A 62,500-nucleotide genomic window follows, 5' to 3' on the forward strand; every position below is an offset into this window, starting at 1 on the left:
TTAAACTGAGTTGTTATTGGAATCCATTTTTATTTTTGAGGCATTTGTGTGGATGGAAAGTCTTACCCCGCGTGGAGGGACACAAGCTATTGAGCAACACAATGACGATCTTAGGCACGTCGACCCGGCACGCTTAAGTTCTTCACTTGTGAAACAGTTTCTGCAGCCAGTGGACGTGGTGACATGGTGCTGGTGGTGGAGGCTGAGGCTGCGGTGATGGCAGCAGTGGAGGAGGCGGCAATGATGGTGCTGGTGGTGACCGTGATGGTGCTGGTAGAGCTGGTGGCGATGGAGGTGCTACCTGTCACGCTCACAATGCCTGGGGGGTAAGGGGTCCTACGTCACTGGAGCACCGGTAGCAGCCCCTGGAGGGAGGGCTGGAGACAATCTTAGTAGCTTGCTGCCTCCCGTTCTGTGTCGCGCCGGCCTCACCCTTCTGTCTACCGCTGCCATACAGACCCGAGGAATCGGAAGTCTATGTGAGTTATCCCTTGAGAAGCCACGCACGTGAAACGCACCGATGTTCGGGAATAACGCTGTGTTCATGATGTGATGGTGCCAAGGAGTGCTTTATGTGAACAAAAGTGACGTGTGTTTCTCGTGTGACATGTGATATTTGTAACCCTGACACTGAATCCTGAGTGCCGCAGTGTCGGGTCAAGGAAAGAACAAGGTGCTTGGAGCAGCCGCCGACTTGCACTGCCTTAATATAACCTTGGAAGAACAATGTCTTGCTGTTTCTGGGCATCATATTTCAAGAAGACAGGAATTTATATTTGACAATATTCAGCATTTTCTAGTAGGACAGTTCACTTGTTCGCGCTTAGCGAAAAGCTCGGACATGCGAAAGACGTTAAGTGAAGAAAAGAAATGCATGGAAAGAAAAATCTTTTCTGCACAAGAAATCCAATATTGAAATACGTTACCGATGGTATCAGGCACTCCACACTTCAGCCAAAATTTCAGAAACATTTTTCTGCAACAAACTAAAACACAAGATTTCGATACATTATCTCTGAACTTCTTTTCTTAAATGTTTCACGATACACATATATCAATACCCTGTCACTAAATCACATGACACCCGCCATTCCCTCTGTAGCCTGCGGGACACGGTAGTGGTGAGGAGTGACCGGTTAATCTTCTCACTTTAATGGCTGACACTTGCAACATGTGACACACCACACTTCAACAGTTCGTCTACGAAACAAACACTACCACTCATGAACATCACAATTTCTAATCTTCATGAACCATCTCAGTTAATCACCCTCATGAATCACAACACTTAGTCTCATGAACAACAGCAATAAATCTCATTTGCCAACATGAAGACTAGTGAAGACACACCAGTGAAAATAAGCCACAGGAAACCCCACTCTGCCAAACAGCCACAGTAAAGATCAAGAGGCCATCAGTCAGTCCTCACCGTCCACAACACCCTGCAAACTTCATGTCTTCCTCTCATTAGCTTGTTTAATGTAACAAGATGGTTTAATATTATCCTAAGACTAGCCCTGCGGAGAAATACCAATACACTACTAATATTATACCTTATTTGAATTTCATACAACATATTTTCCATTTGTATCATTACTTTTTTTGTCATCTCGGTGTACATCTCCTTTCTTCCCTAACCAGCCATTCATATCCACAAAAAATAAGTGATGCAAATAATAATAACATTCCCTATATGATTTCCAGCTCCCAACTTTCTTACCACAGCTTCCTTTTCCCCCGTCACATTTGTCCCTCCGGTCCTCAAAGTTACCTCTGATTTAGCGCCGAAAGAAGAGCACTGCCACCTAACCACGGCATCCCTTGAGTGCAGTCCTTCGTCTTGCCTGTCCCAGCCCGTCTACCGCCCCGCACACCACGCCACTCATGGTGTCCCCAGCCCAAAGCCTCTCCTAGCCAGTAATTCCTCGCTGTCCTCCTGAGTCTTAATGGCCGCTGCGTTATCTTGCGCGGTGTCTAGCAAACGTCTTCCGCCTGCCGCTTCCACGCCTCGCCCTCCTCCACTCAGGTGCAGGACGGCGTGTGCTTGTGTGGGCTCCTTCTTTCTTTTTTCTTTTCTTTTTTTCTTACTGGTTTCAGCCCCCCCCCTTCTCTCTCTCTCTCTCTCTCTCTCTCTCTCTCTCTCTCTCTCTCTCTCTCTCTCTCTCTCTCTCTTGTTTCTTTTACGAGTTTTAAAGGGAATCTCGCAGAACTTTCCGTCTGGGTCTGGTTTTGTAATGCACAAGGTACTTTTTTCAATGTTAATAAAAATAATACAAATGATAGCTTGTGCTTACTTCAATACGTTCATTATAACGTTCTCAACTTTTCAATAATTCCCGTGCGTGTACATAAACGTATGATAAAGTAATGCATGACCATTTCAATAATGAATTATGCAAATCACTGATATTATGCCCAAGGACGGAGCTAGACAATACAGATAAATTCTAATTTCTTTCCGTGTCCCCTTTTTCTACGAGGGTAACACAACACCAAGTCGCCGGCCTCGTTGATAAGCTGAATGGCGTGCCGTGTGCAGCGCCGGTCTGGCTCCCACTAAAGCTGTCCTCGCAGCCTCGCTCGAGACAACGGGAACCTCAGCCAAAACCCAATTTCCTTTCAGAATGTGAACCTGAAGTCTGTCCTCCATAACGTAAAATTCCTTGTGAAACTCGCTATCTACAACTCGAATCGGGTCGCCAAAGTCATTTACTACATCACCATTCTGTGTCCGAAGAATGAAAACAAAAAGGGTAGCAGTTCTGCGTCTCCTTGGTGTTCTTCCTCGCATGTTCCCAAGGCACCTCTTCTTTACGTCTTCCTAAGTTTTAATTACAGCGGCAAATTATCGGATCCCATTAGTCTTCCTCTTATTAATGGTTTTCGTTGATTCCGCTGCATGACCCCTGCGTGAGTCTTCCTGCTCCTGTCCTTCCCTGCGCTGCTTGTTAGGTGAGGTCGCTCGTTACGTGTCCGTACAGCAAGTTTGGGTCGCCCTTCCTAAATCCTTCGCACGTAATTGGGGCGGGGGTCGTTTTGATCCTTTGCCAGTATGTAGGAGTTGGTTCGTACCTATTAAAAGTAATCCTGTAACTTCAAGCTATACTGTTATTTTTTTATGCACTTGGGTACACTCTCTCTCTCTCTCTCTCTCTCTCTCTCTCTCTCTCTCTCTCTCAAGACTCTCCACTCTCTCTCTCTCTCTCTCTCTTTTCCGCTCTGCATCTCTCAACTTCTCTATCCGATCTTCTCTCTCTCTCTCTCTCTCTCTCTCTCTCTCTCTCTCTCTCTCTCTCTCTCTCTCTCTCTCTCTCTCTCTCTCTCTCTCTCTCTCTCTCTCTCTCTCTCTCTCTTTCTCTCTCTCTCTCTGATCAGTCTACAACCTGCGCAGTACCAGTCTGTAAAAGAAGCATCCAACACGAATTGCAACGTCTAAATTCTGGAGCCTCTGATGGCTTGATCATGCTCGGGAATAGCGTCTGCCATCCTTCTTTACACGCTAAACGTTCTCCGCCTACCTACTGAAGGATATTCTCTGATTATTTCCTCTTTCGTTCTTTTTTCCCATTTTTCACGATTAAGGAAAAACAAAAACAAAAAATTGATTTGCTTTCATGAAAAATTAAAGTCGTGTCAAGAAATTTTGTAGATATATCAAAAGAAAAAAAATATATATCCACTCATAAGAAGAAATGGATTTAGTTTAATTTTTGTATGGATAAGGAAGAAATAAGATAGAGATTGTTAATATGAATACCCTTCAGTCATTGTATTAGTATTAAAAAAAAGACAAATAAATGAATAAAAAAATTCATTTATATAAAGGAAACTCATATTGGTTTTCTGACAACATCGAAGTAGTAATATACAAAATTTCACATCATCCATGACAAAATAAGCTTCTCAGATGGAAATGAGAACGCTTCATCATAAAACTTCCGCCACACATGAAAATTCAATTGCTTCATATAAAAAAAAATCTTGTCTCAGGCAAAAGAGAAGAAGAAGAAGAAGAAGAAAACAAACAAGTACTTCATCATAATCTGTAGTACGTTCCTCGTCTTCCCGCGGATCGATGTTGGTCGCTTTTTTTTTTTTTTTATCTTTTTTATTTTATTTTAGTCTTTCACTCCCTCTTGATCAGTCAGTTTTCCCAGTCAGTCCTTCCCCAATACGACAAAAAATGCGAGTAATTCTTTCTCCCGTCCATACAAATCCTCTTCATCTGGGAGAATCCGAAGTCCGCCTGGCTCGTCACCTGCACTGTTTCCTATTCTCTTCCCGGAGCAAGTTTTTAAAGAGTGAGTGAAGTTTCCATGCGAGGAAGAGATTCTGTTTATAATGTCCTACTGTGTTCCGGCTTTCTTCGTTTTCTTTTCTTTGACTCATTTTTCTTTACCTTTCTCCTCTCTTTTTGATTCAAGTAATAAACCTCAACAATCATAATTATCACTACCATCACCATTACCACCACACCTACCTATCACCACCAAAGCCAACACCACAACAACTCCCACCACCACCACTATCACCACCACAAACACAACCACCAACACTGCAAATATTCGAGAGGGTATCATGACATCACCCGCACATTTTCAACCTCGCCAAAACAACACAGCCTGCAATAATGACGTGAAGGGAAGGACACCACGCGATGTCCCCACACTGATGACCACCACTGGGCCGCCATAACCTGGATTACCACCGCAGGAACGATGCAGCAGAAGTACGGAGGCGGAGGAGGTGGATGAAAAGGAGGAGGAGGAGGAGGAGGAGGAGGAGGAGGAGGAGGAGGAGGAGGAGGAGAGAAAGCGTATAGAGGAAGAGGAAGAGCAGCGGTACTTACGGTCAGAGCAAACAACTCTCACAAAGTAGTAGAATGTTGCCATAACAACTCTCACTGTATGAAAACAAGAGCTGTACAATGTCTATACTCTCTCTCTCTCTCTCTCTCTCTCTCTCTCTCTCTCTCTCTCTCTCTCTCTCTCTCTCTCTCACGGGAACACCAGGACGAGGCGGACACATCGGGTGCGCTCTTTGCCGAACACAAAGGCTCATTCATGTTCATCTGAGCCCCTAAATTGAACTAGCGACGCCTCGGTTCAATTAGAGGATTCCGGGAGCTAGAGGAGGAGGAGGAGAAGGAGGAGGAGGAGGAGGAGGAGAAGAAGAGAGAATGGAAGAAAGGCCCACATAAGATTGGAATACTAAGAGGAATAAGGTTTGTGTGGGAATATAGTGAAGGAACAATGTTTGGTGGCTAGTACAGGAATTATGAGAGAGAGAGAGAGAGAGAGAGAGAGAGAGAGAGAGAGAGAGAGAGAGAGAGAGAGAGAGAGAGAGAGAGAGAGAGAGAACGCAAATCAAGAGGAAGAGAATGTAATACAGATAAGCAATTGACATCGTTTGTGAGTGACAGTGGAATGTTAAAGAGGAGGGAAAGGGAGGGTTGAGAGAGAGAGAGAGAGAGAGAGAGAGAGAGAGAGAGAGAGAGAGAGAGAGAGAGAGAGAGAGAGAGAGAGAGAGAGAGAGAGAGAGAGAGAGAATTACTCAGACAGCCATGCTTTGATATTAACAAGAAACATTATTTTGGGTATTAACGTTATGATGAGCTCTTATCTATGTTAATCATAAGATGAAATGTCCAAAGAGTTAAAGCTAATTACATTTCTCCACAAAGAATTCGAGATGTGAAATTAGTTACTTCTCTTTCACATTTTTTCTCCCGAGTTTATCAAGTTTTATTTCCACTTTTTGAAACGTTTATGGGTTCAAATTGGTGTTTATTTATCTATTTATTCAGGTATTTAGTTATCTTACGTCACACAACACGCTGGATTGAATTACCTGTATTGTGAATATAGTCTCCTGGTTATGACTTGTGGTGCTATAAATCCTCACTTATTCAGTTACAAATTCCAGCTTTGATGAAAAATTTGTGCATCAAGCCTAAAATAAACTTTGAACAATACTCTTTAATATAACATAGAACATCAAATAATCAAGCTTCGGGAATAAACTCACTTGAAGACTTTAATGTAAGCTTGACTATCAATTCATCGGAAGCTTTGGGGAATGCACTTCATTGTAAGCTACGTATATATTCCAACACAAACTTTGGTCATCTGCAATTTAAGACAGGAAAACGACATTCCTGGAGAACCACAAGAGAGTGCAAATTCGGACCGTTCATTGAAGAAAAATACTAAAGTAACACTATCAAACAACAATAACGCAAAGAATAACAAAAAAAAAAAATAAATGAATAAATAAATAGAAAGCCACCATAAATCTAGGAGTAGAAATATTACTAGAAAACAAAACAATACTTTTCTGATACTCATTATAAAAAAAAAAAAAAAACTAAAGTACTAATAATACTACTAGTAATACTAAAGTAACACTATTAAACAACAATAACTAAAAATAAAATAAATAAATAAAAGCCACCATAAATACAGGAGCAGGAATATTACAAGAAAAACAAAACAATACTTTTCTCATATTCGTGATAAAAAAAATAATAAGATTTTAAAGAACATGACGGATCTAGAGGTAGGGAAATTAGTAAGATTAATCCCTTTTTTTCTTATATTCATGTTCAATCCCTTGCGTTTAATCCTAAGCAGGTCCCAATGCAGAGGAGGGAGTCAGTACACGGATCTTGCGAATACTCTGTCCGGCTTTTCCTGTTTTTCCAACTTCCCGCCACATAAAATTCTTTCAAGAGCGGAGTGTCAGACCACCTCAGGAACTAAATTGTCCTCTGTTTTCCGGGAATCTCTCTCTCTCTCTCTCTCTCTCTCTCTCTCTCTCTCTCTCTCTCTCTCTCTCAAGACATCCACTGACCTATTTTCATTCCGTTTTCCTACATTCCTTCATTATACTATCTGCTATTCTCTCTCATGCCTCTACTTACATACAAAGGGTCTGAGGTAGTAAAGGATAATAAGGTACGAGGTATTTGGACGAGGTTGAAGCGGTAACAAGAGCGTCAGGGAAGGGCTACGGTATGTGCAGATTCGACCAGGTGTGTACCAGTGAACGCTCCTCTCAACGCGGGCATAATGAACACCTGCAAGACCCCATCAGGTTAACGAGTTCAGTGGTACAGGTGTAGATTACGTGTGTGTGTGTGTGTGTGTGTGTGTGTGTGTGTGTGTGTGTGTGTGTGTGTGTGTGTGTGTGTGTGTGTGTGTGTGTGTGTGTGTGTGTGTGTGTGTGTGTGTGTGTGTGTGTGTGTGTGTGTGTGTGTGTGTGTGTGTGTGTGTGTGTGTGTGTGTGTGTGTGTGTGTGTGTGTGTGTGTGTGTGTGTGTGTGTGTGTGGTGAAAGCAGGAAGGGACATAAGACGATAGACAGGAAAAAATTGAGGGAAATCTAGGCATTGCAAGGCCCCGACGTTGGTCATGGAGATTGCACAAAAACGATCAAAGGGAATCTCTCTCTCTCTCTCTCTCTCTCTCTCTCTCTCTCTCTCTCTCTCTCTCTCTCTGATCCACACTTTCTTTTTCGTCTAGTACTATGAAACACTTACTCACTCAGTCAAACACACACGATTAATCCATGTATACAACACAGCAAGAACAGCCAGACCTCTCCTTTATCCACTCCTCGCTGTAACCCAATCATCCAAGAAGCAGCAGGAGTGGCACACCAATACGCAGCACAGTGATCGCCTCTAACCTATCGCTCTTAAAGGCGCCGTCACATGAGACTTGACCTCCTGACGGAAATATTCTTTGTGCCTCCAGTGCCGGGTTAAATACGGATCCCTCCCTTGCACAGTTTTCTTTTCTTTTTACTCTGTCGGTCTTTTTTTTATTCTTTTATTCTACTTCTGTTCTCCGTCTCCTTGATCTTCACATTTTTTTCTTCGTATTCATCTTCTTTTTCTCCTCCTCTTCCTCCTCCTTCTTCTTCTTCTTTTCTTCTCTCTTAAGATGATGCGAGATGAATGGCAGAGCAAAAAGTCTTGTCTCAAAGTTAGGTATGTCTTATGAGAAAGGTATTGTAGACAGAGGGTGGAAGCAGAGCAACAAGTCCTCACAAAAAAGAAAAGAAAAAACTTACGTCACGTCTTGTGGAAAAGAAAGTAATATGTTACTTTAATATAAGAAGCTAACATTTGTCTTAAAGGAAGGTTGCGGAAGCTGAAACACGAAATATAACAACTAAAAAGCATATCTGGGTTTGTTTATGAAAAGAAACGATAAAGAGCATACGAAAAAAAGGGAAGCGGCAATAAGACATCAGACCTACACGTGGGAATCGTAGTATAAAAACAGCAATACCTTTTCTTCATGTAGAAGGAGCACCGGCCAAGGGCAACAAAAATAGCTATTTATATGAAAAAAAGGCTCAAAATATTCACCTATCATTCTCATCCATCAACTCTTGGAAATCTTCTTTAATTAATACAAAATACTCATAAGAGACCAAGAACATTCCAGACATCAGCAGCTTCAGCACCATCGTTCACTACCATTCATTACACAGATAGCACATAAATAGCAATAATACCTCAATAAGAAGTCTTTATCAATACTCGTACTGAGAATTCTTGACACTGGCCCAACACGCGTCACCTTTCCATTTCCAGAACCAATAATAGAAAAGCCTTACTTACAATACACTCTCCATCAACAACGGTACGCAGAACACACGACGGCGTTTATTGCATGAGCTGACCCCGTGCCCCATTTCTCTTTCCACTGACAATAAAAAGTATATATATATAAAAAAAAAAAAATGTGGCCAAACTGGTATTTTCACAAGTCAATCTCCCCTTTCAAGCTACTCCAAAACAATCCTCTACACCTCATCCACTACAAAAAAAAAAAAAGAACTTTCAAAAGAACCAAGCTGTGTAAATATTCCTGACAATCCTTTTATATTAAACCACATACGAATAGGATAGAAAAAAAAATCCCTTTCTGGTAATTCTAGCAATGGATCCACGTGATAAAAAAAAAAAACCCAGTAACCATTTTTGTGTCTCATCCAGTCCAGTGCAGCTTTCAATGGATCCTAGTCCGGGAAATTGGAAAGGGCAGAGTGCAGCGACAAGGCAACATTTCCGTACTCCGCTAACAGGCTTCCGTCTGCCAATATGTTGAATGGACGCAAACTTCTTCCAATACACTTTTAGGTGCATGTGTGTGTGTGTGTGTGTGTGTGTGTGTGTGTGTGTGTGTGTGTGTGTGTGTGTGTGTGTGTGTGTGTGTGTGAGAGAGAGAGAGAGAGAGAGAGAGAGAGAGAGAGAGAGAGAGAGAGAGAGAGAGAGAGAGAGAGAGAGAGAGAGAGAGAGAGAGAGAGAGAGAGAGAGAGAGAGTGTGTGTGTGTGTGTGTGTGTGTGTGTGTGTGTGTGTGTGTGTGTGTGTGTGTGTGTGTGTGTGTGTGTGTGTGTGTGTGTGTGTGTGTGTGTGTGTGTGTGTGTGTGTGTGTGTGTGTGTACAGAAGCATGATTATAGACAGGTAATTGGGTGGATGGATGGAGGGAGAGATAGACAAAAGAGATAGACAGATGTGTAAATAAATAAATAGATACTCCCAGACAGAGGGATAGATGGATACATTACTAGATAGATAATGAAGTCATAAATGGAGAAATCGATACATACATACGTACACACATACATACATGCATTCATACATACAAACAAAGGTAGCCAGATACAAAAAAAAAAAAGAGAGAGAGAGAGAGAGAGAGAGAGAGAGAGAGAGAGAGAGAGAGAGAGAGAGAGAGAGAAAGAGAGAGAGAAAGAGAGAGAGACATCATTGATCTTCACTACTGGACCTCACTTCCGTTTTCCATAAAAGAGAGGCGGCCTTGTTTTTCCCCGACCAAAGCAACATCTGCCCCTCAGTATACAGGCCACACAGTTAATGGCATCATATGTATTCCTATCCACCCCATGCTCTCATCCATCCTTGTATTATTTTTCTTGTAATCTTCTGACTTTCCTACATTTTTAGTGTTGAAGAGTGAAGGAAGCACCGCCGCCATGTTTTTTTTTTTTTTCTCTCTCTCTCTCTTTTTAGCACCATATGTAGTATTTGCATCTATTTCACATCCTCGTTATTATTTTCAGGGTAATCTTCAGTGTTTGTTATATTTTAGTGTTGGAAAATGAAGGGCCTCCGTCATGAAGTTCTTATTTTTTCTTCTTTCTTTATCTTTACATGACTCTGGTTTTTGAGCGCATAATCTTACTTCACGATAAGAGTTGTATAAGTGTTTACTTTCACAATTTCCTATGTATTTTGCTTAATGATTCTAGCCTTGGAGCGCATCACTACCACTAACGTTCCTGTGAGGTCAGACTTTCCTTTCTTTCCTACGTCATTAAAGTTCATGAACGATAAGTCTTAATTCACAGCCACAGCAACATATAACACTTTTTTCCTACCCTATTCTCAACTTGCTTATTAATTCAAGTCTGAGAACCATATCACCACCATCACCACCACCATCTCCAAAACCACCACCGCAAACATTGGTCGTGTTAGTCAAGCTCTACGTGTTCTAATACAACATTAAAGTTTCATCAACAAATATCACGATTCTTTCTAAAAACAAATTATGACGGGAATTAGATGCATCTTCCTTATAACCACCTGCATTTGCTACAGTTCAGTCTTGTGAGTAAGTGCGGGGCTCATTTCCCTCTTATAAGACATTAAAATTTTACGCACGAACACCGTGATACCCTTTCACCTGCAATTCATTACTCTTAATACCTGACGTGAGAGGGAGACCAAGCTAAATGTGTGTTCGTATATATAATCTGCGTGAGAGAATATGACGCTTGTAAAAGGTTACCTGTGAGGGTATTACAATAAGACATTATTTAAGGAGTATAAAGCATTGTTAAAACAGGCTTTTGACAAGAAAGTATACTGCTAAGCTTCATAAATGCCTAGATTATGCAGATGCTCCGGGGCAGGTACGGGCGGTTACCTATAAAAGAGGCAGTAAGCGGGCGGCAAGGCGTCACCCACCACTCCGGCAGCGTTGCTCACTTGACGGGTGTAAAGAAATACGTGCAGGTTATGTGTTGTTATGAGGCCAGTAAAGTTGTGTTGAATGGCCACTCCCCAGGCGAGACTTACGCGAGTATCACACACTCTCAGTAATACACAGCGTATTATGTTTTCTAATAAATCACCTGGTCTTTGCAATCTTGCGGGGAAGGAAGGTGAGAGAGAGAGAGAGAGAGAGAGAGAGAGAGAGAGAGAGAGAGAGAGAGAGAGAGAGAGAGAGAGAGAGAGAGAGAGAGAGAGAGAGAGAAACTCCTCTCTTCCACAACCACGTCTGATACACGGAGTAACTTACTATTCTGGTTATCTATATATATAAAAGAAAACAACTAGAAAAAAAGAAGGGAGTACACAAACATACCTCCACTTTGCTTTGGCTAGATATGCTTAAGTAATTCAGCCTTGAGAAGTTGCGGCTGTTGACCCGAGCTGGGCCTGCTTGTCTGCCGGGGAGTAAGGGGAGAGGAGGAAGAAAAGTTTCGTGGGCCAACATTTAATAACACACAAGGCACATGACCAAAATAAACAGATCCCTTCACACGGCATCTGGTGTTTACCTCGCAAAGCTTACAGGTGTAGGAGGAGAGGAGGGAGGGGAGGGGAGGGGTAGGGAGGGCAGGGGAGCAAAGGGTAAGGAGGGTAAGGAGGAAGGGGTGGGTGAGGTGGCCAACCAGAGCAGAGTTCTCTAGTTGGAGGTTGTATTTCCACACCGCGTCACGCTTCCTTCCCCAGCGCCAGCAGGTGGTGGTGGTGGTGGTGGTGATCAAACATAGGGCTATGATGATGATGATGATGATGATGATGATGATGATGATTACGACGACGATGACTAAGGGAAGTAAAAGTAAATAAAAGCTAATAATAAACGTTATAGCTGAAATATGTAATACACGTAAGAGGATAATAGAGAGAGAGGAACAAAGGTGAATATATTTACTTAAACCATAATAAGTAAAATTCCTCTACGCAAACATTTATATTCACATTTACAATCGCACTCAAATAGAAATAGCAGCAGGAGCAGCAGCAGCAGCAGCAGCAGCAGCAGCAATGTAAAAGATGAAGGAAACTAATACCAGTCTTTCTCGATGAAATACCCGAGACGGCAACTCAGAAGGAAGCAAACAAAATAACAACTATCCCAGTAGGAAATAACAAGACAACAAAAAAAAAAAAAAAACGATATGAAAATAATAAGAATTACCTTTCCGATTCTTTCTTGCCTCGTGGGAATAAAAAGCGTTTCCCCGAGCAGCAGTTCCCATGCAACCTTGAACATCTTACCCTTTCTGTTACAGTCTCCTTCTTACATCACAATGGGAACACACCTTTTGAATCCTTACTACGCAACCGTGAAATTCTTCCTTGTGACTCTTAGGCTCGTATTCTCAAATACTTTTGTGCTTCACCTCCACTATTTCAAAAAGCTTTATTTAAATTCATACGAGTTTTTTAAAGGTGTTTTTACAGTTCTAGAGGCAGATTGACAAGATTTCTACATTATTAACTGGAGAAACACTTGAAAACCCGGCAAATCATCTCTATGGACTTTGAAAATAATCGTGGTGAGAAAGCAAAGCGTTTCTGAATTCATGCCGATCTGACTGTTATTGCTACTCCTTGTGCTCGACTCTCTCAACTGTGTGATTTTTTCCTTTGCTAACTTTCTAACCACTTTGAAAAAAAACAAAATGCTTGAATAAATGTCAGAAAAGAATTAGGGATTGATTTTCCCTGATAAACTACAAACTATTCAAGAAATCAGAACCAAAAGTCTTCGCTCATGAAAATGTGAAGATGGCAGTGGCATGATTTCTTTAGATGTTGAAGGCTTGTTAAAGACAGTCAGGTGCAAGTCTACTCCAGAGTTTGCTTTTCGAAGGACACACTCAAAGCAAGAGGTGTGATGGAGCAGCTCCAACCAAGTTGTGTTTATATTTCTATTTCCGTTCAATTTAAATTCATATGCGTTTGTTCAAACACCAAATGTTATTGTGCCGTTGGAAATCAAAGAATTATTCGCTTTGTACTCTCAATCGCTGGGGGTTTTTTTTCTTAAGAGTAACACACCTACAGTCATGTGGGTAATTTATTTTTCATCACAGTGTTTTCAGTTTTATAGTTTTAATTAAATTATCATCAAAATTGAGAAAGAATGCTTAAAAACTTCAGAACTTCCATAATACTCGTTACAGATAATCAAGATAAAACTACGAAATATCTAACACCATATTGCTAAATTCATAATACATTACTGAACTAATGAAGATAAATGTTGTCAGAAAATAACGAGACTAATATAGACAAAGAAAGAAATAACCTTCCATTAATTATTGCACGTAATTACAATTTTGCCCTTTCTTCTTTCCTCATTTTCACAGCGGTCCATAACTATACTTTATTTCTTCGTTTTTTTTTTTTTTTCGTCACTTTTAATTGTGAATGCGGAAAGCAATTATTTTCGCAAGATGTCAGAAGTAAACACCCTTGTCCTTGTTCGTTAATTATGGCAAGTAATAAAATTGTTACCCCTCTCCATCTCTCTGTGTCGGAGTGCTCGTCTACTGAACCTTTTTTTGCTCCTCCTCACTGCGTCTGTGGTGGGTAATTATTTTCACAAGGTGGCAGCAATACAAAGCTTCGTCCTTGGTACTCCTCACGACCACCACGATGATAAAAACAGTGGTATGTGGGGGAAATGGAACCTCTGACTCGAACCGAAAGAGGTCTTGTTCTGTGAGTCAATCAGCATACATATTGACTGCAGCTGACAGAAGCTAGAAGGGACTCAAGACAAGGACCAAACCACTACCATCACGAAGAAAAAAAAAAAGAGTTAATTACGAAACAAAGAAGGCAATATTTAACTTTTTCTTTATTTTTTGCCAGTTTCTGTAATATTTAATGCAATTTATTAACTTTTGCTTCGTTCAAGATAAAAACCTACCCAATTATCGTATTGAGGGCCTTATTGCCAAACTTGTGGACGTCTTGTCTCGAACTACTTTTACTAGACAAGCGATGATGACTTAGGTTTTCAAAGGTGTTTTCAATATTCTAGCGATAGTTCAACAAGGTTTCTGCACCATCACTGGAAATAGGTACTCGTCTTTTTTATGTTCTTTAACAATAAACATACTAGAGTCCAAGGACATTTCAAAAAGGGATTAATTTTCAAGGATGTATGACTCAAGTGACAGTGGAACAAGGTTTGCACATCATCAAAGGGAGAATTCAGCATATGAGAGCACGACTTGTCATCTTTAAGGCCATTGAAATCAAACCCCACGAAAGTCTCAAAACATTTCAAAACATGAGCCTACGTTCAGTGCAACAAATCGCCGGCATACAGCGGTGTACCGTATCGGTTTTGCAATTTGCAGCCCTCCCTCGAGCCTAACCCTGTCTAGAATGGTATTACACGCTTTTTTTTCGAGTATTCCCATTTCTATATAAAAAAGAATAAAAATAGAATAAAAAAAAAAAAAAAACGTGCCTGACCCTCCCAGCTTCCATGCACAAGTTGCGGGTGAGTGACACTTAGCATGGAGGATTTGTGCCAACCAATCGACGCGTCCCGATAACCTAAAACTAGAGCAATGGACTCGCTGATACACTGACGAACACCGCAGCTTTATGGTGGCGGTGGTGGAGAGGATAGTAGTAGTAGTATAGTAGTAGTGGTAGTGGTAGTGATAGTGGTAGTGGCGTTGATGGAGGGGATAGTAGCAGTAGTAATAGTAGCAATGGTAGTGGACGTAGAAGTGCTAGTGGTAGTGGTAGTGGTAATGCGGTGGTGGTGGTAGTAGTAGTAGTAGTAGTAGTAGTAGTAGTAGTAGTAGTAGTAGTAGTAGTAGTAGTAGTAGTAGTAGTAGTAGTAGTAGTAGTAGTAGTAAGAAAACTAATACTCAGAAGAAAAAAACAACAACACTAACAATAAGAATAGCAAAAGCAACAGCATAACTTTTATAACAACAATAGCACTACCACCACCATCACTACTCCCACCAATAAATAACAACAATAACATCATCAGCAACAAAAGAGTTCACGTAGGTAAAGGCAGCATAGTAAGCAGCAGAAATACCTCCACACACACACACACACACACACACACACACACACACACACACACACACACACACACACTAGCAGCATCTCGCATATGTTTACTTCCAATTAGCAAACAAACAGGACTGGAGTGAAGCAGGAATGAGCACCTTCTTTACTGCTCAGATCCTCGGTTGGAAGGGAGGCAGGGAGGCAGGGAGGCAGGGTGGGAAACATCAACAACAACAACAACAGCAGCAGCAGTAGTAGCAGCAGTAAGGGAAACATACCAATGTTGAGTGGGAGGAAAGAATCGCCTGTGGTCCGTCCATCAAATAGTCATCAGCGGAGTGTCCAAACCCACACCACAACGTGCAGGTCAACAGGCTGACCTACAAACACTACAGGCAACAGGTTCTCCATTCCACACCACCACACGGAGTAATGTTTCCTCCACTCGTACGTGTTCGCGAGCGTCAGGATTTTCTGCAATACATAAAATAAAAAAAGTGTTAGGGGAGAAAAGTGTTTATTGTCCGACTTTTCTGCGGATGGCGTAGGGTGATGTCACTTTGGGGAAAATGCTGTATGTATATGCATGCACACAAAGAGATTCTGTTAACAAAGGAGGACGTCGAGTCTCGTCTCTATTTAAATAACGAATGTATGAATTTAAAAATGTGTGTGTGTGTGTGTGTGTGTGTGTGTGTGTGTGTGTGTGTGTGTGTGTGTGTGTGTGTGTGTGTGTGTGTGTGTAATCCCTCAACCCCCTCAACCCACACAGGGCTAAATCGTTCTTTCCACAGCACTGTTCCGAGGCCTCAACGAGACAAATTACTACTTCCGCCGCGTGATCTATGCACTCAAGGTTATTGTGGTGTTTATTCTCACCATCGCCAACCCTATTAAATAAAATCCCTATAATCCACCCGAGAGTTATGAAGCAAGGCACCCACGAATCTTCTGACACTTGTAAGCTTTCCTTCCTTCACCTCTCCGGACCACCTGTGTTTGCACTCACGAGGGCAGGTGAACACTCCAAGGCCACCTACAATACTCTACATGATCTTAACGCGTGACACAGATTGCCTCACTTCACATACTAGTTTGTAACATTGACAGTTCACGATATTGTTTATGGATCATTAATTTTACTCCCCCCACCCTACTCAGTCCACACACCTCCTACCCCTGCAAACTAATGGAAACATAAGAGCATAAGAGAATCAGGACAGCTGCCAGAAGCCTACACTGTATACAAACATGTCTGCCTACATCATCTTCTATTCCCATCACCGTCCGAGCTTTGCATAAATTAAACATCGGATAGGAAAGGGTGGGTTTACTTACCTACTCGTATAGTAAATTGGGATATAAAATGTAATCACATTGTTAGTTTACTCATCCGCCGTGATTTACTGTTAATCTATAACTCTAGGTATTTAATTGTATTCAGAGAAATAGTTACGTTATTTGGAAATACATACATATCCTTAATCGTTGTATCTCATTTTCAAAAGCTACAGAGATGATTAGTAATATTATCGTGGATATTTTTTTCCCATGGATAATACAAAATCCTGGCTAATCTTTTCAAAAGTATTCATACAATCATAAAAAGCACTCTTGAAAACTCAAAATAACTCCTATTACAATGTTAAAAATAATATATAAGAAAACGAAATATTTAGGAATATACCTCAATTGAATATAATCAACCAGAACTTCTCGACTCACTCCTTTCATACTTAGCTTCTCCGCATATTTCTTAACATCATCCACCAATAACGGGAGTGAAATGCAGCCACCAAACACACATCCAAACCTCTCTGTCCTTATACCAAAACGTTAACGGAAGAAGCTACGACTGTGATAGAAATAAACGACACTGCTTCTCGCCTGATTAGAAAGACAGGTAAAATGTAACGCATCACCTTCCAGCAGCTATCAATGTTCACGACGCTAGTGCTACAACAGATCGTACTGGGGCCATCCTAACGAAAGAAACATGCGACTGCGATAGAAATAAATGACACTGGTCCTCGTCTAATAACGATAGGTATAATGTAAACCATCATCCACTAACTATCAATGTTCACGACGCTAATGCTTCAAGAGATCGTATTGGGGTACACCACTCCACTGTGCTCGATACCCCGTCCAATACTGCCACAGGGGAGGTAATGGTGGAGATAATGGGCAAGGCGTCTTATGTTCCCTCGCCCGCTAACCGTCTTGATCACACGTCTCATCTCATATACGACTAATTACAGGACGAGAGAGAGAGAGAGAGAGAGAGAGAGAGAGAGAGAGAGAGAGAGAGAGAGAGAGAGAGAGAGAGAGAGAGAGAGAGAGAGAGAGAGAGAGAGAGAGAGAGAGAGAGAGAGAGAGAAATAACTCAATATGAACTTATGCACAATGTTATGATCAAGAGAGAGATTCTACTATTTACGTGTTATGACTGCTTTGTCTCCACGATGTGCCTTCATGGAACCACAAAATTAAGGGGCTGAATTTTCTTTGTATTCTCAGTGTTCGTCTTAATGACCTTCGCAATCTTCTCGGATGGCATTGTCTGTCTGTTTGTCTGTATGTCTGTCTCTCTTTTTCCTCGGATCTTTTTACAATAGAATTCACCAGTTTTCTCAAAATAGCGAAGTTATACTGAAATCAATTGATAAAAGTATATATATTCAATTTCGTCTTTTTTTTCTTTCTTTTATTAATGGTAACTTCTGTTCTCTAAAATGGAAAAGAGGAAAACTGCATATTGTATAGTATGAAATGTGTCTGAGTAATAAAACAGTTGAATTCTCTCTCTCTCTCTCTCTCTCTCTCTCTCTCTCTCTCTCTCTCTCTCTCTCTCTCTCTCTCTCTCTCTCTCTCTCTCTCTCTCTCTCTCTCTCTCTCTCTCTCTCTCTCTCTCTCTCTCTCTAACATTGTGCATAAGTTCATACTGAGTTATTTCATGTTTTCTTTAGTTCTCTCTCTCTCTCTCTCTCTCTCTCTCTCTCTCTCTCTCTCTCTCTCTCTCTCTCTCTCTCTCTCTCTCTCTCTCTCTCTCTCTCTCAAGTAAGCAGCAGAGTATAACGGACCTCCCTGTACTAAGCTGCGGTACTGCACGGAGCTCACAGTGGCAGTATTAATGAAGGCACGATGAAGTGTGAGGCTCCGGCAGATTACGTAAGACACACACGATGCCTTCAAAAGAGTGCGTGGCAGGGAACAATGTCTCTGGGATTGTAGCAGATCCAGGCGGCTTGTAGTGAGAGGCAAGAGGCATCAGTTTGACCCTGCGGAGTCTTCAAGTTAAGTCTCAAGGGTTAGTACGGAGATTCTCAAGTCTGTGCAGGGAACTGTGGCTTCTCAGAGGAATGTTAGGAAAATACAAAGAAAAATACACGAAAAATACCACGTACTAAAAAAAATAGGAAAAAAAAGGAAAATGTGGGAAAAGGAATGAACAAGTGATCTAATGTAATCTATCCTGACATGATCGATCTGACAAATTTCTATAACTTAACGTAGTCAGTAATACAAACTATTAAATGAAATAAATACTTTAACTATAACCTTGAGTGTGTGTGTGTGTGTGTGTGTGTGTGTGTGTGTGTGTGTGTGTGTGTGTGTGTGTGTGTGTGTGTGTGTGTGTGTTTGTGCATTTTTTTCATATTCCAAATTTTGTGTAATTTTACACTACTATTTATTCATTTCCCACTTCTCTTGTGACATTTATTGCTGCACTTATTTATTCTTTGTTTGTTTTTTTCATTAAACATTTATCTCTTTTTCGTGACATTTAATTCCTGTGCCATTTTCCTCACAGTTATATATTCCAGCGCCATTTTTACTGGTCCCATTTATTCCTGTGCGCTATTTTTCTCGTGCCATTTTATTCCCAGTACGTGCCTGGACATCTTTCACTATAAATAACACTGTTCGTGACGCACCACCACACCGCCACGCCTCCGCGCTGGTGACGTAATCCCCTCTCCTTTCTTTTCTCATCCCCGCACCTTTCAACGCGTGATCGCAGGCACGCACGAAACACAAACAGCAATTAGGTCTATTGCATCGGAGTCTCTGCACAATAAGCCGACAGAGACACGACTTAATCTGCTTCTCATTCTGTAAAAAATACCTTTGAAAATTCAGGTTCGTGAGTCAAAGGAACATTTGGTGATTTAAGCATAGAAATCCGCCCATTATTCATCTTTTTAGGCATTGGGATTATTGTAAGCCTAATGTGTGATTTACGTAAAAACAATGTGCGTTTCGTTGTGTCTCAAAGAAATTTCTGGTGGAGTCTGACATTCCTGGGCAGATTGTAGTTAGTCAGAGCTGGGACGCCACCCGCTGCCAGTCACTCCAAATAAATTTTTCTTCAATTTCATCACGTACGTACAGACACTCTCAGGTATTCTAAAGTCATTACCGGCTGTGTTATGACATCCTGTGTGTGTGTGTGTGTGTGTGTGTGTGTGTGTGTGTGTGTGTGTATTTTTTTCCCGACGTTTTTCCCCGTTTCCGGTTTCTCTCGCGCCATCCTGCTTCTATGGGAAAGTTAGCTTCTTTCCGTCCATCACTGAGTTTTACATAAGGAGAGGTGCGTCGCGGTTCTACACGTCACAAAAAACAAAGTCCCTGTGCACTGGTAAGGCGGTGCTGACCATTGCTACCCTTGCTACTAATGCTGGGTCACCTTTTTCAATCAAGAGCCACGTTGCCGCTCAGTACTCCACTTGACTTGACCGGAGGAGCAATCACGGACCGGGATGAAAAGTGACGTGTAAGTAAGTGATCCTAAATTGATAGACACAGGGACTGCCACGTGTAGATCTTATGGCCTCTTGCAGCTTCCTTTTCTTTTTTCTTTCTGTGTTTTTGTGTTCTTATGTGATGTAAGAAAGAAGTAAGCAGTTGATTCGCTCCCTTACTTGAAATAATAATACACATTTTATTTGAGTACTAGTTAATAAGCAGGATTGAATAATGAACTTGTAAGAGATCGGGAAATTATATAAGTCATGTACAAAGGTGGTGCATGGTTAGCTCCTATACTTAAAATGATAAGCACATTTTAAATTACAAGCTACTTTGCCGCAAAAATTAACCGGATAAAAAAACAATAAACATTTTAATGATCCCAAAGTAATGTAAGTCATGTTGATCGATTTTATTATAATGATTTCTACATTTATAATCAATAACAGTGAGAGATGAAGACTGGTACATGAATTATCCTACAACGGTAAACAAAAGTAGATTCCTCTTCTCTTTATCTAATAATAATGGTAGATATTTTAGTTAAAAGTAGCGTTCCCGAAATAGCAATCAGAAATTCAGAAAAGTGACACATTCTACCTTACAACAAAATACACGAAAACATCCTGATACAAACATATCCAGAACACAACTCTAACGACCACATCACTGTCAACACGACCCTTCCTTCCCTTAGGCTGCACCTCCCTATGGGCTGAACCCTTCATGCCTCGCCCTCCCGCCTTCAGCCTCGATTCCAGCTGACAATCTTCACTTCCTCCCGTCCTCATTCCTGCCCTTTTACGGCCAGCCCTTCCAAGCGTGTCCTCCTCGATGTATTCCTCCCCTCGTCTCCATTCCATCATATTGGCTCGGCACATAAAACTAAAATAGAAGGATTACCATATGAGAAGGTCCATCCCGAGCATAAGACAGTTGCTGTGTTTTTAAGATATGACGAAATAAAGGCCAATCCCCAGCATGTTTTTTTTTTTTCCTTTTTTGTGATGATTGTGTTACGGTTGAAATAAGGGAATAAAATATAAAAGAGTTAAAGCAAACCAAAACAGAAATAAAAAACATGGTGTAACAATTAAAATTACTGACTGAAAGCGATTCACAGAAAAAAAAAGTTGAAAAAAATATATATATTAAAAATTGGACTAAATTACCGAAGATTCATGATGCAAGCAACGAAAAAAAAATAATTCCATTACTTAATTACAAAAATTATTTAACTATTATTTAACTCGGGATACTTATAAGCGTTTACGTATTTCAACACACACACACACACACACACACACACACACACACACACACACACACACACACACACACACACACACACACACACACACACACACGCGCGCACTCTCTCTCTCTCTCTCTCTCTCTCTCTCTCTCTCTCTCTCTCTCTCTCTCTCTCAATAAAAACCAGACTGCTGAGAGAGAGAGAGAGAGAGAGAGAGAGAGAGAGAGAGAGAGAGAGAGAGAGAGAGAGAGAGAGAGAGAAAACTATTGATTCATGACGTGGCATTGCGCTCCATCTTTATCATCCCAGATTTATTGCTTCCCTCGTGCAATATGTATGTTAAAAGCCTCGCTCGGTTTATATTTCTCCAGTCCCTCTCGAAAAAATTCCATCCGTCCCTCCAGCAGACTCTAAACAACCACGTCAGCGGACACACACCCACCACCGCCAGACAGTCGGTGGTTCCCTACACGTTGGGTCCTAAAAGATACAGACGAGGGGAAGGGAGGAAGACGCAAAATACTGGCCTGGAGGGAAGGGTAGCGATGTGAACGACTAAACATAAAAGAAAGGAACAAGGATAACAGAGACGAAAGGAAAGAAGCAAACATGTGGAGAGCCTGCTTAAGATCCTGACCTGCTGACTCCCTGCCGTCGAATTGCCCGTGGTGTGGAGTATTACAGCCTTGTGGTCTTCGCTCGTTAACTACATACACACCACTTTCCAAACCAGCTTCATTTATTCTTTCTCAGTTAATCTTTAATGGAGTTTTGAATTACAGTGTTCCAGTCTCCAATTAAAGCTTCGTAAGATATTAGGTGAAGTCGAAGCCGATTGTGAGGGTGTTAAGAGAATTCTGGGTGTCTGATATCTCTCTCTCTCTCTCTCTCTCTCTCTCTCTCTCTCTCTCCCATTAGTATAGCATCTCGTAGGTCTTGTTTATTCACTTGCCATCTTCATGCATGGGCCTGTGCAGTTATATTCCGCTCCATATTCTTAAAATGTTCTGTTCTCCTACAAAGGAAATTTTCAAAGGTCAAGGAGATCACTACTGTGTGCGTTTTCCTATTAATGATGAATGATCGTGACTTAGCAATAGCTTAAAGCATGAAAACACAACAGCTTGCACTTGACCCTCTTCAAAGAAATTGGGCATGATCATGCTGTCGAAATGTTTATTGTTTGGATTCCGAGCATCTGTGTAAGGAATCCTCGCCGCAGTGAGGGTTACGAGTAGAATCGAAAGGCATCAGACGCACAATGTAATTTCCTTGTCTCACCGAACATCAAATCTGTTGCGGTATCCACGCGGTTGCATCACTCCTTCCTGTCGATGAGAGCGGAACTCCGTCTTTTACATAATGTTCGTGATGCAAGCTTCTTCCCTCACTAGTAATTTAAGTCACGCCATCTAAGTTATTTTCGTGTTTTCTCAGAATTAAATCAGTACTTAGGTAACGCAACAAAATATGTCTGCCAGTGTTACGCTATGAGTTTTAAACCACCTCACGGATGAATGATAAGGCGGATTTTCAGAAAGGTGTCGACCACTAGATACTGGTCACGTCTATCTACTCAAACAACATAATAATAGAGTAATCTAATGTCTGAGACTCTGCAAAGTAATAAATATCAAAGCAAATGCAAACCAAACCCAGGTTATATAAGACAATGTCACCTTTGCAATTTCATCTTAACATTTTCCGTTATTACCATTTCCAACCCTGAAATGACGTGCTCAGTGCCAGCATCTGGCACAAACCATCCCGAACAAACCGTGGTCTGGGGCAACAGTCAGACGGTTGGTCAACGGGAAAGAGAATCAGGCTAAAGATAAAGATTGGCAGAGTTGAGTTACTTTTTTATCACAAAATGTCCTTGTTTTTCTCCCCGTCTCTTTTTTACAACAAATGGTTCTATCACACGATCAAGAGGGATGGCAGTTGTGGTCATGGGACGTGGCGGATCTTGGCGCATGCAGTTCTCTAACAGCTGGGAATGACAGAGTGAAGTAGAGAAATATGTTAGAATTAAATTTACATCAAAAGCAAGAGAGACAGATGCAATATCAGTGAATGGCTTTACCTACAACATATGTTTATTAAATTTTACTTAAATCTGTTGAAATTTTACACTAAAACTACATCAATCCGAGTGAATTGGTACTCTATTTTTTTTTCCTGCAAAGTCTGAAAGAAAATAAAATATATGATAGCAATCTACTCTACGTGTTGTATTTTTATTAAGAAATATTTTACTTACTTCATTACCATATGGCACTACAAGTCCTCGCAGCTTGTCACTCATGAAAAGCCAATCCATTATAATAGAACGCGTGCCAATTCCATGAGCGAGAGTGACGGAGTGGACAGGAATATCTGGTGACAGTTTTAAAAATAACTCATTCAACAATACGTACTTCATGTTTGTCAAAACCATTGGCTCATTGGTTTACTGTTCAACGTTAAGTTACTCTTAATATGGATGAGTTCACAATCATTTTTCAGTTTTCTTCTTGTTTCTAAGAACATAACACCTACACATGGTGTGTGTGTGTGTGTGTGTGTGTGTGTGTGTGTGTGTGTGTGTGTGTGTGTGTGTGTGTGTGTGTGTGTGTGTGTCTCTCTCTCTCTCTCTCTCTCTCTCTCTCTCTCTCTCTCTCTCTCTCTCTCTCTCTCTCTCTATATATATATATATATATATATATATATATATATATATATATATATATATATATATATATATATATATATATATATATATATATATATATATATATATATATATATATATATATATATATATATATATATATATATATATATATATATATATATATATATATATATATATATATATATATATATATATATATATATATATATATATATATATATATATATATATATATATATATCGTCGAGCATAAACGTATAAACATTTCCCTATGTAAAGTAAATAAAAGTTGTGTTAGTGTAAAGAGTGACGCAAACACTGTGGCAAACAGTGAGGCAAACACGGGCAGCAGCGGTCTAACCCACATGCGAGGAAGCTGCACCTCTGTATGTAGCAAGGCAACATGCAGTACACTGAATATCACATTAAAAAAAAGATAAATAAAATAAATAATAACAATAATAATAATAATAATAATAATAATAATAATAATAATAATAATAATAATAATAATAATAATAATAATAACAATAATAATAATAATAACAATAACAATAAATGGGCAAAAAAATAAGACAAAAGAAAAAAAAAAAAAAAAAAGGGTATTTGCCTCTGTATAGGCAGCAAAAAAATGCTAACAAGGAGGAGGAGGAGGAGGAGGAGGAGGAAAGTAGGAGGAGGAAAAAAGTAGGAGGAGGAGAAACAGAAAGAGTAGGAGAGAAGCACACTGCATGGCGGACAGAGAGGAAAAAGACGGACGCAGGGAAGGGACACAAACCTTAATGACACGAAAAGTTTTTATTGCTACACAGGCCTCCGATGGCTGGTTTGGGGCGGCTGAATCAACAAATAAATAACAAACTCCCGCCGCTGTAAAAGCTCCCCTGATCCCCGGGAGGCGAGGCGTCTTGTATTGTTAGCTCCCGCCTGTTAATCCTGTCCCAGCTTCAGGCTTTCTTGGGCTGCTGCTTGGCTGGTCTCAGTTAATGGAGATTTACTTTCTTACTTGACTTTAATTTTCGGGTATACACGACTAGTGGGAGACCAAGATACTTAGACGTGACTTGAAATCTCTTTCTGTGCTTGCATTACGAGTTTCAGTAATATAGTGTACGTTATTGGCTTACATTCATCACTGACAAGGACTGGCGGGGGTATGATATCGGAACGGCAGCGCTATACGTGTCCAGAAAGCTTCCCTCGCTCGTTACTCTTCACTACGGAGCACAGCGCGGCGCCTAAAGCAATGGTGTGATGCAGGAATCTATATTGGGCCTCACCGTCGCTATAAATCCTCCAGTCTCAGGCACATCGATCAGTTTATAGCATCACCTCTCTGGCATCTTTTCCTTTGTGTGTTGCTGAGCCTTTATGACATCAGCAGGAGTGTTCAGGAGGGTGCCTCGGGATGAAGGAAAAGTGAAGGGTGTGTCGTTGTACAGAAGCGATTGTCACGGTTTTAGCAATCCAGTCAATCAAATGCAAACGCAACTACATGCAAACTTTTGTATGTGTTTGATTTTCACCCATCCTATCGCTTGAGAAATTTCAAGGAAAAGAAAAAAAAAGTGAAAAGGGTATTCTTGGTTCAATTCCATAAACTAAATTGCTTTTCTATTTTTATTCTCTATCTTTTACGACTTTTTAAATTAGTACACACACGCACACGCACACACACATACGCAGGCACACACACACACACACACACACACACACACACACACACACACACACACACACACACACACACACACACACACACACACACACACACACACACACACACACACACACACACACACACACACACACACACACACACACACACATACACGGAGTTGGTGATATAAAACATTCCACTTCAATATCCTCGTATATCATCATTTTCCTTCATTTTCCTCCCCGTGACAGGGGCGGAGGTGGAGGTAGGAGTGGGGGGATGGATGTTGAGAAACACCTTCAGCAGACAGCTCCCCGCGTTCTCCCAGGCACCAGCTGCTCCTGTCACTCACTATGATTTATATTTGAAATCCTCATTACAATTATCATATCTTTTTTTTTTTTGTACATAATTCATACTCGCTTCCGATTCTAAGTTCATTCGTTTATTCACCCGTCCATTATTCAATTGTAAACCAGCATTGCCATGTCTATCTAGCTATTTATCTATTTGTCTTACGGTTCAATATATATCCACTACTAAATCATGTACTATTCACCTACTTTACCATGGATCATTCTCTCAACATGAATCACACGCAACAAATTCCAGAGACGTTACATATTACTTTTTCTTTTACTCAATTATTATTTTGACATTCTCATATGTGTCACTTTCACAGCATCAGAAATTCAATTTCTTTAAAAGACAACCGTCCAGGCAACCATCCTCTCTTTACTTAACTAGCACTCAATTCCCGACGTCGGATATTTCTGGGTTGCCATTGATCGCTGGCTGTTTTAATACACGACTCGGTATACAGCCAGCCAGCTCGCAAGAGACACACATTCTAAAATTCATATCATAATAAATCTTGAGGTAATGAGTCTTTGTACTGCAAAACATTAATTCCAAGTGTTTATCCTAACATTATCCATATGATCTGGTAATACACACTCTACAAAACTGTTATTATAAGCTTAATACTCACAGTCGCGGTTCCAATGCTCTCGCATTTTTTTACTAGTCTCAACTACATATTTGGTTTGAAACATTTTTTCATATAGTTCAACAGAGAGCACTGTTTCTCCTCTAAATATTACAAAGGAATACATTCTGTAATAATCTTGGTAGAGCAACATTTTTGCGGCCGAAGGCATATCAAACCGAAAAGACTAACTGAACTCGGGAACACCGAGTCCTCTCAAAACACCAAAACAACCCCGCGGCCCGCGGTTGTTTGGAAGCTCGTGTGGAGTAGGGTGACCAGACGTCCCCGATTTCAGTGACCTGTCCCCGGCTACTGCTGTCCCCGGTTTTCTGTAACTGAAAGATCACTTGATGCGTTAAAAACTACTTTTGATTATGATAATTATGTCCTTTTATAATTACTCTTTTATATAGTTTCCGTGAAGACGGTGAAGTGTATAGCGGACACATTTTAATAGCTAATGGGTGTTCATGATCTCAGATATTTCATCAGGTAGAGATTTTTTTCTTTGCAACTTGGGTAAATAAGGCGAGAGAAACTTTTGATTGCTGGTTTAGAAATGGTACGGATAGTGTCCCGTTTTAGTTTTTCCAGTGCAAAACACTACATGTTTTTACCTCCCTGAACTGAAAATGTCCCCGGAATTTGTCTCAGAAATCTGGTCACCCTAGTGTGGAGTGTTCTTAGAGCTGGAACAGAATGCCGGTTTATACATGTGCTGTAGCTGACTGCAATTCTATATCAAAAAAGAAAAACCAAGGCGTGAAAGGATGGACTGTGTTTCCCAGGAAGAAAGACGCGGCTCGAAGATTATGGGAGACACGATGTAAACGAGGCCCGACGTGGAGAGCTACCAAGGACCATGCTATCTGCTCAAAGCACTTCATAGATTGGTGCAAAGGACCGTCAGCATCGCATCCAGACCCTGAACTGTTTGCCTATAACCGGTGGGGAGCAGGTAGAAACCTGCTTGATGTTGTTTACATACGGAACGGACAATCTTTCACTGAAGTCATACAAGGATTTTGCATCAAAACATCGTGTTTATTTGATATTCGTCACATTTTCTGGATTTGATTGCTAATTAATTAACTTGAACCAATGAAATGTGCTTGCTTACTGAAAATGATGTAATTCACTCAAGGTGATGAAGTGTCCCAAAACTGAGACCATGAACCAAGCATTTTTGGCTCGTTTTGCCATATTACGTTCTCTGTGCTTGGCGAAGCTGATTAGAGATGTTCCTAATAATTTATTACTTAGTTTGATAGCACATATATGACGTAAAACATTTTTTCCAGCATACCGAGTTGAATGTGCTAAATTAAGTTATCTGGCGAATCTGGCAGCTTTTCAGCACTTTCTGACGTCGGAAATTAACCTCGTTTTCTACACTGAACGTTCTTTGAACAACTGTCACTCTGATTAAATCACCTTTGCTCTTCGTGCTAATTCTTCCTGGTGTCCCCCAGGCACGCACATTTTTATCAGAATTGGTAATACTGAAGCAATTACAAATAAGTGAGAACATGAAAGAACTGGCCCCTCGCTGGCAAGACTTGAAGGAAATTTTGACAATCTAGATGCCTTCAAAGTTAGTTAATAACGACTGCATGCATGGTTTTCTTAATATTACAATATCCTTTAATACTAAATGAATGTTGTACATTTTACAAGGACTCACTTGTCCTGTAATAGACCACTGTCATACACACGAATAGAGATGATACATACAAGGTGGTTAAACGTACGGTGCGGTACAGTCCACGGCGGCAAGAAGCAGATGATGGAGTATGACAGGACGAGAGCTCCGTGATACCGGGATTGACAATCAAGTGAAGGAGCGGATGAGGGAGGAGCCACAGATGGTCAGGCAAAAGGAGACTCAGCGGGGCAGTAACTTGTAGTGACTTTGGTGCCCGCGAGTCTCAGTGTCTTAGTGTCCCGTGACGAGGGCATGATCTTGGGCTTAGATTGCTTGACTTTCCCGTCTTCCCTCACATCTCTCCTGGGTGTCACTCGCTGTGAACCGCATTCTCTCAATCATTAAAACTTAATTCGTGACGTATTTTCATGTCTCATTCTTCCCTTTCTATTTCCTTTTGTCTGACAAGTGATCGGAATTATGTTTACATTGTACTTGTCTTTGAGCTTAAAAGAACTCGTTTTATACCTGTGTGTATAGGCTGTGATACCCACCCAGAGGCACAGCATTCGGAAAGCCTGTGTCATGTAAGGAAACCGGCACTCCAATTCTGGTTGGCCGCGGTGTTCATGGGGCTGGCAATCCAATTATCCAACCCAACCCACCACACTGGAAAACTTCGGGTCCGTTGCAATATAACTTTCGTGACAGTTCCGAGGAAAAACCTTTCTACAAACTAATTCACTGTCAAAGCGTGTGAATCTAATGACGTGCCCAACTACTGTATAGCATCTTGTGACAGAAATACTCATAGGAGCTTCGGGCACCACATTACCCCTAAGTGTCTGTAGCAGCGCCCATCGGTAGCTGCCCTGTGGAAGAAGCAGGATCAAGCAGAGGTGAGGAGTAACACCCAGCCTCATGTCACATGTTTACGGAGATTGGCGGGGAGCGTGGCACAGGACCCGCTACCTGCCCTGGCCCACCACTCCGCGCCTCTACCACTCCCACCATCCTCACATACCGGTGAGTACCAGTTGTTCCAGACACAGTTGGCGCGCCAGGCTCCCACGTAACATGACTGACAAATTCTCTGTTTTTGTTTCCTTCACTGATTCACCTCGTCAATATTTAGGCTAAAGGCGCTCACACCAATCTACGAATTATTTCATACATCTTCAGCCAAAAATATCAAACAATCGCTGCTTATTATATTATATATTTTTTTCAATAAGCAAGTATTACCACGAATTTGTAGGTTCGGATATTGAAAACCTTTCCGACATTCTCCTTGTTCGAGCCTTTCGCTTAAATCAGATTGTGTCAGCGCGCACTGCTACTTTAGGCGAAAGAAAATTCAGCTTTAATTCTCCGTCACGCGAGCAATGCCACGCGTAGGAGCTATATTTAGCAATTTCTTTGTTCCATGACTGCACGTCGTGCTTTATTTAACAAGGCGTCTATTCAAACTTGTATAATAAAGTATGACCGTTACCGTAAGATAACTACATTTCTCCACAGGTTATAACCAGACCTTTATACAATTCATCCTGTTAATTACCAAAATGTTTTGCAATGATGCTCTCGAAAGACTCATCACGTATCACCATAGCACGCTTCGCCGATCATGTTTTCTTTCTTTTTTTTTTTTCCCTTTTTGGCAACATCACGCATTTCATAATAATAAGATATGTCAAAATAATTCCACATTAATAAACAGCTTTTTAAAATCTAATTCTAGTATGACACTCTCTGCAGGGAACATTGAATTCACTACAATAGTTGAATAGTTTTGTTTTAATTCAATCGACATTTTACTGTTACAGCAATAAATTAAGTCCAGCATTATATAACAGAGAGAGAGAGAGAGAGAGAGAGAGAGAGAGAGAGAGAGAGAGAGAGAGAGAGAGAGAGAGAGAGAGAGAGAGAGAGAGAGAGAGAGAGAGAGAGAGAGAGAGAGAGAGAGAGAGAATTTTCACAGGCCGCAAACACCATCTGGTCTGCAATGTCCTATTGTTTTCTATTACACTTTTATATTGTGCAGCTGAAAAATATTGCACCATTGCTTTGTACTAGAGTGTTGATTTGTATTACACTGTCATACTGTACAGTATTGTTGGTCTGTGCTTCCCTGATGTTTGGTGTCACATTGTCCTTTGAACAGACGTCATGACCTGGCATTATGTAAACGTGCTTTGTACAAGGCAATATTACACCTGGACTACCTATCACTGTACAGTCTCTCACATTGATATATTTTGGTAATGTTCTTTTTTTTTTCATGTTATAGTTTCGTGAAGAGTGATGAGAGAATAAAAGGTTACTAGTATGATTGTCCCAAAATAAAGTTTCTTTTAGCGTCTTTTTTAAATCTTTTTTTAGTGATTCCATAACTGATAAGAAACTTAATGAAATGAATTAATCAGGATCTTCTCAGGTAAATGTTCGAGTAACGAATCACTAACGGCATGATTAAGAAAAAGCTATAAGAATGAAAAGTTCAAATTTTCCTAAACCTAAACAAACAGATGAATATATAAAACTCCAGTTCTCAGAAAATGTAAGGAAGTGAATGCATGTGGATGAATATGAACACGGAGATATGTAACAGAATCAATGTAAGTAATTCACCGTCAGCTTTCAGGCTAATCCATTCACCATTATTCCGCGCAGCGTCAAACAGTGTACAGGGTGATTCAAGAAAATATATTTCATTCGAAGTTGCTTAATTTCTGTCAACACAAAACGTCAATTTGAAAAAGGTGGTTATTCGAAACTTATTATTGTCTATTTGTTGTTGCAGAGATATAGCAATTTCAGACCAAGGCTATCTATATCTTAAGCACCTTTTACGGCTCATCAAATCAGCCACATCTGCTCTTAATTTAGATTCTAATGAGCGTTTAACTTCTCTTACTATCACGGCTTCTCCTCGTCCTTAATAGAATCGCCTGGTACAGGTTTAGAGTATTCTCGTAAATTCCAGACTTCTATGCAAACAAGTATATATATATATATATATATATATATATATATATATATATATATATATATATATATATATATATATATATATATATATATATATATATATATATATATATATATATATATATATATATATATATATATATATATATATATATATACAATACTAAATGAACTACCGGTCAACCCTGATACAAGTTAAGAATATAATCTCAAGACACCACTGATAGCAAATGGAAGGTCAAGTAGTTTTAACCTTTTAACGCCTACAGTCCCATCGCTTCTCAGTAAAATTATCAATGGTTACTCAGATGAAGAAACAAGTCATAAGACACTATTCTGAAACACTACTACACTGCACCTCCGCTACATTCAAAAGGATAAAGTTACTCTGCTTTTCAAGGAAGTTTTTAGTTCTAGTGAGTGACAGGTTAACAAGATTTGCACATTAATAACAGGAGAAACCGTCTTGAGAGCCCGTCTAATCATCTGTGACCTTTAAAGATACTCGTGGTAAGAAAGCAAAGCGTGTCTGAGTAAGGGACATACTGCCATCATGACGCAAAGAGTTACAGCATACGGAGGATGTTATAGTGGTACTGGTATGGTTCCTTCTTCCCGTTTTCTTTATTTATAGCATGTTATACTGCTGAAACCAATGTTGCTCTTCCGCCTTTGGTCTCTGTGAACTTCCATAAAGCGCTCAGCTCAATAACTGTGGAGAATATTTGAACACTAAAGCTCTTTCGGCAGGATAGAAGTCATCCCCGTCCCTGCTACATATATGATGACGCTCTTTTCGTTTTAGTTCCTGGCGCGTAATACAATTTCACACCATCACCACCACAACCTCCCCACTGTCACTTGTAAGATAACACTTTTCTGGTCTTAGTTTCAGGCGAGCGACAAAATTTTACTCCCACTATCACCACCATCAGCACAACCACAACCACGATTTCCTTCCGCTAAAACTTGCATGGTGAAGTTTCTGGTGTGTAACAAAATCTGCCACCACCATTACCATCACTAACACAACCACCACCACAGTATTTACAGTTGTATTACCCTAACCACTGGTCGGTAAAGTATATATTATGTGTTTCAGAGTCAAAACAAAATAAAGAGTAAAGAATTCAGAATATATTCCATGCCTTGCTATATAACTTCACTCGTGCAGAATATAATAGAAAAAAAAAAAAAAGAACGGGGGGAACAGAATAGAGTAAAAAACGTTCTCACCTCAAAGGCATCTGTTTCATGCGCCATTTTGTGTCAGACAAACAACAATGTGAATTAAAAATACCTCGGGCACTGAGCTGGTAGACATGGGAGAAAAAAAAGAAAAGAAAAAAAAATCTGAATATATCGTTTTCTCTCATGTTCATGTATGCATTTCGTCCTTCGGGCTGTCATAAAGGCGAAATATTTTCCTCACACTGTGTTTCATTACCGGTAGCTTGATAATACCATGCCCAGAGCTGCATCATAATACTACAGCTCATGCGTCACCTGAAGGAGTCTGTCGCTGCTGCCTCCGCAAAACTGACACTCAAATTCAACGGTAGACAGGAATATCTGAACATTACGTAAGTGTGTGTGTGTGTGTGTGTGTGTGTGTGTGTGTGTGTGTGTGTGTGTGTGTGTGTGTGTGTGTGTGTGTGTGTGTGTGTGTGTGTGTGTGTGTGTGTGTGTGTGTGTAAGTACGTAAGTAGCATTAATAAAGACAAACAGTGCTCTACCCTCATAACCAGCAAGGAACACACACACTATACACACTCCACCCTTAGCAGCACCTCACAATATCATGGAGAAGTCTACCCGGTCACTCGATAATAAGATCCATTAATAAGCCTCGTCCCAAGCCTCCACCCCCCCTTTCCAAGAATTCTTCAACGCTTTGGTCTCTAATAAGAACTATCGTATTTTCAAACGCTAAAAGGTAAATAGTCACCTTCTCATGGATCCTTTCTTCCCTACCGAAACTGAAGAATCCTGGTTAAACTATCACTAGAATCGTGAAACTCCACTTGAAGACCACAATAACATCCACTACAGCCTGTTAAAAAGCAGTCGGGGTATGGCGTCAAAATGCAGTTAAAAGAGTGCAGTCCTAAGGTTCAATTTCATAGTTCGCTACAATGGATCAACAGACGCCCAGACTAAACTGTTCACTCAATTCATCAAGTTTTCCATAAAGTACAGAAGACTATGGAAATGTTTTAGGTGATGTGAAGAGAAGCTGACAAACTTTCATTATACATCAGAAATTCTGACAACGAGAAACAAAACTGAGGATGCGAATCCTTTGTTAAACTATCACTAGACTTATGAAACTACCCTTGAAAACCAAAATAACATCCACTTTTGTTAAACATGAGAGACTGACTACGGAAAACGAAACTGAAGGTGCCAGCCCTAAAGAATACAGTTCAAAGCCAAGAACAAATTACATCGAGAAGTTGATATATTTAGGCATTTATACACAGTCCTCTTCTTAAACTCTGGAACTTTCCCTTAGTAAAACTACAGCCTAAGGACACGTCACCAAGCCAGAACACCAACATACTTAAACAGCGTCCCCTCCCCTCTCCACCACCACCACCACTAACTCAGCAACACTTGACCTCTCAGCCTACACAATGGCAGGGCGAGGCTGGCGACTCACCCATGCACTCAACACAAAAGGTCTCATCACAGCTACCAACCACGTCAAAAATATGCAAATGCATATAAAATAAATACTTAAATAAATAAATAAATACAGATAAATAGATGGATAACATAGAGATACAGACAAAAGCATTGACAGATAGATAAAAAATAAAGATAGGTGATTAAACTAGAGTAAAATAAGAATAAAACATACAGATAAATAGATAGCTAACATAGAGAGATACAGACAGAAGCACTGACAAATAGATGAAAAATATAAATAGATAGGTGATTAAACTAGAGTAAAATAAATATAAATAATAAAGTAATAAAAAAAAAACAATTCTATTCCTCTACGAAATATTACCTTAACTTTTACAAAATTCACAAGTACAAATCTAATACTTGCACACCTTTCCTTCTTCTTGAACACGTGAATTCATAACATATTATTTCTCTTGTATCTTCGCTGCTTTCTTTTCTTCCGTCACCTCCAGATATTATTCCCATGGTACTAAATACTTTCCCACATGATCGCTAACGTCATATTAAACATGGAAGTTATCTTTTTTCCTTTATACAGGCTTATCGAGCTGTCTTAATGAATTCCCGAGTTTTATTTTCCGTAATCTCATGGTTGATTTTTAAGGAGGAGGAGGAGGAAAGAGAATTGCAGTTATATATGGGTGAGGAATGGGATATGAATGGAAGTAATAGTGTAGAATAGTGTGAATGTGTGCTGTGATGTGGTATGATGTGGATAGAAGAATGAGGAATGACTGTGCAATGGAATGTGGATTATAAACGAGTGGAGTAATGATATGGAATGGAGGAGAGAGTAATCATATTAAATAAAGTCTGGAGTACAAATATGTGGGAATTAGGATACATGCATAATAATAATTTTGATTGCAGGATGCTGTAGGAATATGTGTGGAGTGAAGGATGTTGTAAGAATGTATATGGAGTAATGGTAGATAAGAGAGTAGGAATATAAGGGTAAAAAAAATGGAGTAAGATGCAAGGACATGTGTATTATGGAGTAAAGGTGTGGAATATGGAGTGATGGTGTGGTATTGCATAAGAAGCGGTGTGTGTGATGGAGCATAGAGCAATGATGTGGAATAATAGTATGAGGTGGAATATGAAACGAAGGTGCGTGACAGCGTTTTTTTTTTTTTTTTTCTATTTACTTATTTATACATACGAAAGGGAGACAGACCTAAGGCAAAAATAAGATAGAAAAGAAAGCTTGTTCATACTTCCATTCCCTACAAGAACTAAAAGGAAGAAGTACGGGTGGCGTGGTGGGGTAAAGGTTCTGGATAAGGTATAAGGCAATGGTATATAGAGTAAGGGCGCGGCATGAGGTTAGGTTTAGATGGTAGTCGACTTAATCCATGCTTGTCACGAACCCTACTAGTAAATAGACATAAATACAAGCGTAATAGTAACGTGTCACTTTCTCTCATCCAGCTTTTGTCATTACATCTTTTATTACATACTGGAACTTCTCCTCGTCATTGGGTCTTACCACGCCCAGCCACGTTGTTTTTCTCTTTTGTTTTAGATGGATGGACACGGCACCGTACCATTAGGAGGGTGAGTGTGCTACTATTACTGTATATATATATTGAGTGCACCGTGTTCGTGTCTTACATTGAGATTTAAATCCTCTTTACATAGAAACACGCCTCTATGAAAGGGCTTTTTACTTCATCCTTGGCATTTAACACACGTAAATATTATGCGAGCCGTACACCATCATTATTCATTCCATCACAACACCACAAAGCTATATAACTGGTACATTCTTACTTCATCCTCGGCCTTTGATATAAGTAATACTGTAAGAAACATACCTCAACACTATTCAGCCCCATCATACCACAGAGATGCTTAACTGGTAGTATATTCTTGTAGTGCCACTCCACGAATAAAGTAAATATTACCAGCAATCTATCTTATAAATTCATAAAAAATGCTCTACTTACAAAGAAAAGACTCTAAATTGTATACTGGCACTGAAATCACGTAATAGGGGCACAGATAAAAACAAACTGAATATCTCCGCTGGTGAAGTCTTCTAAAAACACCCGAACCTGAATCTCTTATCATTTTCTACATGAGAAGCACCTGCGATACTTCTTCCCTTTGTCTACCGGCACATGATTATCATCTGATATTTCCTCCACAACAGTCTAATCAATCTATTTACACATATCAATTAGATTTACAGTGAGGGAGAAGTACGGTGCGCTCGAGTCGTTCCAATACAATTTTCTGCCTTACTGAAACACATATAACTTTCCCAAATAGCTACATTAGTAAAAGAATATTTAAAATTATACTAACACGATCTAGGACGTGGATATGGAATGGAATATGAACCACCGTAGTGTACCTTCTTCCTTTACAACATACGTAACTAGTTTTCTCTGTAATTAGTGTACTATTAATAGCCAGTTAAGCAAGTTCAGATATAAATACCTGTAGCAGTTTGAAAGTTACCTGTGTTCACTTCCGACTAACGTATGAGTGAAATGTGAAGCAGCTCACCATAGGGATGTGGAATGTGCAATGAGGCTAATGAATGAGGTATGGCAGGTAAGTAGTAAAGTATACTCGTAGGATAAGAGTCTGCACGCGGTAAGGAAGTGAAGTATGGAGTGAAGTGTGTGGCGCCAGAGGAAAGTGAGAGAACGAGGATTAAGAACGTGGAGAAAAGTGTGCAGAGTGAGATCCGGACGACAAATATAAACCAATGAGCCCAGTGACTTTTGTTTCCTTTCGGGAGTGTGGAGAGCAAAGACCCTGGTGGAGAAAGTGAGAACTGGGAAATGTGAAAAGGATGAAATACGAGCGTGAAGAGTGAGTGAGGCTGACGAAGAGAGTGGAGTATGAAAGGTCGGAAAAGATTAAGTGCTGAGTGAAAAGCGCGAGATACAAAAAAAAAAAAAAAAAAAAAAGGAGGGGGAGAATCAGAAAAAAAAAAGACATGACACACCTAGCTACCCTCCGTTGCTAAGAAACTAGATTCAACACTGCGACAATACAACACACACACACACACACACACACACACACACATCTGATCCATCTCCCGCCCTCTGACTTGATAAAGATGTGTGATCCATCTCAGGTAGACACATTAGACGTAAGAACAAGGTACTGCTGATCTTACGGGAATAAAAGTTAAGAAAATGACATTATGGTAATAGACAAATGGCTATAGTTTTCTGTCGCTACTTTCCTCTTAGGTACAGGAAAGGGAAAGTAAAGTGGAGTACCTGCCGCTCCAAGGGGAAAGGGTGTGAAGGAAGAAGTAACGAAGAGCATATCACCTAAAGGAATTCAGTTATTGTCTCGTTATTAGATTCGAGTATGGAAGAGGAGACAAAGACGGTGCATTAGAATATATAAGGTCATGAGAGCATAAAGGGATTCAAGGGAGCACTGACTTATGAAATGTAATTCTGGTGATTAAAATATTATTCTATCAATGTCGAGTGTTTCTTTCCGCTATTAATGTATAAAAGCAACAAAGAACTCTCTCTCTCTCTCTCTCTCTCTCTCTCTCTCTCTCTCTCTCTCTCTCTATATATATATATATATATATATATATATATATATATATATATATATATATATATATATATATATATATAAATATATGAATATATCTTGTGGGCAGAACAGAACAGGCAGATAAGTCTGGAGTGGCACTTTTCCCGCACTTCTATGTTATCCTGTACTTGGCCGGACCTGTAATCACGGTTAGGTTCAGCTGATAACGTGCAAGTTATTTAAAAACCCTCTCAACGATAAGCGAATATAGTCATGCACTGGCAAACAACGGCCATAAGTCTCGGCCACTCCAAACAGCGACACAAATATAGGTCAACAAAAACTTATCGATGCATGTTATAAAATCATACATTAATCTTGTATTTTAGGAACTGCCACGTGTAACCTTGGCGAATTCTTGCAGCTTCCTTTCATAATATGCCTTTCTCTTATTTTCTGTCCTTGTGTTCTTATGTGATGATGCTTTTAACGTGAATCTTGGCAAGAGAGGCTTGTCCAGGAGCCCTCAGCCTCTCCCTCAGCTTCTTTGCTATTGATAGGAGCACAGAATGTTGAAAATATTCTTCCACTAAATAAAAATCACGACGACGACGAGGAGTGAGAGAAGATTGTTCTTAAGATCATTTTCTTCGCTGACAAATGAATTTCGATTATCTGCAATTGTAATACATGTTGAGTTAAATGTTGCAATAAAATGACAACTGTACTTCATTCTGTGTTTAATATTCCACCAACAGTACGGATTTCAGATGTAAAATCACTGTTATGCAACTTTCTCCACCATCAACTGTAACTTATCTGATACTTTTATATGCAATACAGTCTATTGAAGAGCTCTGCATCCTAGAAAAGTGAAAACTGATCTTATATTTTTCTTTTCATGTGTGTATATGCAAACTATCTTTTCACTGTTTTTAATGCAGTCAAAATGTTAAATAACATGTAAATATCTCGAAACAACCAAAGCAATAGAGGTTTTTCATTAGCAGGTAATTCATATACATATTTCCAGTGAAAACAATCAACAGCTCCATATTCAATGCTAAAAAGTAATCACAAATGCCATGAATCACTCACGTTTCGATTTCAGTCTCAAAAGTTTCAAGCATCCAATGTATCTCGACTCCTCTGACAGCAATAAACTCGCTGAAAATAACAACAAACAGCAGGTCAACCGTTCCCTCTTGAGCTGCGACAAGAAAAACACAATTTCGATTTCAGTCTCAAAGTTCCAAGTTCCACTGTAACTCTTGTCCTCTGGCAGTTGTAAATTCTTGCTGAAAGTATCCTGTTCGTCTCTCAGTGGTGTATTGGAAAAATTCGCATTATTTTCTTCACAATTAAGTCGAATAATCATGTGCATCTACCTACAGCTTGTCCCCCATGGACATGCGCTTCTTTCCTTTCTGAGCAAAGAGGATCGATCAATCTTTCACGTCAGAGATTAATTCATATGCACATAGCACTCTGAAAAATGTCAGATTAAATAATTTTTTTCTACAAACTTTGCTTCTATTTTTAGTTCAATGAGCTCAGCTTCCTCACATTGCAAAGCTGCATCAGTTTCTATTGAATTTATAACTGCACCTGATTCTCTGTGTTCGTTTGTCGTGTTCCGTATCCCAGAATAGCTGCCATTACTACAGTTTACACCTATTTTTCCTTGTTAATATTAATGGTCAATTAGTTCACCTTTGTAAAAAAAAAAAAAAAAAAAAACAGTGCAACAGACCTATTTTATACCAGAATGCTCAAATATATTTCTGCCGTCTTCCATATTAGTTCATACGGTTTTCTTTTTTTATTATTTTCTCAAACAAGCCACAAATTTTAACTCTAATCCAACATAGCATATTTCATAACATCTTGAGTATTACCATTCTACATACTCTCCCCTCAGAACTTTTTAATAAACTTGGGTGGTTCTTAACTTTTATGTGCACTCAATTCATTCCTTTAAAAAGCGAGCGAACTTTTCTCTGTGCATTTCTTATAAATACTTGGGCCCTAATTAATCTACAGAAGTTTGTTAGCCTAAATCTGAGAGCCAAGAATTTCCTTCTCGAACTAAACTTTCCTATTTGGTTCGTTTCATTTCGGTCTCTCCTGCCACCATGCAAGTCACAGCCATACGCTACTAATAAATTACTCACTTTGTCAAATACCTACACTTTATATCTAAAAAAAAAAAAACTAGGATTTCCTTCATGTGGCAGAGACAGGCGATGAATTACTAAACAGCTACAATGTGGTAATACTGATAATAAAAGACACAGGGTTACTTACCATCGCTAAAATGACGACGACTACATCTCTCACACTGTAAAGGAAGAAAAAAAATGAGTGAATGGAGTGAAGATAAACACACACACACACACACACACACACACACACACACACACACACACACACACACACACACACACACACACACACGCGCTCGTGAAAAATAAATAAGCTAAAAATATAATAAAAAAAAATTAAGACGTATAACCTAAAACTGAGGTGCATATAAGATAAAGAAGGAAAAGGATAACCTTGAAGAAGATGGTAGATAAGAATAATGATGGGGAGCGTTAATGACATGGTGCTACTTAGAAGCAAAAATAATAATAATGACTCAAAAAAAATGAAAGGGAAGACAAGGCAGTGGGGCGTCCCGAGTTGTCAGATCTGGCCGGCAGTGTCTGCGAGGCGGGTGAGCGATCACGCGGCACAAAAAGTAATTATTTTAAGATATGTGGACCTTGTGATTTTTTTTTTTTTTTTTTTTTGTCTCGGGAAGGAAAAAGAAAAGCGAGAGATGTGTGTGTGTGTGTGTGTGTGTGTGTGTGTGTGTGTGTGTGTGTGTGTGTGTGTGTGTGTGTGTGTGTGTGTGTGTGTGTAAATTTCTTTTCTTTAGAGCTTGTATATATTTTTGTTTTTAAACTACTACTACTACTAATAATAATAATGATAATACAACAATTTTTCCTACTACTACTGCTGCTACTGCTACTACTAGTACTACTACTATTACTACTATTAATAATAATAATAATAATAATAATAATAATAATAATAATAATAATAATAATAATAATAATAATAATAATAGTAATAATGTCAATAATAATAATAATAATAATAATAATAATAATAATAATAATAATAATAATAATAATAACCATAACAACAATCATAACAATAACAAAAAGTACAACAACAACAACAACAACAACAACAACAATAACAACGTGTATGTGCATGTGTGTGAGTATGAGTATTTATACACGAACCGTTGGTGCACTCGTTCCCCTCAGTGTTATTGCAGGGCGCGTATGAAAGGGAAATGCTGAATGTCACCGCACAATATCCCGACAGAGCGAAGCAACTCATCTAAAAGAACAAAGAGTGATGCGCAGACCGCTGGCAGGCAGGACAGGTTGTGTTGCGGCCGGTCATTACGTGATGGTCGGGAGGCAGGAAGAGAAAGACAGGAGAGGCGGATCAAGGAGAAGAGGGAAGAGAAGATTCAGTCGGAGGGGAAGGGGAGAAGTGGGACCATTGTGGGGACGGTTTGGGGGAAGGAAACAAGGTACCTGAGAACGACGGATGGGAGAGAACGGATGGGAACGGATGGGAAGAGAGGGATGGGGAGAATGGATGATCAACACAACTATCACGTCACTGAAATGGGTTTGTACATAAGTTAAGTCATAAAAGAACACATAAACACATTTCTGCTACATCGTTTGGTGCCGGCAGTTCCCAGCAGATGGGCGTCACGGGGCAGGTGGAGGCCAGGGGAGGGCTGAAGAACGGCGCACTCACACTACTCATACTAGAAAACTGAGCATCACTAGCTTAGCATTAAACCCTTTCACTGGCACTAATAATTTCCGAACTTTATGCAGTCAGCAGATGTTACCCGGAGTAAATGAAGATATAACCATAGTGGAAGGGTAACTGGATATGATTTTTAAACATTTCAATGTAGCGAAATAGCATGATAAACTTGACATAATCCTCAAGTGATGCCGATAATAAAACTAAATAGAAGCCCAGATGTTGCAGGAGTTAATTGTTGTATGTTACATTGCAAACTAGTATACAATGTTGAAATATATATTCAAGGAAGGGAGTAATTAACCTGCTGAGCTTTCCTTGACCTGCACTACCTTCAACGAGTACTGAAAAATGTGTAAATAAAGAGTATCTACTGCACACCTTATTGCACGCCGTAAGAAACTGGGACGTGTAATATTCTGCTTTGAACGTTTGACACATGCACACACCATGATTCTGGGCAGCAGTGATACCAGAGCAGCTGTCTTGTGAAGGACAGAACCACGACATGAAATAAAATCTTCTCTCTCTCTCTCTCTCTCTGCCCAGTTAAAGGTAATATCACTCCCCTATCTGTTCTAACCTCACGGACCTTACATCACTCTCCAGTACTAACACCACTTTGCATCATACACGCACCGCCACCACCTTGCGTCACCCTCACCACCACTGTCACACTACCGCCACTACCACCACCCACACACACTAGGCCTATACCAAGCCCCCGACAAGCCTCACTACAGTTCTGGGTATTGATTGTTAGGCCGCCACGCCCCTTGCCTGTGATTAGGACGTGCCTCGGGACAAGCCAGCGGGACACGTCTGGTATAATATTATCGTCCTTTCTGTATAAAAAAAAATATATATACACTAATTCTTTTCTCTCTATGTCTTTTTTCTTTCATGTAGTGTATTCTGTGTGCTATTGATCCGTGTGTGTGTGTGTGTGTGTGTGTGTGTGTGTGTGTGTGTGTGTGTGTGTGTGTGTGTGTGTGTGTGTGTGTGTGTTTCGTGCATCCTGCAAGCCACCGCCCAACACTTGTCCGCCTGGTGAGAGCCTCCCCAGCAGCTGGACGCCAGGTAGGAGGAACTCGGCGGTAAGAGGCTATAACATAGGTATTCCTGTGGGCCTTGAGCCTCCCCAAGAGTCTGCCCGCCGCCCGTCGCTCTCGTAAACCCTCCAGCTCCCTCTGCCTCCCGCCGTTTTATCTGCGTCTGTCTCTTTACGGCTCCTTCACGCTGGGCAGATAAATACTTCAGCATTCCTTATGTCAAGTGTTTTTCATCGCAGGATTACGTGAGGTTGACGGATATGCGAGTGATGCTGGCTAGCGAAAGAACAGGTACAAGACCTTCACGCTGCCCAGGGATGCCAAGGTTCCCCAAATCGAGGTCAACAGTAAATAGCGCACGAGAGCAGCTAGACAACGTTTCACCTTGTAATTCAATACATAATGCGTCTTTTAATTATACATGGATACTTGCCAGCATACTGTGTTGAAGGGTTAAAGTTGTACCAATGCTGCCCATTCTCATGCCAGGTGAGGCCGTTTTACTAACGTGATGATAAGGAGGAACATGGGGGAGATGAATGGAACAGAGAATAATACAGCTGGACGTAGGTGGGAGGGGCGAGACGGGGATGAGAGGTGGGGCTGGACGAGGATAGGGTAAGATAAGGCTGGAACGAGACGCGGATAATGTTAGACGGGCGTGGCGAGACGAGGATGGGGCGGGGCAGGAGAGAATGCCTTCCGGCCACTGTGGGGCTGACTACATTAACGCCTCGTATATCATCCAACAGCTGCGAGGAAATTAATTCAATGAATATGCCTTGGAGTTACGACTGATAATTAAGGCTCGATAAGGCCGGAGAGATGCTGCTCCCGCCGTCTTTTGGAGGGTCGGCGCGCCTTCATGGAAGCCTCACGCCGCCTCCGCCCTTCCAGGCGTGCAGATTCAGGAAGGACCCGCCCTCGCCTCGCTTGCCTCCTCCGCTCCGACACTCTCCTCTAGACAAACACATCCCAAAGCTCAGAGGCCATCAAGCTCCACCGGTCACGAACACGCCGTAAACTTTTAACAAACGACAACATTAAAAGATATTCTGCTTCAGTAACTCAACCACACAGACTACAAAGGGACTTAAAGTTTGATGTGTGTCAAGCCGAGTGCCGAGGGCGTCAGTGGGCGGCGACACCATTCCCGAGTACCACTGTCTCCTGCAGCCTCCACTCAACGGTGCCAATGAAAGAGTGGTACCTAAGTTTATAAGAAGAGCGTTGCCGCGATATACATAATTCAATATCCATGGATTCGCGGTATACATTCAGCTAGCAAGTCGGGTGATGGATAGAGACAGCAAATGTCATAAGTGAAGCATCCCCAGGTCGCCACGGACACCTTCCCCGCCAGCTGGTGGTGGTAAGAGAAAACGAACTAAAGGAAAAATCCAGATTATGAAGACCTGTATGACGCAAATGTTGCTCTACTTTCACGCTGCACAAATGGTTCACAGTGATACACAACATTCTACACCTCAGGCCGAATTGTTGGGATTGCTCTCTCTCTCTCTCTCTCTCTCTCTCTCTCTCTCTCTCTCTCTCTCTCTCTCTCTCTCTCTCCAGTGTGTGTGTGTGTGTGTGTGTGTGTGTGTGTGTGTGTGTGTGTGTGTGTGTGTGTGTGTGTGTGTGTGTGTGTGTGTGTGTGTGTGTGTGTAATCCAACGACATTTTCTGCAAAGGTCAAATGAGGCCCTGCTTTGTATTTCGCACTGACAAGCGGCGAGTCAGCCCCGCAGAGTCCATCCAGGCCGGCAAAGGAAAGCCTCGCAGTTGGTCACTAACGTTTGCAGGCCTGGAGACAATCTTCAAGGCACACACAACTTGATCGCTCACAACAACTCGGAATTAAATATTAAAAAAGGTAAATTCAAAACGCTGAAAAAATATATATATACTTACGTATTGGAAGATCTAAACATATACTGCAGGTATGCAAAAATATATATTTTCTTTGGAGACGGCATCAAATTCAGATTAACTTTACATTACTTACTTAACACTACACTGGAGAAACATCACCTTCCAGAGATTCTCGGAGGCAAGAAAAGTAATTTGCTGTTGTGTTGCAGAGGAAGGTCGGGGAGGGAACCCTTTGAGACAATAACAGACGGAACAGGGATCTATAATTAGTGCCTTCCGGTTCTAGGAGTCCTGCCTGGTGACACTAATTGGTACTGCTGGCACGGTCTCTCTTTCGTCAGTGATAACCTACTGGTAATACTGGAGATTCCTTCTATTGCTCATCTTTAGGTCAGTACTTTGATGAGCTTTTGTCTCTCATTAGGACTATTTTCAAAGACCACAGAGATTGTAATTATCAAACTATTTGTAAAACCACGAAAAGCACCCTTAGAAATCCCAATGACTTCCACTAGAGTTTCGTAAGAGTGGAGAGGAAATAAAGCGCAGAGACATTTGGGGATACGGTGCTGGATCTTACATTTGGCACAGTATCCTTCCAGTTACGCGGCTGACACTGGAATCCTTCAACTGGTGGGATCTCATTACTTATACTGATGGTACTGGCGTCTTTCTCCTGATAACGTCTTTACTTAAGCCCTCCACCTCTCTCTCTCTCTCTCTCTCTCTCTCTCTCTCTCTCTCTCTCTCTCTCTCTCTCTCTCTTCAGTAATAGTATATTCCCTTTCACTGCCTCTCCGGTGGCATTTGTTAGACTGTTAAGAATCACAGTTTTACCTAAACCCTATGACCCTTCCATTCCTCTCCTTCACTCTAGGAGGGGAAACGTTGAAAAGGCTGGCCGGAGGAACGAAGAGAGAGAGAGAGAGAGAGAGAGAGAGAGAGAGAGAGAGAGAGAGAGAGAGAGAGAGAGAGAGAGAGGTCAGGAGGGTCGGTGAAAGGAAGAACGAGGAAAAAGAAATAGGTCACGGGAGATGGCTAAAAGAGAAACGCTGGAGCAAAACCAAGAAGGAAAGCTGGAAAGAGGACGGAAGGGGAAATAAGGGAAGGTTGGCGACGAGGAAGAAGGACGAGGAGGGGACAAGCAGTCAAGCCAGATGAACGTGATACATATATATTACTTAAATCGTGTCTTAAGAGCCTCGTCAGGATGGCCTAGGCGAGAATTGTATTACAGGGAGCTCTCAGGAGTACTTTACGATGCTGAAGGGGTCGACGAAGGAGTGGTACTACTCCTCTTCTAGACACACTCTGCCTCACTAAAAAATATATTGTAGGGGAAAGAAAGTGTGTGGCAGTTTTAATGGTGGTGCAAAAGGGTGAGGTTTAAAAGTTAGAATGAATAGCATGTTGAAAGAAAACAAGAGAGAAGGCAAGAAAGAAAGGAAGAAAAATAATGAATGAATGATGGGAGTGAAGTAAAAATGGAAGTATGAAAGAAAATTATTAGAGGAAGAAAGGAAGGAAGAAAAAAGAAAGGAAGATGTAAATATTAGATAAAAGTCGGACTTCCGCCCTGATTTTTCTTATGGTGACATTGCCTTGTTTCCCATTCACTTACACACACACACACACACACACACACACACACACACACACACACACACACACACATCTGTCAGATGATACGTGCTCAATAACCAAAACAAATACCCCTTCGTTTAAACAAAATGTAATTACATAAAAGTGAAGTTAATTTCCTCAAACATTTCCGAACTTAAACGTTATTATTTTCCCAAGCTCCAGACTTAGCATTAAAGAAAATGGTCTGGAAGAATTACACCCGGAATCCGTTTTCTGTTACGTAGAGACGACAAACTGAAAAAGAGAGTAGTCCAGAATATACAAGCGACATTCATCTCTTCCTCGTTTCACCTCTCATGCTCAGATAACGTAAATTTAACACGAACAAAGAGCTGGAGAGGAAACGGCCATCTCTGTGATCCTGACGAACGTTATAACAACCAGGATATTCAAGTATAACCTCAACATTTCCTACGTTCAAGAATTTACCCACGTCCGGATGGTTAAAAACGGTGCTTGATAATTACTACACATGAACGACTAAAGGAATATCATATTTATAACTACTACTACTACAATAACTACTACTACTACTACTACTACTACTACTACTACTACTACTACTACTACTACTACTACTACAACTTCTTGGGCAGAGGGTGGCGAGGAGGCTCCCAAACTATACATAATTTCCTTTCCACTTCGTCAGCTTGATAGTGGTGGACGTGTTTGTGGCTTGTGGTGGTGTTTAAAGAAGTGTGTGTGTGTGTGTGTGTGTGTGTGTGTGTGTGTGTGTGTGTGTGACTTCTTTCATCGAAAATCTTCATTCAGCAGGTGTCAGCGAGTCAAATACCGCTGTGTGTGTGTGTGTGTGTGTGTGTGTGTGTGTGTGTGTGTGTGTGTGTGTGTCCTAAAAAAAAAAAAAAAAAATTATAAAGTGACTGAGTCGGACAACTCGACCGTGTAATAGGCTACGTGACTATCTCCTACACACACACACACACACACACACTATAGCATCGTCCCAGGTAATGGTTTCCTATACAAGATATTCCGTTCTTCCGCTCTTCCTTTACCTCCTCATAACTTGTAAGCAATCGGTAACGGAGGGAGGCTAAGAGGACAGGAGAGTGCCAGTCATACTAACTGATCTGATAGACCTTCTTTCTGAATACAGAATAGGAAATAAAGGAAATAAAAAAAAAAGATACTACGGCTTCCTCGCTGACATTGTATAGACTATAAAACAAGCACGTATAAAAACATATTTTTTGTTTCAGTTATTTAAACACCACTATCATACCTGAATAAACGTAGTATGCCTACATTACTCATTATTCTAACCCTCATCTTCATATTCAAGCGAAGGGCTTTTCCTGGAAGATAAGTAACCAAATTAACTAAATTGTAGCGGCAAAAATTCCCCATTCAAGGCTGTAGCAGCAGACGCCACCGGCCAGCGCAGCGCTATTTCATTCGCAGGGTAACTTGTCCGCCCTAGGCAGCGACCATTCCAAAATTAATGTGCCGGCAGGTGCCCCTCATTATGTAGTGATTTCTCGCATTGTGGTGTGTGTGGGGGGACGTGTGAGAGTGGTTCTAATTACGTGGGCGACTTCCTACCGAGCCACAGGGGGTGCTCTCTCCCTCCTCCCGCCCATCCCCTTTTTCTATCCCTCCTTCCTCCCTCCCTCCCTCCATCCCTCCCCCACTTCCGTGACCCGAGGCGTCGTATGTATACATAGGTGCGTGTGCTGTTCGTACACACACACACACACACACACACAATCTTTTCAGTAGTTGAGGAGCGTCATCGATTCAAGGCCAGCATGGCAGGACAGGCGACATGGCCAGGACAAGGTATAATGGCACCGCCGTGAAGTGCTAACACTGTAATTCAGAATATCTGTATCAGCAGGAGCCTCGCCCACCCCTCCTAACCCATTAATGCCAGCACGTACACGTACCTTTAACTCAGGCAGTGTGCTTCTCCACACTGGCACGGCTCGCCTTTACCTTCATCAATGGAATTCTGTGGTCTCACTCGCATCCCCACCTTACTGACTTCATTTGCATTATATTTCACTAAAGAGGAGATAATCGAAGATACATAAAAAGATGCAGAAGTGCGGAAGAAAAGCTAGCCACTTGAGAGGGAGAGTAAAAATACAGACCAAGTTCAAGGCCAGCCGCCTCCCCCCCCACACCCCCACACGCCGACACCAGTTAACATTTTTCAGACATTTTCTCACCCTGCTCTCTTGTCACTTTTGCCAGCTTTCAACTGCCATCAAATCTCACACAAAAATGTCCTCAGCTTCTTTGTAGGAATAGTTGTGTGTAAAAGTGGGTGTGAAGCGCACAGATGTATTTAAGATTAAGAGGAGGTGAGGCAACACCGCGTCCCAACCATGTGGTGTGGAGGGTTGGCAGTATGGCCAACCCTACCGATGCCGCGCCGCTCGTACGATTATACCACAACTTCATAAGAAAGTATTTATAGACACCACCTGTTTATGGTAACTGACCATGAAAATACCTTACGATGCCGTTTTTCATGTCTATATAATGATTTTTTTTTCTCATTGAAGTGAATTAAAACAGAGAATGGACCATGAGCAAGCGAGCAGTGTGTGAACAGCCAACAGCTGTGGACCGCATGCTGCCTGACGTTAGGAAAATAAAAAGAAAGAAAAAAACTATTTCCCATAATAGTTGGTAATATTTTTTGTACGTCCATGACAATGCCTCAGTTACTAGCCGTCAACTTTAAGATAACGGCGTACCTCCTTATCTCTAGCACCACTACAGGAGATAGCCTAGGCGATAACGAGGAATAGAAAATAGAAAGAGGTAAAGAGAAGAGTGGCCGGTGTCCATGGCGGCGTGGTGATGCTCTCGCTCATATTCGTGTGGTGATGTAATGTGTGCAGCGCAGCGGCAGGGGGAAGGTGGTGGTGGCTGGCAGACAGCTCGGCGCTTTTGCCAAGGTGGCCACAACCAACCTCTTTTTGCTTCATGTGCCGCTCAACGCATCGACAGCCTCGCCTCCCCAAGGATACAAACTCCTTAGTCCACCCACGCATGCAAGACGCTGGTGGCATAATAGAAAGTCACCCCTCCCACCTCCAACCCACATGCACACCTCTTCCCGCCCTGTAACGCCTCGCCTCCATGAAGTCTCGACACCGCCTCATCCCACAGTCACTCTCACACCCTCTTCAGACGCCGAGCCGTACCATGGGCGACCTCGGGACAGTCTTTTTCTTGTTAAATTACGTAGAATGAAGACAGGAAGTAGTTATCATGATAGTGGTTGAGACCAGATGTGTGAGGGACTGCGGCGGATGGCGGGTCTGAGTGTGGGATGGGTGGTAGTGGTGGTGATGAAGATGGTGGTGGTGGTTGTGGTGGAAGGAAGGGAAGGCAATGATGACAGAACGGGTGGTGGTTGTCAATTTTGCCCTTTTCTCATTCTTCCCCTTCACGCCTTATGCCTCAGCTCGGCGCTTTGGCTCTCATCCTCTTCCTCCTCCTCCTCTAAGAATTTAGAATTTACAAATGCCTTCTTGTCACTTGGCGATGATCTGTAGTTAGTGTTCGGACGTGGTGATCTCATTTGGACTTAAGAGTTTTGCCGGCAGCTTGTCATTTTAAAGCTGTCGCCAAGTGACCGAAGAATGCCAAAACAGTATACGACCTAGCAATCTTGTATTGGACATCGAGGAGCTCTAGAGGGCGGCATAAGTCTCTGTGAATGGGTCACTAAAAATTTGTCTGATTCATCAAGGGCGCAGCCCTCACGATTATAAGAGACTGACGCTATGGTAGTTGTCATGAGAGAGAGAGAGAGAGAGAGAGAGAGAGAGAGAGAGAGAGAGAGAGAGAGAGAGAGAGAGTTCGATGGTGTAACGAGCGTGAAAGAGAAGGTCAGGGTTAGGATGTCGTGGTGGGATGACGAACATACCAAATTAAGAGTCAGTCTCGGTCAGTCAACCAGTCAGTCAGTCAGTCAGTATATGTTTACAACACTCTACATAGCATTCACTAATCCTGCGTTCCTTCCTTGGATGCTTTATAGACTCGCTAACCAACTTCCCACTGAGTCCCTTCTATCTTCTCTCTGTTGCTACTGTTCCTGTTATACTCGATGCCCCTATCTACTAACCCTATGTGTTATTAACACTTGTATGCACAGTACGTCTGCTTTAATATAACAAGCTTATATGTTTCCTTGTCCAGTGCTGCCTCCTTCCCTGGTTTTCCTTCGCTTCACCTAACACTCCTTCCCTGCTTACGTTTGCTCCCACTCCATCTTTCCTTTCACAACATTCTTCACATGCTTATCATTAACCTGCTAAGACAGCCAATCAAATACAAACACACGCACACACGTAATTACATGCACACCTGTGTCGCTCGCTGTCATTGAACACTAAACATCTGTTAGCTTTCCAATCCCTGAAATTCTAATAATTCAACACCTTTCAGCTGAAAACAATCGCCATCCATAGGGGTGCGTGCGTGCATGACTTGGCTAAACGCGTTGGGGGAAAAAAAAAGTGCTTTCAGAATAAAGTCTGTGTGAATGACTTTAATTTGAAGGTCCCCAGTATGTAACGAGGTCCAGTCCCTCTCAAAATTAATTATATTACAAGGAGTTCTAGTGTCGAAGTTGAGTGTAAAAGCTTAGAGATGGCTCGTATGTTGCAATTTTATGTGTAACTTATAATTAATGTTTCTACATCCTGGTATCTATAGTCTCCGCAAAAGCTTAATCCTAAATTCTTGGTTCAATCACATTCGTAAGATTTTCAAAGGCTAATGAACAATCAAACTTTCAAGATGCACCACAAATCATGTGATATTTTCGGAGGGAAATGTTTGATAAATGAAGCAAGTTCCTCTTCCTTGCCCCTCCCACTCAACGTCCAGTGCAGCAGTGCTTAGCGTAGCCCAATGTACACCACGTGGTCAGTAGCATCAGGCTCTAATACACGAGAATACGTACAATTTTCTTTTTAGCACTCACGTATGTGTTCGCGCCATCAAAGTAACATAATCATAATACTTGTGGAGGCTGCCTGCATCGCCAAACGCCTGACTTAAGAAGTTCTCCTGTTTCTGCTGCTTGAGTCACGTTACATAATGCTGTTGTGTGATTGGCCAAGCTGCCTCAAGGTTCTGTAAAAAAAAGGAGGGGAAAAACATTACTGTGGAACCACGTGGGCACTGAGGCGGCATTGTCTTCATGCCTCATGACTCGGCTCCGCTCCTGATAACTGGAACACATATATGCTCATCAATTTTTTCCCCTTTCTTTCCCCTACTGAGCCGAGACTGGGATCAAGGGAGCGACAACACCTTGCATTCCATCGCTAGCAGCACCACAGGAACGTGAGGCTTGGGGGAATGTGGAGGACGCTGCCAGCCACTCCGGGGACTTGCTCGGGAAGGAAAACGTAACTCAACTCGTTCTCCACGATAAAGATTTTATGCAGTTCTCCAAATAATTGTAGGTTATTACATCATCACTCTAGTCGTGCGGAGAATGTCCACTCTCCTCCATTAATTTCTCTTGCCTCGCATCCGTTCCATCTACTTTCCCTGAATTACTGCTCTCGTCGAGTAATACAACGTGTCCCCCTTCCTTCATTTATTACTCTCGCTGTGTACACTGTTAATGCCTTCCCTTATTTATCACTGGTGTCGTACACACGTGTCCCTAATTCATTACTGTTGTCGTGAACACGTGTTACTCTTGACCATTACATATGGTTATCTTTCTAGGGCTAGAATCTGTTATTCCTCATACTTGTTGCTAAATCCTTTATTCAAGTGGTGGTGGACAAAGGGATTGGTCTTCTGCCACCTCTTCCCTTTCATCGCCTCGCTCACACTCACATTCACATTCCTCCTCGTAGTGCCCAGCATGACAGAAAAGTTACTTGAATTTTAGCCTGTAAAGTTTGGTCAGTCTACGCCCGTCCTAGCTCTCTTTACGTGTTCCCAGCGTCTTCACTGTATATTGCAAGGTGCTAGAGCCTGCCCATCCCAAATTTTACATTTTCGCGTTCTGAGGGAGCGACAGACGGTTATCCGCTTCCGTCCCTGCTGGAATGAGAATGACGTCACAGGAAATGGTGGTGTGTGCATTTCCGTCATTTCAGAGGCCTGCCTGCCTGACCACCGTTCCGTGTGACGTCATGACTCGGATCACCGCTGTTATCCTTCGCCTTTGTTCCTCACTGCGCTGTCTTGAACGAACCGGTACCGAGGGATCCGCATGCCATAATTATCTACTCATACTTCTCGTCCTCGTCTACTACCTCCTCCTCTTCCGCCTCCTCCTCCTCCTTCTCTTCCTCCTCCTCCTCCTCCTCCTCCTCCCTCTTTGCCTATTTATGCCTGCAACGCAACCAGCTCTCATCTAGTACTAACGGAACGATGTCTTGGGGTCTTGTCGTGGGACCAGACGAGCTGAGGGAGAGAAGGGGGAGGCAGATAGCGGGGCAATGGAGACACAGGGCAAGAGCGGGACGAGGGGACTGGGAGAGCGGAGAATAAGATGGAGCATGGTGAGAGGAAGGGTAGGGAGTGGGAAGCTCAGCGCCACGTGTAGACATCTCCAGGTCAGCCTCACGGGATCACACTTTCTAAACGGAAACCTGATGATGATTCCGGACTGCTGAGAGTTGTTGGGGCGCGCACCGTTGTACCCGAGGGAGGGAGTGAGGGAAGGAGGAGGAAGGGAGAAAATGAAGGGAAAGGAAGTAGGCCGCGACGCAGTACGTTCATGACGACCTACTCTGAAGACCGGCATGTGGAAGGAGGGACGCGGAAGTAACATGAACGGTGGAGTCCTGTTAACGTGTGGCGACGTAACCTCACCTCCTTCGGCGCCACTCAAGCCTCACCCAATGGCGCGGCGGATGAGCCACCAACGGGAGCCCTAGTAACTGAGTGGCCGAAGCTTCAGCTAGACTAGAGCGTCTGCAAAACAACCAAACATGAATGAAGTCAAGAGTTGCATCTCCTCAAGGGGAAAGTTGTAGCCATGCACACACTCAAGGTCAAGGAAAGTGTACTACAATATCAATCCTACGAGAGTTATTTTCCTTCTTCGTTTTCATCTATCCTTTCATCTCTCCTTCCTTTCACTCTAACAGTAAATAGGAACCTTGACTAAAATGTTCCCTCTTTCATGCAGAAAGCCTTTATTTTCTCTATGGAGGAACAGCAATCAAAAGTACAGAAAAGTTTGATATGTGAGTGAAAGCAACTTGCCAATCGTAACCACCTGGACAAAAAAGAGAAAAGAAGAGCGAAGAGTCTCGGAAAACTGCGTCAAGTCACCGGCTCACTCACTATGGAAAGGTGCCAAGAAAGAGGAGGGCTTGCCGCGCGTGTGTGGAAAGTGTTGATGTTGCAGACAGGAGGTATTGTTGTTGCTGCTGGTGTTGTTACAGGTGTTACGAGTAGTGGTTCTAGCGGTTTTGGGAGTGGTGGTGGTGGTAGGAGTGGTGATGAGGATGGTGGTAGTAAAAATCATACAACGATGCTCGAAAATGTTCAGGAAAAAATCAAGAAAGGAAGGAAAGAGAAAGGGAAGGATGACATGATACCTTAAGAAAAAAAAAAGCAAATAAAATAAATAGAAGAAAAAACGAAAGCGATAAAAGAAAGCTTTCGAGGTCATGAAAAGCAATAATAATCTGACATTTTTCCCACATGTCGCGGTTTTCATGATCACCGCAAAAAATAAAATAAGATAAAAAAAAAGAAAGAAAACACGTTATTTTATTTCCTTATCATATTTCTTTTCAAGGGAGAAAAGAATTGAGCAATATTTTCTTGTGATCAATCATGCCTAAGGTAAAATACATCTGAGAGAGAGAGAGAGAGAGAGAGAGAGAGAGAGAGAGAGAGAGAGAGAGAGAGAGAGAGAGAGAGAGAGAGAGAGAGAGAGAGAGAGAGAGAGAGAGAGAGAGATAATAAATAAAAAGACTTATGTCACTAAATTATGATTCACTATTCACGTGAGGAGATGAATTGAGTAAAGATTTCGGTACGACAATTGTTAATGTATGTATGTATGTACGTACGTATGTATGTATGTATATATGTATGTATGTGTACATGAATTAAACATGAATGGGCAGATAAGGAGTAGCCGTCATGAGTGGGACAATGGATGAGAGAGAGAGAGAGAGAGAGAGAGAGAGAGAGAGAGAGAGAGAGAGAGAGAGAGAGAGAGAGAGAGAGAATAAGGAAGCGTGTGAGGGTCAAGGCTAACATAAAATTTTATGACCCAACCAGACAAATAACCTTGAACTTCTGACCATACTCCTTCCTCCACCCAGCTACCCATCCACCTGATGCCACACTAACCCCTGTAATCTCTCCCCCTTCCTCCCATCCCCACCCCAAGCCCACGATCTCCCTCTCTCTCTTTCTCTTTTCCTCCGCCAGAACCCGCCACACCCACCCACTCCAACACTCCTCAACTCCAGCAGCCGTATAATCACTCTCTCCCTCATCCACGCACTTGTCTCTATCCCTCCTACTCTCTCTCTCTCTCTCTCTCTCTTTTAATACAGTTCGCGCACCATACCTATACCTGTTATATTCAATTTTGGTGAGCCTGACTCGTTACTGCCTCCCTTTTGGTTGGTGTTGGGTCACCATACCGCCGCTATCACCAGCCAACAGCACTGCCGCCACCTCTACCACTGTTGCTGCACCGAAACGCGCCAGAGGGAAGTGTGAGAATTAAAAGCAGGTTATGAAACAGTAATAGTTGTACGTTGCTACCGCGAGCATACCGTGAACGAGAGAGAGAGAGAGAGAGAGAGAGAGAGAGAGAGAGAGAGAGAGAGAGAGAGAGAGAGTGTGTGTTTCCGTCTAAACCATTAAGAGTTTCCATATACATATGCGTCTGGATATGCACATATAAGTATTCAAGCGAATACAGGGTGTCCCACGAGTTATGGTGCACACTATGGGATGTGACCGTTCAAGTAATTCAGAGTTAAAAAATCAATTTAGAGTTTAATTTAGGCGTGAAGTGGATTTTAGGTATGTAAGAAAAATTTGCCATTTTCAAAGCTTCATTACTCAGTCGTGAATGCCTAAGATTTGAAGGTAGTTTATTGTGAAGCAGAAAGTAGTCCATACAATTAAAATACATTGAATTTAATGTCGCTCCTACTTAGTAATGAGTATAATATGGAAAACTAATTTCTGCAAATATTTGTAGAAGTAAAAAGAACAAATGATTTTGGGTGGAAAATTGTCTATACACTTTGCATTCTAAGGATTAGTTTAGGTGTAATGAACAGATTTGATATCAATTTTGTCTTCCATGTTATCTAACTGAACGGGTCACTTTCAGTACTCATTACTAAGTTGGCCTGACATTAAATTCAATGAGCCTTTGTATTTCAACTGTATGGACTACTTTCTGCTTCACAATAAACTATTTTCAAATTTCAGGCATTCACGACTGAGTAATGAAGCTTTGAAAAAGATAAAATTTTCTTACATCATGTCTAAAATCCACTTCACGCTTAAACTAAGCTCTAAATTGTAAATGTGTATAAATGATTTTCATCACATCCCAGAGTATGTAATACCATAACTCGCGGGGCACCCTGTATTTATGTATCCATCATCTTTTTATTTTTATTTATTTCGATACATATAATTAGGCAGGTGAGACAGGAATCCTTGACGTCACTTCTTGGTTCTACTCAGACTGCATCTAAAATTTAGAAAAAAAAACATGAACAAGATACTTAATTCCCTGGTTACATGAACGTGTTTACAGTGTGTGTGTGTGTGTGTGTGTGTGTGTGTGTGTGTGTGTGTGTGTGTGTGTGTGTGTGTGTGTGTGTGTGTGTGTGTGTGTTTGCCAGTGTTGCCAGATGTTCCATCCGCTTATATGTACACTTCAGTATCATGATCATGTGTGGCTTTATTTTCTCTTTTTGTAGTGTGCTCTCTATATATTCTCTAGTGTGGTGGTGGTGGTGGTGGTGGTGGTGATGATGGTGATGGTGGTGATGGTAGTTGTGGTAAAGATGTTGGTGAAGAGGAGGATGAGAAGGAAAAGAGCGAGGAAGTGGGGGAGGTGCGGGTGGAAGAGAAAGTTATTGTTGTTATGTTGATGTTATTGATGTTCTTATTGTCATTTCTGTTGTTATTGTTGTTATTGCCTTACTTTTTTCTCTTCTACGACATGGCTGCCTCACCGTTGTCGGAGGAAGAGGCAAGCGGGAAGAAACCTTGTCTTGTCTTGCCATATTCTCTCACATGTATTAGTTCACCAGTAACGATATACACATTTTCAGATGTTACCTTCACTAAAGACTAATAATTATCTCAGTATCTATATTTTTCTTGCATTCCTTCCCCTTCTCTTGTCTACCCTTATCTTAATTCTCCATTTCTTCTCCGTTGTTCATATTCCAGTTTCTGATGATTCTTGTTCTTCCATCTCCTCTTCCACTTCCACATCCTCCTCTTCATCATCATCATCATCATCATCATCATTATCATTATTATCATTATCATCATCATCACCATCACCATCATCATCACCACCACACCATCCTCACGCACTGGTGATGGTTGACACAGGCAGTTTGAAAAGTGTCCATTTTTTCCTCCTCCCGGCATTAATTCTGAAGTAATTCCTTTCTGAAGTTGTTTTTCCTCCTTTGCAGCCGTCACTCACCCTTTCATTCCTTATTTTCTTGGTGTTTTCCTCACTCTCTCCTTTGTCCACGATATTATCTCTCTCTCTCTCTCTCTCTCTCTCTCTCTCTCTCTCTCTCTCTCTCTCTCTCTCTCTCTCTCTCTCTCTCTCCTCCTCCTCTCCCTCCTCCCTCCCTCTTCCCCCCCTTCTCGCATTCCTCTCCCCGCCCTTCACCTTCCTCTCGCTCGCCCACTCAACATTCACCCTTTCCTTCATCAACCGGAACGTGAAGAATTGCCACACACACACACACACACACACACACACACACACACACACACACACACACACACACACACACACACACACACACCATCTTTGACAATATTCAAGACATACGCCTTTTTTTCTTCTTTCTTACACTCTTCCACTCTGAGTCACGTCCCAGGACCTTCTCTCTCTCTCTCTCTCTCTCTCTCTCTCTCTCTCTCAAGTTTTCATCCCCTTCTGCTCTATCTCTATCTAGCCATCTATCCTACCCTCCCCTTCCTATTACATCCAGATATTCTTCCTCTCTTCATCCCTCCTCTCCTTCATTCCCTCCTTCACTCACTCTGTCACTCACTAGCTCTTCTTAAGACCACAAAAATCACTAACAAAAAAAATCGGTGGTCAGTCATTCAGGCATCAAGAAAGCTTAACGTAAAGACCTTGAATACTCTCTCTCTCTCTCTCTCTCTCTCTCTCTCTCTCTCTCTCTCTCTCTCTCTCCATCATCACCGTCACCATTATCATTACCGTCACAGCATTACCATGAACATTTCTCTCTCTGCCTCAGTAATGTTTGTTGTATGTAGTGGGTGAGGAGGAGGATAGAGAGAAGGAGTAGTGGTAGTAAGGATCATTATATTCTTAACTCAGGCTTGTCTGCGTGGACTATAAAACTTACCTTATAAGATATGAGTATTGAGACGATAGTGTAAATATGTATGTAGTTATCAAAGGCACTTAAAATCGGTGCTGTGATAAAGAAAATAAAAAAATGTGTACTTGAAAGTAATGTTCACATTGCATACGATACTGTAAATATCTAAGCAATTTAAACTTACTACATTAAAGGAAAGCAATACTGAATATCTGAATCGGTGTGATGTTAGAAATATATGTATAGAAAAACTTTGTTATTTTAAAAGTCGTGGTGTAATCGTATTAACACTGTACATAGAAAAGAAAAAGAAAACACTCAATTGGTTTTACTCTCAGTCAACCCAGACTCGCCTAATACTTCATCTCCCGAGGCCTAACCCAAGCTGTCTCAACTTTTTCCACTTTCCACTTTTTTTCCCGCGCAAAACGAGGTCCAAAAATTGCGTTTGACATGAATTTTCATTTTATCTTAAAAGACTTTCAGATCTTTCCGTCACCTCAGAGAGAGAGAGAGAGAGAGAGAGAGAGAGAGAGAGAGAGAGAGAGAGAGAGAGAGAAACACACACACACAGAAACTTCAGACATACATTCTCACGTTACCATCTAGGCAACCAACACACACACACACACACACACACACACACACACACACACACACACACACACACACACACACACACACACACACACACACACACACACACACACACACACACACACACACACACACACACACACACACACACACACACACACACACACACACACACACACACACACACACACACACACACACACATGTACACAGACTTAGTTTCCCATCACATGATACAAGTACAAAAACATCTGTACTCTCACACACGTGCACCTGTTTTTCCTAACTTCCGCTGATAAAAGAGGAGGAAGACGAGAACGAGCGGAGGAGGAGGAGGAGGAGGAGGAGGAAAAGGAGGGGGAGGAGGAGGAGGAGGAGGGGCGCCACACGGGTCACGCCATGTAATTAAACTTAGAACTTGCGAGAAAACGTCGGGAACCTAAGAGTGTGTGGCGGAGATGAGGAGACGTGTGGGAGATTAAAGAGAGAGAGAGAGAGAGAGAGAGAGAGAGAGAGAGAGAGAGAGAGAGAGAGAGAGAGAGAGAGAGAGAGAGAGAGAGGTGATGGAGAACGAGAGGATGTGGATCAGGCTGAAGGAAGGGGTTGGGGGAGAAGGAAAAGGCCTAGACTGAAGTATCTCGTGCATGGCGTCAGGAAGAGGAGGAGGAGGAGGAGGAAGAAGAGATAACAAATGAAGAAGGGAGGAAGTGATAAATTAGTGTATTTCTGAATACTCAGACCGTGAAAATAGGAAAATGTAGTAGTAGTAGTAGTAGTTGTTGTTGTTTTTGTTGTTGTTGTGGTGGTGGTGGTGGTGGTGGTGGTGATAGACTAATAGTGGTGTTCATGGTGGTAATTTTGCCGTAACAGCATTAGGAAAACTAGTAGTATAGCAGTAGGAGGAGTAGGAAGAGGAGAAGGAGAATGAGGAGGAGTTGGTGTAGGAGCAAGGGAGAGGAGGAAGAGGAGGAAGAGGAGGAAGAGAAGGAGAAGGAGGAGAGGGGAGGGCAGTGTGGGCGGCAAAGTGAGAGCCGGGAAGAGGGAGGGCGGGTAGCATGCCCCATCTCCACGTTCCTCTGCGGATGTTCAATGTGACCTTTGGGTAGGGCAGGCAGGCAGGCGGCAGGAGAGGCGGCGGCGGCGGTGCTGGCGGTGCCCGGGCATGCCGCTCCCTCGCTTCGGGTCAGCTTCCCGCCGCCGCTGCCGCCGCCGACACTCGCACTTAGAAACGCGAAGGAGCTTTATGCAATGACTTTCTATCGTATGCATCGGAATGCTGCGGGCTGGAGTGCCTCTGACTTTCCCTGACCGTGACCCACATCCGCCTCGGGCCAGCCAGTTACTGCCGCGGGAAGGCAGAGAAGGGGGAATGAGGGAGAAGAGGAAAGAACATGAGGAGGGGGAGGAGTCCGGTGGTGAAGATATTCGGACCCAGCCAGAACGTAGGATGCCGAGTTGGGCGAGGGAGAGGAGGGTGGACCGTTCAGGTAGAAGAGGTAGGGGTAAATGGTCATGGGGGAAGAGGAAAAAGAGAAGGACCAAGGAGGAGCCCAACCACAAGCACTGTGGAGCAGATGAGTCATGGTAAAGGCGGCTGCTTGTTGATGGCAGTCAGGGCAGAGGGATCCTCAAGTTAGGCCGAAGAGCGGAGGTGGCGGAGCAGGTTACTCAGAGAGGGAGGAGAAAAAGCCCCGATAGCGAAGGGGGAACTGGAGTGGCGGAGTGGGAACATAAAAATTCGCAATTGGCAGCATCTACGGAAGCCGACGTTGACAGGAATCGCCTGGAATGCGAAGCCGCTAATTGACAGCGGGTGGCGGTGGAAAGGGTGGGGCGCCAGAGGGAGGAAGGGGGCCAACAGGTAGTGAGAGCCACGTGTGTAAGTGCCAGGCAGTAGTAGAAGTCACCTTGGCGAACACCGGCGTGATGCAACGCCGCCCCACCTAGCGGTTTTCGCTGGCCCACAAACCACAACTCGCTTAAACAACTCTTCTTGCTCGCTCGTGGCGCACGACTTGGGCCGCGTCCACCAGCTGCCGCCGCTATGCTGAGAAAACTTTTCATTCGGTGCCACAGGGAAGAGAAAGTCCAGATCTACCGGCAAAAGTATGTATTGAGTCACTGTTGCGTAGCGGTGCGGGCGTGATGATGGCCGACGGGCTTGCCGGAACCCGCTCCCCCTGCAACACCCACCCGTCCGCCTCACCTGCGCCGCCCGGAGTCTAGAGCCCTCGCACTACCGCTTCTTGTGGCCGCCTCACTGTTGCCTCCATCCCCGTCACCTTGCAACCACTGCTTCACTGGCATAAACACACGCCTCTCCATAGCACCTGACGCCGCTCGATTGCCGCAGGAAGCTTGAGGATGTCACACTAGTCCCTTACTGACACACTTGGCGCTGTACCTCTCGTAACTTACGGATAAGTGAACTTGAGTCCCCAAACAGTCTGGGTTAATGAGAGTCGGCGGAGAGAGTCTAAGACGGGGAAGGGAGGGAACAAGAATGAGGCTGGGGGTGAGGGGGAAGGGAGAGGAGGGAACAAAGGCACGAGGGGAGGAAGAGGAGGGGAATGGGGGCCAGTGAGAAGGAAGAGGAGGGGACTAGGGCAGGAGGGGAAGAACAGGAAAGGACTGGGGCAGGAGGGGAGGAAGATGAAGGCGACTGGGGCAGGAGGAGAGGAAGATGAAGGGGACTGGGGCAAGGGAGGAGGAAAACGAAGAGGACTGAAGGACCAGAGGGGAGAAAGATAAAGAGACTGGGGCACCGGGAGAAAGAAGAAAAGAAGACTGTGGCACTGGGAGTAGGAAAAGAAGAGATAAAGATTTTAGGGAAGGAAGAGAAAGGTATCGGAGCTCAAGAAGAGGAAGGAAGGAAGAAGAATGGGGTTAATGAAAAGGAAGGAAGAACAGAAAAGGAAGGTATTTGGATAAGAGAAAGAAGGAAGGAAGGAAGAGGAAGAGATTGAGGTGCAAGAACAGGAGGAGGAACTAAAGCAGGAAGGAAGCATGGAGAGGGGAGCGGAGCAAAGTGAAAGAAGGAAGGAGTCTGGGGCAGGCGGGGGTGAAGGTGGTGCGGGGGAGGGGAGTTGTGACGTCGTGTTCTAACCTTCAACTTTGTCCCGTTATGTGATCGACTTTCTCTGACCGACAGTGGTTACGGCAAAGACGTTCTCTCGCTTTAGCTCGTAACAACACAACTTTCTCAGAACAATTTCCGTAATACGTCCAACTCTCTCTTGACCGATTTCTCAACACCTCCACGCTGCTGGTTTTTCCTGTTCCACGTGCGATTGTGCGTCTTCGCCTCGACTTTGACCTAGACCTTAGCAAGGCTCCTCCGCCTCCCTGACCGTCACTGTAGGAATGCCGGCCGTCCAGTGCCGTAACGCACGCGGTGGGAGAATTCTGATGCTGCCTCCGCGACACCCCTCAACTTGACCCTCGCGTGGAGACTACCGGCGATTTGCATTCACTCTTAAGACACGGAGCTCTTCGGCGTACGGTGACGAAGCCGTTTCTTCATTTTTCCTTCCCCCATGACGCGTTCTTTCATGGGAATCTTTCTCTTCGCCGTGACGTGGCCGATAGGTGTTGTGGAAATTGGCTGTTTTTTTCCTTTTTTTTTCACTTATCTTTCTCTTTCTCGGGCTCAAGATGTGTGTAAGTCTGAGTATGCAACATCATGAGAGTGAGTGTTCAGTCATGATTTGGCAAGTAGGTCTTCACTTCTGCGTTTCTCCTTCACTCCACTGCGCTCTTCATCCACCGTCCCCCATGACCGCCAGCGTCGAGGCCTCCTCCATCACCACCCAGCCTAACAACAACGGGCCTCACCTGCCTACGGTTCCTGGGTCACCTGTCTTGTTGCGTCTTATGTTACACTTTCTTGCTGCGGATCGGAGGGTCGCGCCGTCCCATCTTATCTCAAGGTCACACCCCCTTCAGAACACACTTATTACTCTCTCTCGAAGCCCCACCTAAGCTGACACATTTCCCGGGTCAAGAATGGCACCCAAAAGAAACTAGGTCACGCCACACCTCCAAAGACTGTTCCCTCGGCCACAAGATCGCGGCAGCCCGGCACCGCAACCCCTCACTAAGCACCACAGCGCATCCCCTCTCCCTCCACCAGCCCCAGCCACCCCCATGTGTGTGTTGGGTTGTGTTAGTTGTCAGCTACGTTTGTTTTGTTTTGATTCAGATATTGGTTCTGTTCGGTTTGTTTGTTTTATTTCGCCGCAGCAACTGATTACCGAGGCGCAGACACAGGTGAAGGCAATATTTAGAAGTTCCCATCACCTTGTTATCTCACACACGGACACATGCAAGCACACACACACACACACACACACACACACACACACACACACACACACACACCTCCAATGCCTCACATCTCTGATAATAAACAATCTTTAATACCAAAGCAATGTTCCTCCATACACACATTTAGCTACAAGAGACAAAAAAAGAAAAAGAAAGATATCTATTGTAGGTCAGTAGAGAACCAGTGTAGGTCAGCATATAGGAACCCACTCACCAACACACACATGGCAATCACCTCAGCCACTTGTTACTTATCAGCCCCAGGTATTCACAGAGCATCAGAAATACCACCAGCCACCTGAGT

The 62,500-nt window shown here is 42.2% G+C and overlaps 1 long non-coding RNA gene across 1 annotated transcript; it reads right to left on the reverse strand.

The window, feature by feature from the left end:
- Positions 1 to 19,778: 19,778 nt before the first annotated feature.
- On the reverse strand, positions 19,779 to 48,060 carry LOC123498048. The gene is made up of 3 exons (XR_006672627.1): positions 47,617 to 48,060; positions 39,601 to 39,634; positions 19,779 to 20,743 (listed from the first exon to the last, which is right to left on the reverse strand). It is a non-coding gene; the product is annotated as an uncharacterized LOC123498048 (long non-coding RNA).
- Positions 48,061 to 62,500: the final 14,440 nt, after the last annotated feature.

This window comes from Portunus trituberculatus, chromosome 47, assembly GCF_017591435.1.
Source record: "Portunus trituberculatus isolate SZX2019 chromosome 47, ASM1759143v1, whole genome shotgun sequence".
In the NCBI taxonomy this organism is placed as follows: Eukaryota; Metazoa; Arthropoda; class Malacostraca; order Decapoda; family Portunidae; genus Portunus; species Portunus trituberculatus.